The sequence below is a fragment of the Hirundo rustica genome, chromosome 1 (genome assembly GCF_015227805.2).
Source record: "Hirundo rustica isolate bHirRus1 chromosome 1, bHirRus1.pri.v3, whole genome shotgun sequence".
NCBI lineage: Eukaryota > Metazoa > Chordata > Aves > Passeriformes > Hirundinidae > Hirundo > Hirundo rustica.
In genome coordinates this window covers 151,652,529-151,720,219 of record NC_053450.1, presented here as the reverse complement: position 1 = coordinate 151,720,219, position 67,691 = coordinate 151,652,529, and the positions used below count along the sequence as shown (strand labels likewise).

The following is a 67,691-nucleotide window of genomic DNA, read 5'->3' as shown; positions in this document are numbered from 1 at the left end:
TCGTCTTTAACTAAAAACCAAACTGTGTTAATCCATGACAGACATACACATACATATTACCAGAAAAATCACTTTGATTTATCGTTCTTGTCAACCATCAAATTTTTTCTTTCACCTGGTAGTTTTGACAGAGGGGACCAGGGAATTTCTTACCAGACACATGACATGATTAAAGTCACCTTCCGCAGGTGCTTCTTCCGAAAGAGATCCAGGAAACTTCCAGACTTGACCTCTTTCTCGGGCTTCAGCTTCAAAACACAGAAAGTCAAAGAGTCAGAGCAGGAGAAGGAAACCCATGTCCAGCTCCTTTTCCATCTGCAGTCCATGGAAAGCCTGGGTGGGACAGGCCTGTGACCCCCAGTGCTCTGGGAGGGAGGGCAGCCCAGTGGGGCTGGGCTCCTGCCCCTGTGCCCAGGGCTGGTGACTGAGAGGTTCCTCAGGATGAAGATCTCCCCAGTGGAGGAACTTTGGGGTGGGCAAGGAGGGAACTCCCCTTCAGGCATTTCTGCATGGAAACCCACAGACTACACAGAGACTCCGTGCTCATCAGTCACACTCCTGGAATCCTCACAGGAGAAAAGCCAGGGAAGCATTTCATTCCTTCCCACAGCCCCAGGGGGTCTCCAGAAAGCTCCAGGCTGAGCCTCAGCAGAAGCTGGGCCTCTTCCTTGAGCTCGCCCCTGTGTAACTGAGCTGGAGCTGGAGTTCCCCACAGCCCATGGCCAGACCATCCCCAGTGGACATGGAGAGAGGTTTCTGGGCTGAGCTGAGCTCCAGGGGCTGCTGCAAGGCCCAGGGCAGTGTGTGAGGACAGGAACCCCCCCGTACCTGCTCCAGGAACTCTGGTGGGAGGCTGCGCTTGTTGGTGGCTGCCGCCTTCTGCAGGACCTTCTTGGCCTCCTCGATTCTGCCTTTGGTCACCAGCCAGCGAGCTGACTCTGGGATCACCCTGCCAGGAGGGGAGGTCAGGACATGCTGCTGTGTCCTGCTGGGTTCCCCCACAGCCCCTTTCTCTGGGACCTGCCCAGCAAGCCATGGTCACCACAGAATGAATCAGATCACAGGAGCACAGAAACTTCTTTGTTGGAAGGGACCCACAAGGATAATCAAATCCAACTCTGAAGTGAATGGCCCATGGGTTCAATGGGTCTAAATACCCTAAATTTAGGTTCCCAAGGCCACATTTGGGAGACCCAAAGCAAAGCAGGTGGTGCTGTCAGCAGTCCAGCGCCCCAGGGAGATGTGCTGAGCTCTGCAGCAGCTCCTCCAGCACCTGCACTCCAATGGGAAAGACCCAGCTTGGTTCTGAGCTGCTGCCATCTCCTCACTCACACCCTCCCATCAGTGTTGTGATGGGCATCACCCCCCAGAAACTCTTCCCTGCTTCTGCTTACCAGATGTAGAAGAAAAGGGCAAACATAGGAGCAGATCCTGCAATTTCCAGCAGCCTCCAGTTGCGAATTCCATAACTCATTCCAGCCACCGTCATCTGCCCAATGGCGAAAGCTGTGTGAGTAATCAGCAGTGCCTTTGTCCGGTAGGAGACACCAACCCATTCTGTAGCTAAGAGGAAAAACAAAGGTTCAGGCTTTGTTTTGGGCTCTCTTTTGTTATTGTATCTTGTGGGGCCACATCTGCTCCCTCAGGGCTTCCCACTCACCCAGGGATACGACTGTAACCATAATTCCTGACACCGCAGCTCCCACGACACACCTGATGGCCATGAACACATAGATATGGGGCACAAAGGCGACTCCCAGGCCAAACACACCCTGGATGAGGATACAGATGAGAAAGACTGGCCGCCTGCCGATCCTGTGGGAGAAGAGGGAAGACCCAGTCAGTACCTGGAGAGACCCCGTGGGGAGAGGGAACAGCCCAGGAGGGATTCAAAGTGATTTGAGAACCAGAGCAGATTTGACATCCATGTGAACATAACTCCTCTATACACCCCAGGAAATAATGTGCAGAAAAATCAGTGTCTCCAGTGTTGACCCATCATGGTTCTGGCAAAGCCTGAGACACCAGCAGGGGCTAAACTTGTGACTCCTGAAGAGCCACCCCCACAAGGCTATATCTGCCTCTCTTTTCAACACTCAGGCATTTCCAGACCTCGCAGGTGGCCCCAGATGTCAAATCTTAGGCAAGAGAGTTGAGTCCTGTGAAGGGAGCAGTTCCTGTTCACTGCATGGGCAGTCCACACCCTCATCTGAGCTGTCCCTGGGTGCTGGGCAGTGTCTCTGGGAAGGAACTGTGTTTTCTCACCTGTCACTTAGCATCCCAAAGATCATGGCTCCTATGAGAAGCCCAGCCATGTAGATGGACTGGGAGACATCATTCAGGACCGCCCTGTCACACACCAGGTCAAACTGGAGGAAGGAAAACACAGATGCTGTTGTTTTTGTCAGATGTCAGCTGCTTTCTGGGCTTGGGCAGCCTTTCTGGTTCATGGTGGATCCAGGATCTGGGTGCCTGAGCTCTTGCTCCAGCCCTTGGGAGCAGAGAAACCCTTACAAGGGCTCGAGCCCTTCATGGTGAGCACTTAGGACACAAATCAATGATGGGATGGGTACATGAGGTGCTCAGCATGTCTCTGCATCCTGGTGCACATCTGCTGGGTGCTGGGATCTGCAGGATTCCCCTCCAGCCCAAACATCCCTGCAGAAGCCTCCTGGTTGGCAAGTTTTGTTTAAAGTGTGACCTTGGGGTGAGAGCTGTATCAGTTTCCTTCTCTGGCTGAAAAGGCAGGACAGGGTGGAAAGAGGAAGAGAGCAGAGTTTTGTCTGATAAAGGAGGACCAGCATAGGAAAGGGAAGGGATGCAGCTGCTGAAAACTCCAGAAAAGCCTTGTCTGAAATGGACTTGGTGCTTCAGGGACACCAAGAAGCCTTTGCAAATGCCAGAGGCTGGACTTTCTCCTTTGCTCTAACCCAAAGAAAGTGAGAACGTGCTGGAGCTGACAGGTAGGAAAGGAGGGAGGAGGAATGAGAGAAAGTGAGAAAGGAGCAAAGGTCCACAGAGGGAGAATCACAGAATCATGGAATCATTAAGTTGGAAAAGATCTCCAAGAACATCAAATACAACCTTTGACAGGCCACTACTATGTAAACTAGAAAGCTGTAAGGCAGAATGGAGAAGTTGAGGATGCTGATAAACAAGGTTTTGCTCAACTGCATGGTCCCTGGCATGTCTTGTTGCAGCCCTGAAGGTTTCTGGAGGCCCAGGAAATATCAATGACAAGCACTTGGAAGGTCCTCTGTCCTTCACAGAGAAGATGATGTGAGTAGAAGCAGGCAGAAGAGCAGGAATACTGTGGCAGGGATGCCCAAAAAGTCCCTCCCGGCAGATACCTCATGAAGTCAAGGGTCTAGATACTGGAAAGGGAACAGATAGTGGGCAGAACATGTGCTGGACTCACACCCCCACGGTCACTGCCTGTGCCCTCCCCAGGCATCTTCATTATGGCTTTCTTGTGACAACCTCCTCGGGATTCCAGCTGCCATCTGTGTGATGGAGGCAAAAACCTGCAGTAAATCTCAACCTGACTGCACCACAGCTGGCACTGGCTGACTAAACCTCAGGCCAGGATATTCCCATCCCCTCCCACCACAGCTGGCACTGGCTGACCAAACCTCAGGCCAGGATATTCCCATCCCCTTCTTTCCACACCCCCGTCTCATGAAACGGCAAACACAGACCTCGGTCAGCAGGGAGGGTGGCTGTTCTGAGGGGTACACCCAGCCATTGATGCACTTCTCCGTGTCGTTCAGCCTGTAGGCCACGATGGAATCGAGGTCCCAGTCCACCGGGGAGTACATGGAGCACTGCTCAAACTCCCCGTCCGCGCCCCGGGGCAGGGTGAGGTTCAGCTGCTCTTCCTCCGTCAGGTTGGGGCCGACGGCACGGATCCAGCTGGTGTCACAGTGGTGAGGCACTTCCACAACAATGAACACTTGGCCAACCATTTGGAAAGGATTGAGAAGTAGTGGGAGGGAGAGCAGCAGCATCAGCAGTTTCTGATAGAGCCCACACTCCCCCAGAGCCTTTAAAAGATCTCCGAATTCAGCCATGGTGAGCACCTCTGTGGCCAGGCTGCACTGGTGCTTATAGCTTAAATAGGCAAATATTAATGTTTAAACTGTGTGAGCACTAAAAGCCCTAATCCAGAGTGATAAAATGAGCACCTGTACTGACACACCAGTCCATTATGATGATACAGTGCAGTCCTCCAGGATGCACTTTGTCACCAGCCATTCCCTCCCTGCTCTTGGAAAAAGACCAAAGGTGCCAGAGCATTGCCACTCTTGGAGATGGTATAGTGATATCTTGTCCTTTTCCAGCCTCAAATGTGTCAAAAAGCCTCCTGAAGGAAACTGTGCTGCAGCACAAGGTTTTTTGTCTGGGGCATGGAGTTGGGATTTGACAAATGAAGGTTCATTTTACCGGGTGTGGGGGTGCAAACAGAGTAAATTTGCTGCTCTCATTAATGTTGTAATGACTGTATAATGCGTCCTGGAGACTATATGTAAGAGAAGCAGAAGAACACTTCTCCTCTGGACCAGGAAATACAGCTGGTAGACAAGTAGACTTGGCCTTGACATCTGTGTCCCAAGCTCTCTGTTTTCATTTGTAGAAACCCTGGTTCGTCATAAAACTAGATCTAAACTACCATTTCTTGGGGATAATCCTAGAATAGACCTGGCTTAGAGAGTACCCTCATGGAAAACAGCACTTTACACACACAGACATTCAGAGCACACAGGATTTGGGAAATGACATCAGCTTGGCCTTGCCTGAGGTTTTGATGTCACTTGAAAAGCAGATTGACATGATTTCTGCTGCACATCTGAGCTGCTTCCTGGGTAGACTCCCTGCGTGGCTTGTGTCTATTCCTGCTAAACCGGGTAGCTGGGTTGCCCTCAGTGTCTGAAGTTTTCTGTGTAATTTGGCAAAGGCTGGTTTAACTAGAGCTCCTGGCTACTTTTATGAACACAGCACTAACCTGCTCATTTCAAATCTCCTCTCAAATTCTTTGTCTTTCACTCTTAATACCCATAGTATAGATATACTAGAGCCTGCAACAAAATCACTCCTGGGTCACACAAGCCTGGACTGGTGTTTCGTGAGTGGGCGTAGCTCTGTTGTGCTTATGAAAGTCACTAAATATTGGAATTTAAAGCATCACCCTGTAAGCTGGAGTGGGAGAGTGAGATCGTACTGGTTAGTGCTGTTCAGATTAAAGGACGAGAGGAGTAAATGTTAGAGTTGTGTGAATTCACACCAGTGCTGTGCATTTATCATCTCCACACAGCCAAACATCACTCAGTTCTGCATCCACATCCTCGGATGAGAGGACACGCTTTTATTCAGAGACATTCCCTGAGCAGGAGGCTGAGCTGCATGACTTTCAGAGGTTCCTTTTACCCTTAAACCCTTGGTCTCCCTGACCTTTTGGTGGGATGACTTGGCCAAGGAGATATGCTCTAGCAGAGACATTCAGTCCCTGTTCTGCCTTCTCTATCAGTGTACAACGAGCTCAACTCTTCAGGCTCACCCTGTTGTGTGTGGCTCAAGGTCTTCCCTCCCATTCCTAAGCCCCCAGCATTTTCTGTGGCAGAGGTCCAGTTTATGACTATAGAAACTCTTTGAGATCTGAGTGAGCTCCACGTGCTAATGCAGGTGTGACTCTTTCCTTAGAGCTGTTCTTCCAGCTGTGACCAGACTGGCTCTTCTGGAACCCTGGAAAAGCTTCAGTCCTTTGTCACCCTCAGATGACATTTCTCATGGGAAGGTGTTTTCATAACTGTCTCCATCCTCTGAGTGGGTCGGTCGCACATGGTGGAGATCTCTCAGGGAGAAAGGCTGGGGCAGCCCTGCAAGCCGCTGTTTCCTGGGACCCCACTTGTTGGGATTCTGAACTTATTTCTCCCTGTCCAGCAGCTCTGCTCAGGTGGATTAGTAAGGCTGACAAAGCCCCTTGAAAATGGAGAAACCTCTATTGGGGGCACATCAGAAACCAGCAGGTCTCAGGGAAGGCCTGGATTGGACAGCTGGAAACCTGTACGTCCATGTCAAGGACCAGGGAGGGGGGAGCATCCTAGAGAGAGGTTTAGAAAGAGAAACCACTCCCTGGCAGTGAGGCCTAGTGCAGGACATAGAGCACTGGTGCAGTAATCCATGGACTTGGCTTTTCTCTGTACATCAGGAGTGACAGTGGCTGGAGATCCCTGTGGACACCTCAATGCTGGGGTGAATTTGGGGGAATGGATTCATACCCACTGACTGTGGTGCTCCTGCCTTTCCCCTCCTCCTCTCAGAGCTGGCAGGGAGAGATCAGGCTTATGGGTGTCATCTGTGACGACCCATCTGGGGCTTCACTCTGAGCACCTTTCTTGCAGGCAATGGAGACACCCACTTCCCGCTGCTCCAGTGAAAGGTGTTTGATCTCTGCAAGCCTCCTCTCTGCCTCCAAGCACAGCCTGCCCAGGTTTCAGGCACAGCTCTGAGACAGCAGTTCCTTTACCCTGAACTCCTTTACCCACCCCAAGCTGAGACTGACTTTTGGCATTTGATGAGTCATATAAATTTCAATTATATCCCATTTTCCCCCTGATTTATGCTGATTGAGCTCTCTGCACAGAGCACTAATACTGCTTTGCAGCAGATGCAGTCAATAAGCAGCTTTATTCCTCCAGCAGATCTGACAGAGCCAGGGTTTTTTTGGCACTGGTGAGGCAGGGAGATTGCGAGAATATTTTATTTTATTTTATTTTATTTTATTTTATTTTATTTTATTTTATTTTATTTTATTTTATTTTATTATTTTATTTTATTTTATTTTATTTTATTTTATTTTATTTTATTTTATTTTATTTTGTTTTATAATTTCATTTCATTTCTTTTCATTTTGTTCTATTTTAAAAGTCAATAATTTTAATACCTTTATCTTTTTTTTTTTTACAGACAGCTGATTAAAACATGTGAATTGATATTCTCTATGACCCTTTTTGTAGTGCACGTGTTCATGCTTTGACCCTTTTGAAGTTTCTCTTTATCTTGTTTATCATTAGTATAATTGTTAACTCCTATCACGCTTATGTTATGTAATACTTATGCAAAGGATAGTCAGGGAGGAGCAGAGTGCAGTGGCACAGAGTGAGCAGGTTTAGCAATGTCCCCACACCCCAAGACTTCAAGACACCAGGGTTCATTTCCCTCCTCAGCCCTTCTGACCTTGCAAGGTCATTTCATTTCTCTTTGTTTCTCATTCTCCAGCTCATTTCAAGAATCACTTTTGGTCCCATATAAGCTAACTTGTGCTGCAGGGAGGGCTCTATGGGTTTTTTAACCTTTCTTTTCTTCCCCACCTATATGAAGAACTCCTTCTCTGAAAGGTCATAATTCAACATCTCCAAGTCTTCGGAAGACAGACTGTCGTAATCTTCTTCTGCTCCTGATGTTTTTCTTCTGTTGTTCATTTTTTCAGGAGCCTCCTGGCCTGTTTTGGTTGAATCAACATCAAAATGATCAAAGACACCCTGATTAGAGGTTTCAGAAGCACAGCTGCTGGACATGTATGTTAGGGGAAAATCATCATCCTGTGTAGGGACATGCTTTTTTGTGGAGTCTTCAGTACTGAAACCCATTCCAAACTTTTCTTCTGCTGCCTTTGGAGCCTGGCGTTGTGGGTCCACCTGCAGCAGGAGTTCACAGCTCTGAATCCCTTCCAGGTCTCTAATATTCATCTCATCCTGCCCATCAAGAAGTGAGAGGCTGGAGGTGTCCCAGAGCTCTAGTGAGGTGTTTGTTTCAGATGAGATTTCCTGGAATAAATCTGAAGGATTTGGATCAAAAAAAGATGGAGTTTCTGCCTCTGAGTTTTGCAAATCTGAATTTGGAGTTTTCTTTGCTATACTGGGGAAATCTTGTCCTCTAGAAAAGAGCAAGTTACTGCCTCCCAGAAAATCCATGTTGCCAAACTGAAACTCAGCATCCTTGGGTAACTTTTCTGAATTGCCTGTTGAAAAAAATATCCCATCCTGTGCCACTGTGTCCTGGACATCCAAACTCAGCGGGTTCTGGGTTCCTGGCAGATGAGCATCATGGTGATTCCATTCCCTGGTGAGATTTTTGCTGTTGTCAGCTGCAGACACAAGCTCTGGAGGAAGCTGCAGAGGGTTTGTTCCATGATCTGAGATTCCTGCACCTTCTTTTTGATTGTTCTCTGCTGGCATCACAGGGTGCCAACAGCTGTCCTGTTGCTGCCAAACCTGACTGTTTAAAAACACTTGGTCATGAATATCAAGTTCAATTCTCCCACATTTATCATCATGTGACATGGCTGTGCTGGGAGCTGACAACAGGACATCAGTCTCCTTGCCCTCAGTAGAGCCTGAGAATCCTCCAGAGCTCTCCTGGATATGTTTAGGGAACACCTCCATCTTTCCAGGCAGCTGATCATTCTTGGGGGCATTTTGCTTTGCTTGGCTGGAGGAGCTGAGGAGGCCCTGGGCCTTTTCTGTCCTGCCATCAATATTTGCTTGGTCTGAGGATGCTGCAGGTTTTTCTTGTGGACTCTGCTTCTTCTCTGAAGAGCGACCAAACAAAGTGGCAAGGGCTGATTGGTGTTTTGTGGGTTTCCTCTGGGTTGTTGTTTCTTTCCTGGGAGTTCTGCCTTTGTCTTCAGAGCCAAAAAGGGTAATGAGGGGGTTTTTCCCAAGCCTGAAACCTTTACCTGATGTCTCTCTACAGGCTTGGCTGCTTCTGGCCTCCTTGCTCTGGGCACCACTCTGTGACATAGGCGCAGTTCTTTCCCCTGGAAGTTTCAGATCCACTTTTTCTTCACCTGCTGGATGGCCTGCAGATTTGTCCAAGGATGCATTTGGTTTGGAATATTCTGATGTCTTGGCTGGTTGCTCAGAAATGTTCAAGGTGTTTTCGCTAAGAACTTTCCCGGAATCCTTGGACTTGGGGTTGTTGATTTTATCATGTGAGGGGCAAGTGGCACAAGTTTCTTTCAGAGGTGTGTCTGTTGATACCAGAAAATCCTGGTCAGATGATTCAGTATCTTGTCTCCAAATACCCTCATGAGTGTTACTCTTCAGTGGGTCACATGTGTCCTGACATTCTGTTTCTTGTAAAGAGGACACATTGTGATCATCTGTCCTGTCTGGACAACCAGGTGAAAAGACTCTGCTCTTTTCATCTTCATTTTCCTGAGATGTATGCTCAGGACTGGGCTCTTCCAGAGGAACTGACATAGTTACTGGTTTCTCTTCTTTTGTCTTCTCAAATTCTGACCCTTCGCTCTCAATTCCAGGCAAATCACTTATGCTCAATGGCTGCATATCTTCCCCCAAAGTTAATGGCATCTGTTTCCCAGGGAATGCTCTGGTGTTTGAGTTTGATTTCTCATTCAACATTTCAGTGATCTCAGGTGACGCACCCAGCCATTCTGGCTCCAGGGAAGCTGACGATACAGAAGAGGTCCTCAACACACCAGAGGGGGAATGGGCTTGTTCAGCTTCATTTTCAGGGGGATCAGCATCCTCAGCTATATATTTTAGCTCTGTATTTGTGGTGTTTCTGGTTTTTTTGGGCTCTCCTGGCACATGGATGGTCTGTGTGCTGTTCGTTCCCTCTCCAAGGTGATGCTTGGCCCCTGCACTATCTGGGGTGTCTATGGTCAGTTCAGTCTTGTCCTCTGTGATTGTGCCTCCTTTGCTGGGTGTGCTCAGTGACCCACAGACCTTGTTGTGCGTCACTGGGACCTCTGTGACCCCTGAGCCCCCTGGGTACATCCTCGGAGCGGGTTTAGTGCTTTGGTGTGTGGGGTGGGGAGCAAGTGAGGCACGAGGCAGGGGTTTCACAGGCTCCAGGACGGGAGGGAGGGAGGCACAGGCAGGTCTCCTCTTCAGCTGGGCTTGGCCCTGCTGGATTGCAGCCACTCGCTGGGACACCTTCCCACCCCTCTTCCTCTCAGGCACATCCCCACCCCCAGTCTCTTCTCTCTGCTCTCTGTTCTTGGGCCAGGAACACACCTGCTCTCTTTCCTTGGTGTAGGTGATTCCAGGTAAGAATCTTCCCTTCTCCACTGCTCCCTCCTGACCCCTGAGCACCGTCCTGCCTGCCCTGCTGCCTGCAGCCTGGTAGGCTGGCAGGCTCAGTGCAGGCTTTTTCAGGGAGCACACTCCATTTCCAGCTTTCCCATCAACAGCCAAGGCTGGTTCTGAAGGTGGCCAGACTGTTCTGAGTTTGTTCCCTAAGAGCCCAGCCCTGCTGTTCCTATGCTCAGCCAGCTGCAGATCACACTGTGCATTGAAGGATGCAGGTTTCTCTCTTGTTTCAGTCTCTTTGGCCCTGTTACACCAGTCCCAGGGCTTTGGCCCCTGCTGAACGTGGTGGTGCTCCAGTCTTTCCATCTCACTTCTGCTTCCAGCCCCAGCCATCAGCTTGTAGTGGACTTGGCAGTAAAACACCCCGTGGAGGGCAGCATAGTTTTGCAAGCTGGAAAACACACATTGGCACAATTGTCAGTGGCTGTGTGGGAGGGGAGATGTAGCACTGATGGGCAGCCTTTCAGCAAAATCATTTTTCAGTGGGGAAGGGAGGGAGCGGGTTGAAGAATGGAGCCTTTCAAAAGTAGTGTTGGCTTTCGCAGAATATGTTTGATTTTTCTTTCAAGCACCAAAACAACTTGAAAAATAAAACATTTCCTTGCAACACCTCTGGGGGCTGTAGCCCAGGTTATGTGCAATCCCTTTCTCATTTACAGGCCAGGCTACGTACCAGCACTTCATCTCTGCCCCTGTACACACAGTGTGGACCTTGTGGGTAATAGTGTCCAGGGCTCCCATGACACAGCAACTGCAGGATGGCAGGAAGTGTCTGCAGAACTGGGGGCAACAGGATTTCAAGCAGCCTCACGGGGGGGGCTGTCTCAGCGACAAGTCAGCGTTGTGCCCTGGTGACAGGGAAGCCAACTTCATCCTGAGCTACATGGCGTAGAGATGTGAATGTTCCTCTATATTTTACTTTTGTAGGATTCCATGTGGAGTACTTTATCTAGTTTTGGGCCCTTCACAGCAAAAAAAGACATTGCTGTACTGGAAGGAATCCAGCAAAAAGCCATTGAAGTGGTGAGGACCTGTGTCATCTGAGGAGAGGCTGAGAGCTGGGTTAGCCAGGTCCTACCAGGAGAAGGTTAGGAGGGAGAAACTCACAGCGGTGTGTTTCTATTTTATGGGAGGTTATAGAGAAGACAGGGCTGGAGTGCTCCTGGAGGGGAACAGTGACAGGATGAGAAGCAATGGGAAAAAGTTGTAACACAGGTAATTGTGAGGAGATGCAAGAAAAATAATTTTCACTGGTGGTCAGATGTTCAAAGAGGGCCTCAAATGAGACTGTGTAACCTCCAGCCTCGAAGCCTTTCACACCCCTCCTGGACATGTCCTGAACTCCTAACCTCCTTGGGCCTGAGGAGGCTGGGTGGAGGCTTCCAGAGGTGTTTTTCAACCTACCTGGCTCGATGTGATGCTTGGGAACATGATTTGGTGTTGGATCAATGGTTGGACTCGATCTTAGAGGCCTTTTCCAACATTAATTTTTCTATGATTCTATGAACATAGGAGGCACCCAAATGACTCTTCCAATTACATCCCATATCAGTATTCCAAACTGCAAATACTTATTGTGGTTTCAGCTCACCCTCGCACCACCATCCGTGCAGATTCCTGATCCACAGGTGTCTGCAGGCTTGAGGTGGGCAGATCTCAGCCTCCAGTGATGGAAAGGTAGATGGAATCAGACAAATCTATTACTCATTCCCTGAGTCCTGCTCTGTCGGAGTTATCCTTAGACAAATTTGATGGAAACTACTTGGGCATCCCTTAAAATTAAATGCACCTGAGTCCTACCACTCACCTCAGCTTCCTCCCGCAGACCTGGCAGCAGAAACACGAGCTGTGCACACAGACCTTGTCAGTGACCACACGCTCCATGGGGTAGACAGGCTTCAGGCAGGAGGCACACATTTCTTTCAACATGGGCTGAAGAGGGAGAGAGCGATGTTAAATAATGGAATCACGACCACTTGGAAGTGCATCTGCCAGGCAGTTTACTGAATCTCCTGCTTGTGTTGCGTTTTCTTGTTCTCTTGCAGATCTGTTGTGAGAGCTCAGATTCCTGTCTGACTCAATTTGGCTGTCATCTTGGATGGGTCAGTGTTAATTTTCAGTCCGAACAGAAAGACAGAACACCCTTGGATCTCTGATGAGAAAAAGCACATTCATTTGCCTGAGAGTAAATGGTTCATTCGGTTGAACCATTTAGAAGCCTTGAGTGAGGTGAGAAATGTTGCTCTGACTCAAAAACTCTGTGCAGCTCCTGGAATCACTGGTATCTTATGGCTGCTCACACAGACATAGTCCAAACCCTGGAAAGGCAGCTCATATCAGCATAAAGCTTCCACAGCTCCATGGATCTGGTGGTTTACTCCACTGTGCTTACTCTCTGGATTGTGTTGTGTGACCTGATTGCCTGAACACCTCTTTATGTGAAAAGCCCAGAGAATCTCTCTGGAATATATTGCCAGCACCAGCCGCATTTGTGGAGAGAGAGAGGGGAAAAAGAATCTTGGCTATCAGCCCATCTGTAGAAATAGCTCCAGGTATTCTGCGTGGTCAAGTGAGTCAGAGGATGCAGGTGGCAGTGAGGATGTCTCTGTGCACTCCTCACTGTGGTGCAAAGCAGAGGCTCAGCGTAGCTTAGAGTTAATCTGAAAATGCAGGTCTTTCCAAAGCCCCAGACGGAGCACAGCTGGGCTCAGCCTAACTCTGGCAGGTCAGTGCTCTGAGTACTGACACTCCCTCACATCAGGGCAATGCTGCCTCTTTGTAGGGAGCTTATTTGCCACAGTTTTGCTGGGGCTCTCTGATCCCTTTGTTTGCTTGGTTGTTTGTTTGTTTGTCCTTACATATATTCCTACCCTGGTTTACAGTATTTCCAGCTCAAAGAACAAGTAAGTTTACTTTCTGCTCTCATGTGGAGTGGCTGATGGTCAGATTTTAGCTGTGACCAGAGTAAACAAGTTGGCATCCAGAGAAGCTGTAGATGCCCCTACCCTGGAAATGTTCAAGGCCAGATTGGATGGGGCCTGAGCAACCTGATTCAGTGGAAAGTGTCCCTGCCCAAGGAAGGGCTTTGAAATTAGATGATCTTTAAGGTCCCTTCCAACCCAAAACATTCTCTGGCTCTGTGATCCTATGAAACAGGAAAGATGTTTCTGTATTTCCAGAGATGAGTTGACATGAACAAGACAGGGAGCAAAACCTTGTCTTTCACTTGCAACAGACGCCTGGGGAACAAATTTTTAACCTTTTAATTTTTAACTTCCATTTGTCTGAACATACCATTAAGGCCAAGTAATCTTTGTTTTCCTGTGACAACGGTTTCAAGAAGATGATTTTAACATCTTGAGGTTTCTTTCTTCCTTCTAGAGAGAAGCACACAAACAAAATCCCTGTCTTTCCTTCAGTCTGAAATGATCCCATCACCCCTCTGCTCTTCCAGTCCTTTGCAGAGAGCAGACCATAAGTCTGTAAGTGAATACAGGAGTAACGGGTGTCTAAACTCCCAGTGCTCTCAGTGGAGGTCCAGTTAAGGGATTCTAAAGATTCTAAAGAATCTAAAACATCTGCCTTGAAACAGGCCCATGTAGTTGTGCAAAATCAATTTACTTGCAAGGTGAATTTCACCAATGTGACTGCAGAACTTCCTCTGATGGTGATGATCTCTCACCCACGCTCTTCTCTGTGTCCTGGCAGAGAAGAGAGTAACTCAACATGTCTGTGTTATATAAGAAAAAATTGCTTTCCTTTAATCATGAGCAAAGAAGGAAGAAGAGCTGTTTAGCAAACAAACAGGATCTCTCTCCTCTGAACTGGGAATGAGTGTCTGAACTGGAGTGTGTTTCCAGAGTGGGATAACCTTTTATAGGGGATACTGGTCTCTTTCACGGGGGGATTTATTTTCAATGCTCCTTGTCTGACGCACGGCAAACACTCCTGCTCTTCAGAGGTGTATTTGTCAGCCCCAGGAATAGCCTTCCTAATGGTCTGGAAGATACAGAGGTGATTAGAAGCAACTGAATGGCACTGTGGGCAGGGAAATTATCCCAAAGCTTCTGTGAAAAGCAGTTACAGGGTGTTCCCGGAAGGATCTTCCAGCACACTGCTGATTACTGCAGTGCTGAAAGTTGCAGATGGATTATGGCTTATCAGTTGTTGCCTTTTTTGTTCCTTGTGTGAATTAAAACCTTTATATAGCAGTAGAGGTCAGCCTGATAACGCCTGTGTTATTGACAAGTGGAGAAGCTGGGGAAGGGTCTGGAGTACAGGGCTTGTGAGGAGCAGCTGAGGGAGCTGGGGAGGCTCAACCTGTAAAAAAGGAGGCTTGAGAGGCACCTTCTCACTATCTACACCTCCCTGACGGCAGGGTGCAGCCTGGGGTTTTCTTTTCTCCCAAGCAGAAAGTGATAGGACCGAAGGAAATGGCCTCAAGTTGTGCTAGGGGAGGTTTAGATTGTGTGTTAGAAAATATTTCCTCACAGAAAGGCTGCTCAGGCACTGGAACAGGCTGCCCGGGGCAGTGGTGGAGTCACCATGCCTGGAGGGATTTAAAAGATGTGTAGATGTGGCCCTTGGGGACAGGGTTTAGTGGCGTGTTGGTAGTGCTGGGTTAATGGTTGGACTCAACGGTTTTAGAGAGCTTTCCCAACCTTAATGATTCTGTGCTTCCGTGGTGAGCAGGAATCTTTCAGACTGAAGACTGAGTGTCCTCAGGGGGGGCAGTGACTAACAGAGCTGGGACGGGCAGAACTTTATGTGGGCACTTCAAATGAAGCCTATTTTCTGTCCACTGCTGCAGAGGAACAAAACCTGTAGCCGGACTTGTCCTTTGACCCCTCAAGGAGGTCCAGTTCTTACAACACCAACTGTCCTTTGTCTCCTGGTCCAGATAATTCTCCCATCCTGCTTACTTTTGAAAATATCTACTGTGTGAGAATGCAGAGACTGACCAGGGCAAAGAACAGTGAACAATGCCATGTCTTGTACCCCAAAATCACAGAAAATCTGTGACAACTCATTAGGGATATGAAAGTTTGTATGTGCTCTGCTGGTTTATTATTGCAAAGTCTGAAGTGCTGGGAATGTGAACTGATCCTTCAGTTTGTGTTTGAGTTCCAAATCTTTGCATTTGTTTTTTCTCTCCAGCTCTTTCGGTGTCTCAAGGAGCCATGCATGGTGCTGAAATAATGCAGCATCTGTCTCCTCATCATGTTTCAGTTCCTAGCTGATGGAAATACCATGAAAGAAACGCGTCTTAAATGATCTTAGCCTCATAAATGGCTCTTTGAGACATTTATGATCCTGTAAAACCAGATACACAAACAATAAGACTGGCATTTTTAAGCAGTGGCAGTGCAGGACATTTGGGTTTATTTGAGTTTATGTGGAGTAATTTTCATTGCCCAAATAACCTGTTTGCAGCTTACTAAAATTGTTCCACAGCTGTCCTTCAAGAGAAATGAAACAAATGTGTGATGGAAGCTGAGATGGAAACAAACAGGGAGAAAAAAAGAGTGTTGAAAAAAATTTGAAGATTATCTCCAGATAACTAGCTCTCCCTTATTTTTGCAACTGGTCCTACTAAAGGAATTGGGAAGGTCTAAGTAGTTATTTTTTTCTGATTGCCTGAAAAATAGATTTTCTCAGTTTATTATGATCTGCTCTTCCAGCTCAGCCTTCAGCGTGGAACTGAAAATTATGTCCCTATTATTCTTTTGGCATGTCTTTGAAACAGCTGGGGTTCTAGATGTAAATCAATGCATTCTGGTTATGTACCTCTTTTCTGGGGAGGAAGCAGAACTCCGACGTGGTCTGGAACACCTTGAACAAGGTGCTCACAATGCAAGATGACAACTGCTATTTAAAACCTAACTATGGGCTTAGGAATATGGAGCGGTAGACTCTGAACTGTCCCTTCCTCTCCAGTGTCCTGCTCCTAATTCATTACTGTGGGCTCTTTTTCCTCAAAGGAAAAAAAGGCAAACATTAACTGTAACAACTTACTTCTTCCTTTTTAATGAAGTTACAGTCCCATTCTCAGATAAACTGATGGACTGAGAAGCGAGGTGTCTGCCTGTAGATCAATCTGAAGAGTACAGTCAGACCCACAGGTTGGCGGTCTAAGTCTGAGCCAGGCTGTAGGATGCAGCTCCACAGCCTCACCTTGAGTCCTGTGGGCAGTTTTGGTTGCCACAGTGCAAGAAGGACATTAAACTATTAGAGAATGTCCAAGGGAGGGCAACAAAGATGCTGAAGGGCCTTGAGGAGAAGCCTTGTGAGGGGCAGCTGAGGACACTTGGTCTGTTCAGCCTGGAGAAGAGGGGACTGAAGGGGAGACCTCATTGCAGTCACAACTTCCTCGTGAGGAAGAGGGGCAGATGCTCACCTCCTCTCTGTGTGACCAGTGACAGGAACTGAGGGAGTGGTAGGGGATGTCAGGAAAATATTCTTTCCCCAGAGGGTGGTTGGGCACTGGGACAGGCACCCAGGGAAGTGGACACAGCTCCAGCCTGAGCTCAAGTGTTTGGACAATGCTCTCAGCCACATGGTGGGATTTTGGGGGATTTCTTGTGCAGGGCCCAGAGCTGGATTTGATGGTCCTTGAGGATCCCCTCCAACTCAGGGTGTGTTTTGATTCTGTGAGAAAACACCCAGTCCCTCCATGGGCTCCTTGCATTCCCCCACAGCTGGAGTGAACTCCTTGCCATGCACCCACCCCTGAGCTCAATGTGAGGTGAGGCACAGCAGTGAGTAAGGGAGCTGAGGTTGTTGTCCAGGGGAGCCTGGAGAAAAGCAGACTCAGGTGTGACCTTATCACTCTCTACAGCTTCATGAAAGGTGGCTGTGCTCAGGTGGGGGTTGGTCTCTTTCTCCAGGCAGCAACTGACAGAAGGAGAGGACACAGCTGTGCCAAAGGAAATACAGGTTGGGTATTAGGAAAAGGTTTTTTACAGAAAGGGTGATAAAGAACTGGAATGATCTGCCTGGGGGGGTGGTGGAGTCACCATCCCTGGATGTGTTTAAAGAAAGACTGGATGTGGCACTCGGTGCCATGGTTTAGTTGAGGTGTTAGGGCTGGGTTGGACTCGATGATCTTGGAGATCTCTTCCAACCTAGACATTCTGTGATTCTGTGATCAGCTGCTCCTCCTCATAAGGCTTGTGGGGGCCTAGCACCTCAGCTGCCTTCTCCCATGGGGGAACATGGATACACACAAGTATCCAGACCTTCCTGGTGTACCCACCCTACCCAGGCTCCACACACCTACACAGAGTCCTGGACTGGGGGGTCTGTATCACCTTGGCCTCATTTTTCAGATAAGAGTATGAGTACTCTTTGCTGCAGGGCTGATGATCCACCCACACCATAAAGCAGATGTAGGCAAAATCCCTCCAGTGACTCAGGGTGCTCTCAATATGTGGTTCAACTGATCCATTGAGAGATGACTTCTAGATATTTTCAGAGGAGACAAGCACTGAACAAAAGAAACTCAACCAGACCAAAATATTTTTAGAGGTAAAGTTTACCATCAGAACGCAGCAATAGAAGTTAAAAAAAACCCAACAAAAACAAACCACAAAATATCTAAAATCTTGAGTTGAGAATGTACAAAACAAAGTCATAATAATAAGAAAAATTGCTTTACAAAGTTTCAAAATAAATTTAAATGGGAAACATGTAGGAAAGCATGGAAAATCTAAAATAAGGGGTTTGTGTATACTGAATAATAAATTACAGTTCTAGAAATAAATAAAAGAAAGCAGTAACCATTCTGACTCAAGAATCTTTCCTAGCATCTTTCTTTTGGGGGGATGCCATTGATAGTAGCTGTGGGTCTTGGCTCTCCAATTTCCAGTATCATCAAACACTTTCCAGGAACTGAAAAACAAACTGATAAATAACTCCCCCAAGTCCAAGAGTGACAACTCAAGATTTTTTTCCTTTTATTTTCTTAATGGCTAAGAGAAAAACCTATCCAACCCACCCATCAATATGAGCTTGTGTGTATATGTATATATGTGTGTGTGTATAGGATGCCCTTCTTAGAAAAAGAAGATACCATAGAGGTGTTTGTTTGCCAGTGACCAGATTGATTGGTTCTTAAATTGATCCTGCCTATCCTTCCTTCTGCAGTAGTTCAGAGAAGCCCGATTCAACACCTCCAGCCACCTCCACCAAACATTCCAGGGGGAAGTACCCTAAGGTGCCCATGGATGGATTTTTCCCTTGTGCTTCTAACAGTGCCAGGACTCTGGGTTGTGGTACAGCACCAGGTCAGTCAGGTAGGCCCGGTCAGGGCTGTTCTCCAGTGTCAAAGCAGGCTGCACTTGTCCTGTCTGTGTGCAAACACCAAGACGATGACCCTGAGAAGTCCTTAGGGTGTAGGTAAATCCCTGTATGTAATGTGGATAAAACAGGAGAAATGTTTATCGTGGCCTTTCTCTTTTGTCTTATACAGCCCTCTCTTGTTCTCCAGAATCTCCTATTTCTTTGGCTTGGAGTTGCCAAAGGTGACAAAGACCACTCCTGGCTCCTGAAAACTCCCATTGCTGTGGAAGTCTTCACCTGGGCTCTTCAAGTACTTCCGAAACACAGGTGAGGCAGATACCTCATACTGGGGACGAGAAACCACATCACACGTGGAAGACGTTTGTGTCTCAGATTGCTTGGTGACGGTGGTGGACGAAGTGATGATTTTGTTCCCAAACTGGTCCATTTCTTCATACTGCTCCATGACAGTCCTGGTGGCTCCGTAGAGCTTGGACCCGTCGGGCCCTGTCTGCAGCTCCAAGATGCTTTTCTGCCTCCGTGGATTTTGTGGACTGGGGACATTCAGGGAGCGGTATTCTGAAAAGCTGCCTTTCATCCCACAGTGGCAGCTGTCCTTGGAGGCGTCCAGAGAACACTTCTCTTTGTCACTGGTTGCATGGTTGGCATTGCCAGGTGTGTGCTGTTTCATGGAGCTCAGCCCAGCTTTTGTTTGGACGGAGTCCGGCCTCTTCTCTAAGGGTTTCGTGTCGTGCCCAGCAGACCCTGCTGTGGGGTGGTTATAGGAGCTAAAGCTGTTCTGAGCAAAAGCATCCCTCTTTCCTGGAGAGCCAAGACAGTCTGGCGAAGGGCCATCCTGGGGGGAATGTGCTGTCCTGGGTGATTCTGCTGGTTTCCTGGCAGCAGACTCAATGGAGATGTAGGAAGGTGAGGAGGGAGAGCTGACACGAGACTGAATGAGGCGGGGAACCCCTAGCTCTGCCTTGGCTGCCTCTGTCTTTTCTGCCACCTTTGCACTTTCCACAGATGCTGCTTCCCCTGTCCCCAGCATGACTTCCTCTTGCCTGGCTTTGCTTGAAACAATGCTGATTTTACGGATATTGCTGCTGCTCACAGAGCTTTGGGCGCTCCCCAGAGACTCCTTGAACAGCCCTGAGAGCCCAGCAATGTCTGACTCAGACTTGAGACTAGAAACAGAATAAATAGCTTTCTTGATGGCCTCCTCGATGTCCTGGATGCGTGCAAGTGTCTGCTCCTTCAGGTGGAGAATCTCAGCACTCGCTCGCTCCAGGTCCTCAAAAACCAGATCCACCGAGGAGGCACTGTCAGCGTCCTCCTTTGCCTCAGCCTTGTCCTGTTGCTTGGCCTTCTGGCGCACAACCCACTCGGGGACCTTCTCAAAGAAGCTCTTGAGAGCTTTCACGTCCACTTTGCTTGTCTCCTCCTCAAACTCCCTCACTCGGGTCAAGATCTCTTGCAGTTGCTCCTGTCTCCTGAGGTTCTCAAAGATCTCCATAGCCTCCTTGATGTTGCCTTTCATGATCTCCTCTTTGTGTACTGACAGCCTCTTCCGACGCTCGTCTTCCGTTTCTCCCTTTTTTTTCTCTCTCATAACAACCGCTGGCTTCTCCTGGGCAGGTGTCTCTGTCTCCCTATCAGGACATTTCAGTTGCCTGCTATTTCCCTGCTGGTGCTCCTCAAAGGAGTTCATTGACTGCTGATGGAAGGACATTGAATGAGACATTTGCCTCCTCTCATGCACCTGCTGCACGACTCTCTGACTGTCCCACAATCCATAAGAATTGGATACACTTTCCCTTTCCACCTTGGATGAGGCATTTTGTGCAGTGCCATCTCCTCGTTTTGGAAGAAGAGCGTTGTGACCCAGAGGGGAGGTGTTTGGCTCAGTTTGTCCTGGCACATCCTGTGTCTGTGCTCTGCCAGGACAGGCTGGAGGTGAAGAGCACCCATTCTCCTCTCGGCACGGCTCTATCTGCCTTTGGGCCACCTCCTCTGGGCATCTCCTTGGAGCAGCTGCTTTATCACCCATCATTTCCTGCTTGACTTCAAAACCAACCACTTCATTTTTCATTGGCTTTGAGGTCTTAGCACTGTCTGGTTCTACCTTTCCTTGTCCTTTGCTAGCCTTGTACTTTTCTTCTGCTATTTGAAGAGGGGTTTTGGCAGTGTATTTTGGCTGCTTTCTCTCAGGGTTTACACCCTGAACTGTGACAGACTTCTTCACAGATGTCTCTAAATTGCAGCATTTTTCTTGAACTTCCTCATAGCCTGATTGTTCATGAGTTTCCATGCAGCTTAATCCCAGCTCTGTGGGGGAAGGCCTTGGCTTGCTGATCTCCCTCAAGCCTGAAGGTTTCGGAGGCAGGGGTGGAGGGATGGGTTTTGTTGATCTGTTTGTGCTGTAATTTGCAGAGGCAGAATGTGCCTCGTGTAAGAGGTGCTCAGGTTTTGGAGGGGGAACAGGTTTTTTTCTGTGTGGGGCAGTAGTTTCTGGTTTTGGAGGAGTCCTGGGCTTCTCTGCAGGACTCTGGTCACTGGGTTTGCAGGACAGAGAAGGGAGAGGAGGAAGAGGGGTCTGGAGTAGTGCAGAACATCCTGGGGCTTCATCTTTGCTGGTTGGTAATGGAAGGGCACCTTCTCTTGCTGCTTTAGCTGAGGGTGGGCAATGTTCTGCTTTCATCACAGCAACTGAGGGAGGAGGAGGAAAGTCATTATCAGCCTGTGACCCTGAAGCCACTACAGCAGTCTCGTTACTAGCGAGTTGAGTCTCATTTTTCTTTTTACACACAGAATGGGACTGCCCTGCATTTCTGTATATCATAGCAGCTTTAAAATCCCCTCTGGAGACATTAACGTTAGACTTTTCCAGCGACTGAAGTGTGGCTTTTAAATTACCTCGGACAACGTCCTCCTTTTCTACCAGGCGCTGTTCTGTGGCGGCACTTTGCAGTGCTCTGATAGCTGTCTGCACATCCCCTCTGACACCAACATCTCTTTCTTCTTGCACTGATTGCTCTTTGTAATCAGACTCAACACAAGGGTTTATATAGGTTTTCACAGGTGTGGCAGTATAAAGGCCATCCTTAATGCTAAAATCTCTACTGGGCACAACTTGGATTTCCTGGCTCAATAGTTGTCGTCCCTGTACTTCCTCAGAAGCACTGACCTTTTTGTGTGACGCTATGCTCTTCTGAGACACGCTTGTGTGGGTCTTGGATGCCTCCTGCACTCTAGTGGTGGTGGTCCTGGTGGCAGTGCTGCTGCTCTCCTGCTTGGTGGATGAAGAGTCCTGTTGGTGTACGGTCGATTGAAGGGTCATGGTCCCCTGTGAGCTGACTGTCTGCTGCCTGCAAGCTGTGTGGACCTCCTCTCTGTTCCTCTGGAACTTGCTCTGGACGTGGTGCTGGATGTTTTTTGCTTCTGCTGTTGCCAGCCTCAGGCTTTGCATTGCAGCCTGAAGATCAGTCCCCAGGGCCTTTTCCTCTGTCTGAGTCTGGCTGGCTTCGCCAGGCACCACACTCTGCTGTTTCCCATCCACTTCTGCCCTCTGAGCTGTAACTTGGGTTGGAAATGGGCCTTGTATCATAGTGTTTGGTTCCTTCAAATGGGTAGTGGTGGCTTCTTCTTTCTCTGCCTTCTTGCTGGTATCTGCAACCCTTTGGATTGACTTTGTAGTCACCTTAAGCCCTCCAGACAGAACTTCTTCCTTTCCCATCACTGTGGGCAGGGGCTTCCCAAGACATTGTGCAGCGGTGCCTGTCACACCTGCTGCACGCACGGCCTCTCTCTCTAACACACCCTCTCTGCCCATGCTTTCACATACAAATCCCTTTTTTGCTCCCTCCATAGCCCCTGGCTCGCCTCCTGCAGTTACTTTCTCTCTTTGTTCTTTATTTGGCAAGACATGTATGTTAACCCCCGGCACAACACGTGGGCCGCTCTCATCTGCTCCCTCCTCCTCTGCTTGGGAAGAGATGAGGGATTGTATCTCTGACTCCTGCTGGAGATTCTTCAGATAGCTGAGGTCTCCCTTCTCGATGCAGCTCGCAAAAAGTTGGACATTTCCCTTCTCATTGTCCTCACGCTTGATGGTGGCTGCTGCTTTCTGCTCCTGAGAAGAGGCCAACAAATTCCCAATTGTTGATTTCACATCCCCCTTGACAACTTTCTGCTGGACAGAATGGAACAGGAGGGAGTAGAGAATCATCTTCACTGATCCCGACTTTGTCTCTTGTAGGACCATCCCCTTTTTGATGGAAGCATCTTGACTGAGGAGACCCTGTAAGGCCTTGGCTACATCTCCACTCAAGTCCTCTTTGCCTTTAACAGCTTCATTCTGGTCCAGCAGCTGCAATGGGCTTACTTTGATCTTGCCCTCTCTGTCCTCCTCCACCAGCATGCTCTGTGCTTCCACATTGGTCCTGTGCAGGAGCTGCAGCATAATCCTTTGCAAGTGGCCTCCCACAATCTCCTCTTTCAGGATCTCTGGAGCTCCTGGGCTGCTGAGCTGGTACTTCACCATCTTCACACTCTCCATATCATTAGCTTCAATGAGGATTCCATCATGCTGGATAGCCTGGCAAGTGCAGAGAGTCTCTAAAGTCTCCTTCATGGTTCTTTCTTTCAGTTCTATTTCTATGCTACCTTCAGAAGCACTAAATTTATCCAGGGGCGTGCTCTCAAAGAGCCACGTTGTGCTTTTCACATCTGCGCGAGGGATCTCTTCTTGGGCCCCAGCACTGGCCATCACCTCTGTGTCCTTAAGGGTGTCCATGGGCTGGGTTTCAAACAACCAGGTGCAACGTTTTACGTCCCCTTTCTGGCTGTCCTCTCTCTGCACTGTGCTCATGGATGAGCTTCTCTCCGCGTCCCCGTACAGGGAGTCCACAGGGTGATTCTCAAAGAGCCAAGTGGATGTCCTCACATCACCCCTCTGCACGTCACTGACACTGACCATCCTCACGTACTTCTTCTGGCCCACTTGCTGGGACTCAAAGAGCTGCTTGTTGGACTGAACATCTCCCTTCTGCACATCATCCACTGTTCTGGGCACAGATAACTTTCCTCCTGAGAAGGAGTCAAGAGGCTCTGTCTCAAATCTCCACCGGGCAGTCTGGACATCTCCTTTCTTGATGTCCTCTTGGGTGACAGCCCTAATCACAAACACTTCTTCTTCCTTCTTGATCTGATCCAGGGGCTTAGTTTCAAACAACCACCGTGCACCTTTCATGTCACCTTTCATGATTTCTTCTTTCTGCACTGAGGTGACCTCATGGTATCCCCCCTCTTTGTCCTGGATAGCATATAAGGGTTGGCTTTCAAAGAGCATTGTGCAGGACTTGACATTAGCTTTGCTCATGGTGTCTTTCTGGATCTTCTGGAGTTCTGTCTCATCCACTTTGTCATGGATTTGGTCAAGGGAATATGTCTCAAATACAAACCTTTTTCCTCCAACATCTTCCCCCTTGACATCCTTTTCAGGGGGTATTTCCTGGATGCCCTCAGAGCTGTCCTTCAGGGTGTCCATGGGGTAGTTCTCAAAGAGCCACGTGAACTTGTGCACAGACCCAGCTGCAATTGTTTCAGCATCCTTCTGGGATTTTGGCTTGGTGGCAGTGTCCAGGGGCTTGGCTTCAAAGAACTCTTTCACTCTGGACACTTCCCCAGACTGGAACTCCACACGACTGGAGTACCGCATGGTTTTCTTCCGGTCAGCTTCACTGACAGTGCTGCTGCCCAAGGGTTCAGTCTCAAACAGGTGCCGGACAGTTTTGACGTCCACTCCCTGTAATTCCTCCTGACTGTAGGCCTTACTGACTTGCAAATACTGCTCCTCCTGGCCTTTCAGAGAGTCCAGGGGCTGAGTCTCAAACATCCATGTGTAGGACTTCACATCAGCTTGGGGTACGCTGCCATCCTCCTCCTGCTTCTTCTCAGCCTTCTCGTACAGAGTGTGCATGGGCTGGGTCTCAAACAGCCACCGGCAGGTCTTCACATCCCCCTTCTGGGAGATCTCCCGCATCACTGAGGGGTGCTTCTCCCCTTCCGTGGCTTGGAGATGAATGACATCCATGGGCTGCGTTTCAAAGAGCCACTTGGCTGTCCTGACGTCACCAGCCACCACCTCTTGTTTTGTGATCCCCCGTATTATATCCACTTTCTTGATGCTTTCATCAAACTGGTCCAGGGGCCTGGTTTCAAACATCCACTTGTAGTTCTTGACATCACCGCTGATGATCTGCTCTCTGCTAACAGAGGTGACTTCGTGGAAATTACCAAAGCTATCCTTGATGGCATACAGGGGTGTTGTCTCAAACAGGATTTGGTTGGCTTTGACGTTGCCAGCTGGAATCTTCTCCTCCTCTTGTTTAGTGGTGGACTCAGCATCAGCCTGCTTAATGCTGTCTAAGGGGAGAGTCTCAAACAGGGTCTTGAAAGATTTCACATCCCCTTTCACTACCTCTTCCATGCTGGCGGCTGGAATTTCTTCCTCAAATGCCTTGGAGATACTGCCAAGGGGACAGGTCTCAAAGACATGTTTTCTTTGTTTCACATCTCCCTTCTCCTCTGCTGAAAGCTCTACTTTCTTCAAACGTCCCACCTCAAAATTGTCTTTCAGGGTTTCCATTGGCTGAGTTTCGAAGAGCCAGAGTGTAGATTTCACATCACCTCCAATGACTTGTTCTTTGGCTACAGCACTTCCTGAAGCTTCTCCTTTCAGGGAGTCAAGAGTCTGGGTCTCAAAGAGCAATCGTTGTTTAGTGACATCTGCTCCCGTGACAAAATCTGTTGAAGCCTTGAAGTCATGTTCTTCAACTGTGATTTCTCTGATGGCATCCAGAGGCTGGGTTTCAAATATCCACCTCGCGCCACTGACATCCGGCCTCCCAATTTCTTCCAGTGAAATCCCACGGATTATCTGCACTTTGGAAGTGTCCTTGTTGATGGTATCCAGGGGCTGAGTCTCAAAGAGCCAGCGAGCCGTCCTGACTGCATTACTCTGAATTTCTTCTCGGCAGACAGACTTGATTTCGTGGATAGTCCCACTTTTGTCTCTGATAGCACAGAGGGGCTCTGTTTGGAAGAGCCTGACAGTCTTCTTAACATCGCCTTTAAGCTCCTGGATTTCTGACTTGAGTTGTAGGATGCTCTTTTCCTCCACTGAGGAGCAGCGTCCTATGGCATCCAAGGACTGTGCTTCAAAGAGCTGTTTGGCCCCTTGCACGTCACCTCCCTGGACAGGATCCTTGAGAACTGCCTCCTGCACCTCAGTTTCATCAGAATACAGTTTATTTAATGTGTCCAGTGGCTGAGTTTCGAAAAGCCACCGGGCAGTGCGAACATCCCCTCTGGCAAGGTCTGTTTCCGACACCTTGGCTGATGTTGACAGGTTGTATCCATTTATGGACTGGCTTTCAAACCTCAGGGAAGTGCTTTTCACATCCCCACTGGGGATGATCTCTTCTTCTGTCAGCTTCTTCGTGGCTTGATGGTCCCCAATGGAGTCAAGTGCCCAGTTCTCAAAAATCCAGCGCATGGACTGAACCTCTCCTGGGAGAACTTTATCCAGGTTCACAGAGGCCTGTGCACTGGGATCCTCGGTGTTAAGCATTTCTGCCAGGTCCTCAGTCACAGCTTCTTCCAGGTTCTTCCTGAGCTCAGGGTGCATGTGCCTGTAGAGCCTCTTCAGCTCGTTCACCTGGCGCTGCTGATAGAACTTGGAGAAGGCTTGCTTTGGAGGAGGCACAGGGAGAGCATTGAGATCTTGACCCCCTGGAGCAACCACCTGGGCTGAGCCGACGGCTGGAGGGGGAGGCAAGTCATCTTCCATTTTCTTGATGGCAACTTTAGATGATTTCTGAGCTTCTGACATCTTTGGGGAAACAGTTTTAAATGTCAGCATCACCTCTCACCCCCCCGTCCCTGTGGCTGTTAATGGACTGAATGGCAAAGGGAAAAGCCAACAGGGGAAATCCATGCACCCAGTAAGCTCCATACCTTTGGTTCAGTAGCACACAGCACTCCAAAACATCACATCACTGCACACGCTGCTGGCTTGGTGTTAGCCCTGGTTCCACAGCAAAGCGAGGTCTCTAATCCAGGTGAGGTGGTTAGTCTACAATTCCCGGGATTCAGTCCAGCTAGAGCACAACAGAGGTGCCCAGTTTGGACTAAGTGACCAGGAGAGAGTGACCACAAGAAGGATAAGGCTGACTTAGAAAAGTCAGTGAAAAGTTAACTTCTTCCTCCTGCAGTCCAGTGTCCAGGAGTGTTTTGTCCTTGGCTGAGGACCTGCAGAGAGTCTGGGAACAAAAAATCTGGGTGCAGGAGAAAGCCAAGGAGCTATTTATGAAGAGGTCTTGAGAGGAAACTGGGGAGAAGGAACCAAAATGTCAAACAGAGCAGATGAGGTTGGCTGGTGAGGTAACATGATGAGTTTTGGTAGCACTACGGCGTGCCCGCTCACTGCTCAGGAGGGAGGGCTTGGGGAAGGATGTTCATCTGATCAATGATTCCTTCTGTTGCACTCAGAAGTGTGCCTTGTGTCACGATTTGCACAAGAATAGATGCACATTTACACAGCTGGAGACTTAAATAAAGCTCTTCTGACTTGCAGACTTGTACAGGCATGAGGCTAACTAAGGTTTGCAAACTGCTGGAATCAGCAAGCCTGATGATCTGTGCTGCCTGAGGAGGAAAAGCAAGGCTGAGGGACCAGAGGTTGAGTCCTATACACCCAACACCTATAGCTGGAGGCCAGGAAAGTTAAACCTGTGTGTACTCTGTCAGACTGAGCTCATCTCAAATTCACAGCAGCGTTGCTACAGAAGTGAACAGAGTGGGCTGTGGTTGTCCAGTCTCCCTCTGAGCCTCCATTTCTGCAATTTTTCTCCTCGGTTTGTGCATCCTGGGCACCAAACACTGAACTGAATACCTGCAACCTGCACTGCCTGGGCATTTATCCACAGGGAAGGTAACTGAAGCCTTTAATCATTGTCTAAAAGAGACTGTAATCCTGGTGGCTTTCCTTTCAGTAAACAGATCTGCTGACCCTTGGCATGCCTGTGCAGTTACGTCTGCAGAGTTATGCCCGGAATATTATTAGTTGTTGCTCAAAGCAATGGTGCACGGTGTTATTTCACTCTGTTACACACAGATTGTTCTGGCTAAAAATAAGTTTTGAACATTAGTAAAAGAAACCCACATTTAGAACACCAAAATCAGCATATTTTGCAGCAAGTGAAAAATACAAATCTTTTGCATGAGCCAACATACTTGAAATGCACTTTTTAAAATAAGGGATTTGGTTTGGTTCTTTCTTTTTTTTTTTTTTTTTTTTTTTTTTTTTTAATTTTGTGAAGAACTTCTGAATGTGGGGAAGGGCTGCCGAGCAGCTGATAGCTATATTCAGAATGTAAGTGCTCCTGGCTGCCTTGTATGAGTATTTAGATCACACTCACAGGCCACAAATATTTGGTTAGATAACGGTGCTTATCTCAAACATTTCCTACCTTGCTTTTTTTCTGTCTGTGGGGAGAGTGAATGGAGTTGTCCTTCACAGTACTCTGGAAAAGATATGAGGAGAAATGCCATTAAACTGCACAGCAAGACACGTTATCTGTGTATATATATTTATATACTTATGTGTACTAATGTGTATATCAGTTACAGAGAACTGAAAACCCTGCAGGTGTGATTTTCTCTTTTGGTTTATTGGCAGTTCTGTACAGTTGAGAAAGCAGTCTTATTCCAGGTTGATCAAATATGTTTCCTAATGTCTCAGTCAACAAACAAAACCCCAAACATATTTTTTTAAAGTAAGGGGGAAAACAAAACTGGACCTCTCCCTGATAAACACTTGAGAGAGTGCATCTCTGGACAGGGGCCCCATAAAAGGTTGAGAGTGTGGGGAAACATGAATGTGCCTGCAGGAAGGGTTGAGATATGAAATCCTATCCCATGCCACTCCTGGATCATCAGTGAAACCGGGAAAAATATGCATCATAACCCTTATAACCTGTATTATCCTGTGACCCAATGATCAGCTTGGAGTGGGGGATTAAATCCTTTGATCCCAGACTAAGGGATATAAACAGAGAAGCACAGGGAGGTTGCACTGCAAAGTTATGCTTGAATGTGGCATATATGGACATATATATATGGGGGGGGGGGGGCGGGAATGGGGATAACATGGAGACTTATATGTTGCTCTGTACTAATTATTTCCTCCATATTTCCTCCACAGATGTATGTGAACATAAATGTGCAAATAAAGAGGAAATCTTATTATGAGCGGACTGTATAGGCTATAGGATGTAGGTGTGTGAATTCAGTAAGTATGTGATATATATGCTCGCGTTTGTACACATTTATCTTCCATTCGCAATTGCCAAGGGGAAAATGGTCACTTTTGGGAAGCCAAGCGGTGTTTCTTCAGATTTACAAAAGCAGACCCGTTGTCTCTCCCCGTCTCACAGCCTCTCGCGGCACGGGGCATGGCTGGGATGCCGCTGGCGGCTGGGCAGGGGGAGGACCCGGTCCTTACCGGCTGTGCGGGGCTGGCGCCAGCAGCAGCAGCTGTCTGCGAGAGATACAGAGCCGACAGCTCCTTCACGGAGGGCGCACAGGACCTCCCTCGTCCTTGCTGAAGTGTGTGGCTGGTGTTGCCTGATGGGTCTAAAAATGACCGTGCCTGATCATCTGAAACAGGGACAGACAGACGTGTGTTGTGAGCCGCGAGTCACAGACAGCAGCGCTTTCCAAGGGCTCTGCCAGGCCTCTGGCACCCTCACACCGAGTCCCCCCACAGCCCCCACCATGGTCCCCCAAAACTTAACATCACGCTTTTCTGGTTCAGGGGAAAAACGTGGACATTCCCATCGCCTTCGTGGCTGAGGCAGTGTTGAGCCTGGATGGGAGTGACACCTTGGTGGTGACCTGATGGCCCCATTCCTGCATCCCTGGGCAAGGCCGTCACCAAACACGAGCGAGTCAGAGGTTGTGGAGGAGCTGCACGGATCCAACTCGAGCCAGTTCCTGGTTTTTTTACTCCCTGGCCACACCACTCCCCTGTGGGTGGGCCTCACAAGCAGTAATATCCACTTGTCTTTGCCTCTTCCCTGGGAGCTCATTTCAGGAGAGAGGAAAAGGGTGAGACTTGCCACAGGATGTAGCAGGGAACCCTTGGCAGAGCCTTCAAACCCTGCTGTGAATTTAGAGATCTGGTGTTTTAAGCTGCACCAGCTCCCATGGGCTCCCCACTGGAGCTTCAGTTTTCAAAGAAAGAAGCAACTCCAAAACAGAACTTTCTTTTAGCATTAATCTGCCAGGTGTGAGGATGATTATCTCCACCTCCCACCACCGAAATGCATAATATGTAGAGCTTTACACCTATAGGGTGCAACCCAGCCCTCCAGGTTGGTCAGGGTGGTAATTTCTCTGTTCCCACTGTAAAATCACGAGAAGGTTCTCCCGCTCTCTGCAGGGCTTGTGCTGCTGCATTTGCATTTAGTGAGGTATTTGCAATGCTTTTGGTTTGAACAATGGGCTCTCTCTCCACAAATCCAGCTATTGCACAGCCAGGAAAGGGCTGATGTACTTTTTAATATGTGCACACTAGGAGCCCTGCAGCCAATCCAGCATTATTTACCCTCAAACCTCAGCCCCCAAAATCATGAGAGCTAGAAAACAACAAACCTAATGACTCTTCTTCTTTGTGTTCTGCATTTTAAGTTCAGATTTTCAAGTTTTTCTCTAAAATACTGAAAGAAACTTACTCTGGTTTTATTTTAAATTGACAAGAAACAACTCCATGCACTAAAAACGCGCTTCAAATGAAATAGATGTGGTCTTGAAAACTACATCTATGAGATGGGAGCACCTCATGGCAAAGCAGGGACCCTGCCTACGCTGGCACAAGTGTTCCTGTGCTTGACCATCTTGGAGAGAAGAGCTTATCAAAAGCATCCCTGAGTCCCTCAGCCAGGCTGGTGATGTTTAATGGTCTCCTCCCACCCCAGGCTGTGGGCATTACTGCTGAGATGATAAGATTTGTACTGACCTATAGGCCTGTAGGTTCACATACTGCACAGAGGAAAGCAACATGCCCCTCCAGCCATGAACAAATAGTGCAGCTGAAGGAAGATTTCCAGGTCAGGCAGTGGGAAATAGCGCAGTGTCGGTGTTGCCTGTTCCTTCACCCTTTAGCTTGGATGGATGAAAGGCCACAGGGCTTGTTCTAATGGCAGATATCATTAGAGACAAGGCTTTTGTTGAAGGCATCCCATTATTGCTGCCTTTTTTTTTTTTTTTTTGCCATGCACAGGCTGTGCCCAGCCTGGTGTTTGCTTATCACTTCTCACAAAGCCTCCTGCCTTGGGAGAAGAGCTGCTCCAACCCTCTGTGCTGGCTCCGCGCTTGCACAAAATCTGCTCTGTGCCTGACGAACCAGGCTGCTGCCTCCCTCTAAATCGCTAATTATAGATGAGAGCCGAAGAACAACAGCTCGTTCTGCTGAGGAGAAGGCTAAACTATCATGTGTGCACTGACAGAGACCTCCGAGCGGCACCGAGGCCGTCTCAGGAGCGGGGAGCGAGGCGCGGCTTCACAGCATCCCCCGGGAGGGAGCGCGGAGCTTCCCAGCTGGAGATGCTGGAGCTCAGCTAAAGGTCGCTATGCACACCAGGCTAGGGGTGATATTTGTTGTGTGTGAGGTGGAAGCCCGGCCTGAAACCCGTGCCGGGCTCCACATTTCTGCCCCGCTGAGATAAAGGGCTCCAGCGCTGAGTGATGCATCCCGCGCCGTGCTGATTGACCGCACGACTGCGGCCCCGGGGGTGTTAAACACGATACTTCAGGCATTAAAGCATCCCCTGTGAGCTAAAATAGGAGGAAAAGATCTCCTGAAACCCCCCTCCTCCCGTCCCAGCCGGTGGCTGGCACGGCGCTGCTGTCCAAATGAAGGATACAGGGAATGCTCCTCCCTGCTGGCGTTTGTCGGCAAAATGTCCTTCGTGTCAGTGCCTGGCGCCGGATGAATCTGCACATTTTGTGTGAGGGGCTGCAATGTTTGGACTGCCTACAAGGAGCAGCTGTCGGGCTTCTTGAGCTCTTCCCATGCCCCATGCATGTGCAGGTCGGGCTTGGTTTACAGCCCCTCTGCCCCGAAAGTCACAGCCCAGGCAAGCAGGGAGGACATGGAAACTTGCAACAGGGGGAATAATTCCTTGTTTGTAATTCCTCGTTTGTACTGACTGATCTTTCTAAACACAGGGGGAGAAGGCAAGGCAATGGGGGGAAAAGACTCTTAAATATTCATCTAAAAGTTCACTCACTTCCTCTCCAATTATTGCCCATGAATCACTCAACTGCTCTGTCTCCTGCTGGAGATAACATTGCAGGTCTCTTGAACCAGAATCATCTTACACCTGGCAGCCGACTCCTAACAAGTGGGAAACAAATCACCAACAAAACCTCTGCCCCCTCCCTCCCCTGAGAAAACCCCATCTCACCAGCAACAGGGCAGCTCTGCCTCACCCTACTTTCTATTTAAACCACTTTATCCTATGAACAAACAACGCTACCCACCTGTTGGTGTCCACCACCTCTGCTGCTGGCACTCCTTCCCAGTCCGGCTCCCACCACCAACCCCAGTGAGCTGCCCAGTGCCTGAGTCACCTATTAAAAAAGGAAGCTGCAAGCTCAGCACCGGTCTCCCGGGTCGCCTGGCCAACCACATGTCATCAGCTGTGCTCCCAAAATCAGCAGCCCTGAGCAAACACAGCTGCTAAGCAAAGCCCTTTGTGTCGCCGCGCGCGCCCCACGGCGCTCCGGGGGCTGGGGCTTGTGTAACGGGGCCTGGGGCCGGGTGGGGGCTTGCACGGGGCTTGCAGAAGTCAGAGGGAAAGGGATGGCTCTGTGGGGCGAGTCCTGCCAGGGTTCTGTCTGTTTTCATTGCTCACTGATGGGAGCAGTGCTGCAGAGAGCATCTCCTCCCGAATCCGGCATCCTCCATCCCCTGCTCAGTGTCTGCTTGACTTTGCTGCTCTGCAGGTCGATTTTGGGTTTGCCACGTTGGCTGCTGGGCCTGGCCCGTGCCATGGAGCACCAGATGTGCTGTGGTGTCATGCCTTGGCAATTTGGTGCATCCCATTTGGTGCAGGGCCCAAACCCAATTCTCAGAGGTCAGTAGGAGCAAAGACACTCACGTCCTGGAGCTCCTTAGCACCAGGGAAGTCAGGGCAGGAAAACAAGTGATTTCTTTAGATTGTGGAAGCAACTTTCTATTCCGAGGGGATGGAGGTGAGCTGACAAGGAAATGCTGCTTTGTGGCTCTCTGGGCTGGTTGTTTCCTGGGAGTTTGGGGCTGGTATTCCTCCCTGGCTGGCATCAGCCGTGGATTACCCCCATCAGACAGTCCCTACCAGCTCAGCCTCTTGACCCAGGAGTGTGTGACACCCCTGTGTGACTGGATGTGTCCCCAGTACCCCCTGCTAGTCCCTGCTGTTCATCCCAGTGAAGCATTAGCACCTCACTGACCTGTCCCAAAGCTGGAAGCGCATCCCTGCAGATGGGGACCCCATTTCTAAGTGCCTCTGCCCTTGGATGTGGCAGCTGCACGTGCAGGATCACATCTGTCCCATCCTCCTCCCAGTTTTGCTCCCCAGAGAATCAGTTCCCTGGCAAAAGTGACTCCTAAATACCAGCACAGCTCCATGGCTGGGCTGGGGGAATTTGCACGGCTGGGTGAGCACCCATAAAAGCTGGCTGGGAAACCAGTGCTGCTTAATCCAGGAGCCAAGCAGCCCAGTGGGGGTGCTCAGTCAGTGGGGAAAGGTTTAAATCTCTGCCCTAACCCCTCTGCCAGCGGCCCAGGTCCACAGGGAAACTCTGCCAGAGGGGACACGTTCTGAGGGAGGTGTGGGAAGCAGGGCAGGCTCCCTGCTGCCCCAGTTTGGAAGCTGCTGAAAAGGTGAGTGGTTCTGGGATGCTTCAGTGGTGGGTGGGCAGGGAAGGGTAGTCCTGGGACAGTGAGGATCTGGGCAGGAGAGAATCTCTATCTGTTCCTCATTGCCCTCCTGACCCACCCATGAGGCTTTAGAGAATGTTAAAATACCATCTGTTTCTTTCTGAAGGAGGGGGAAAAAAACATGGTACAAAGATGCAACAGGGAGCATCGATGGGATTTTAGAATCTAGCAAAGATGACTAGTCATCCTCTAAAACACTCTGCTCACCCTCACGGGTGCTCCCTCCTGATGCCCAGATCACACTTTGTTCTCTTTTCAAACCGCAGTACTTTCTCTCATTTTCAGTCCTACAAAGGACTCTCACTGTTTGAAATTCAAGCTTTTTATTTCTGCCGTGGATGGGCCCATTATGTGCCAGAGTGGCAATCGTAAACATGTTCTTTTTACATGGAATTCATGTGATTTTTTACTGTTTTGGTCCAAGACTACTTGTTATAACTGTGCAGGCTAGGAATCAACCTTTAAAAGTAACTACTGAGATTTTCTCATGCTCACCTCCCAACTCAGATATAAGAACAACACTGATTACTGTTGGATGATTAATGAAAATCACACAACAAGGCTTTTTCTCTTTTTTTTTTTTTTTTCCCTGATTCCATACTTTTATGAGTACACCTTGTCCTTTTGAATAAATTTGTCCAGCATCAAATACAATAGATCCCTGATTTGGAGGTGGGGAGCACTGCTGGTATAGAACATAAATATAATGACTAACACATATCAAATAAATAGAAATCATTCCCTTTTGAAAGGGGTTAAGAGAGATTTTGCCCTGTCTGCAAGCTATATCTTGCAATTATTAGAGGAGCTCTGGTACATAGAGGTAATAGGTGATTTCTGGGGTGGGAAATGGGCCGAAGAAAAAAGCACTAGAAACAGAGGAAGGTGCTAGACAAAGAAGTAAAAGAAAATAATGTAACTAAAGAACAGCTGTGTTGAAGAGGAAATAAGATTTAAATGATCATTTCATTAGCATTAGGATTTTTCTACTAATTACAGTAAAATAATTAACATTTTTCACATGTATAAAGTTGCATTTGCAAATCTGAGAGGGTGGGAGGCTGTGAAAGAAAAAAAAAAGTGTCTTGTTTCCTGCCCTTAATTTTCAAAATCAAATTTCTTTGCAATTTCCAACACCTCCAAACTGAAGGTTCACGATCTTTGATCACTTCTGCAAATGTTTTTGGCTCTTTGGTATCAGCTGGAATATCCTTTACAGGAGCAGCATCATGACCACCCCCCCAGGTAATTTAAAGAGCTTCTGAGAAGAGTCGGGAAAATTTATCCTCAGGCAGAGCCGAGTATCTGCCCCGAGGCAGCTCGGGGCTATTTCTGGGCTTTGTAAAAATCCAGGAATGTGGAGGACTCTATTCTGGGCACCAAAAAAAAAAAAATGCCAAGAAGCTCTGCTGAGAGACAGCTGCGAGTGGCATTGCAGTTTGGGGACATGGTCTTCCCGCGTGGGACAACTTTCCTTGGGGAAGTTCCAGCATCACCCCATCTCCCCAAGGCTGGGTACCAGGGGCCTGGAGGAGATGGGTGCTCGGCACTGCCTCGTTCTCTATGTCCCTCTGCTGAGTTAATAAAGGGTTAATAAAGGCCCAGGGGATGTTTAGTGACTCTGTCCCCGGCTGTGTGTCGCTGGGGGTGTCCAGCCGTGCCGCTGACACATCGTGGATCACGCCCCGCTCACCCTGGCACCGTTCTCGTAGCCTCCAGTGAGTCTTTGCTATTCACAGAGGGCTTTTTCACTGGAATGGTGATAAACACCCCTGCTCGACATCCATTCATTCCCCTGCCCCTCCATCTCCCCTATCCCACCATCAGCAGTACTTTTATCCCCTCTCCCGGGACCTTCTCCCTGCCGCAGCGCAGCATCTCCGCTCTCACAGCCCGGAGCTCAGGATGGCCATCCACGAGAGCAGCTTCCCCCCCTTCTAAAGCCCCCTTCCCCAGGGAAAGCAACGCTCAGCTCCCCCCTGGAACAGCCTCAGCCTGGGGAGAGGGCTTCTTGGCATGCCACAAATACCAGACCTTTTAAGGGAAGCCCTCGGTCACCCCTCCGAAGAGATACCTCGGGAACGCGTGCGGAGGCACGATCCCCGTGAGCATCCCTCCCCGGCCTCACGCCCTGCCGGGGATGCAGCGCCCAGCCGGGACCAGGGCTGTGGCGTGCACCTCTCAGCATTTCTTTGCCGTGCCATGGTGTTTACGTGGGGGCATTGCAGGGATGCCAGGAGCCCTGAGGAGCCGCGATGCCCTGCCTCGCCTTTCTATTCTTGTCCCGGTGTTTCCATGCCGCTGTCGGCTCTTTATCGCCCGCAGCCAAGGAAACTTAATAGCGGCTCGGGCGAAAGAGTGGCACCCCAAACCGATTTAGCAGAGTCCTTTAAAGAGAAAACCCCAAACCCACTCGTAGCCACTGAGATTCCCGGGAATTTCCATTTGTTTCTGGGTAAGGCAGATTGCCAGCGAGGGTATGGGAGAGGAGAGAAATGGTTGGCTTGAAAGTGGAAGATAGCAGTAAGGTACTGGACTTCAAGGGAAGATTCCTGCTACTCTGTTCAGAGTCCCAGCCCTGGGACTTTCACCAGTGCTAAAGAAGGATTTTCTCCCTCATATTAATAGGTTTAGGGCATCCTTGCCTGGTTTCCTCCCAGAAAGGAAGCTTTTGTAACCTTTAAAATACCTCCTCTATTCAAGGGCTGAAAGCAGCCTTTGCAAGATTCCTACACATTTCCACTTGTTCTGAATTCTTTAATTTGCCACTAGCTAATCACCTACCACTTTGCCTGAACAAGAGTATGGATTTTTATATTTTGCCTCTTCTCATAAAGTGATATCTGTATCTGAGACATAGGGAAAGGAAGACAACTTCACCTTTCTTTGCCTAAATCCCTGTTTTCTACCAAAAATCTGAAGCTACTTCACTTTCTTTCTTTTTTTTTTTTTTTTTTTTGTGGATACAAAGATTTGGGTGAAATCTGGAGACCTGGAGGGAACTGGGGAAAGCTACAGAATTTTTGTTATTCTCACAGCCAACAGCCAAAGGTGAATCTCAGGAGGAAACGTTAGCCATCGACAAATTCCTGAGCTGAAAAAAATTCTGCTTTCAGCTCAGGCCAGGCCCTTCCCATGGTGACTGCGGGACATCCTCAGGGCTGGACCTGAAGTCCTGGCTGTCCTGGTGACCACGAGACAGTCCTTGGAGCCAAAAGGCAAATGGATAATCAGGTGTGAGACACACACCTGCACACACAGGGGCCCATTTCTGCCCCCTCTTAGAGTGACACAGGTTTTTGGAGTGTCCTTGCACACTTGGGAGCACCAACAGGGAGTGGGGTATGGCCATACTAATGCTGCTGGCCCCACAGGCTCCTGAAGATTTTTGTTTGGCTCAGGGTCACAAACACATTTTTTCAACCCTCTCTGGAGACAGGGTTTGAAGAGAAAGGGAAAGAAATTCCCTCCTTAACCAATCCTTCCCTATGTCCTTTTCCCTGGGGAAGTAAAATGGAGCAAAGCTCATTTCCTTCTGAACAGGCCACATTTTGCTGCCTATCCACTACCAGTCAAGAGAGTTTGGGTCTGGAAGGTGTCATCTCCACCCCCAGCATCCCTCTGGCTCAGCTGGATCCCACCCCAATTCTTCCCCCAGTTTGTGCTCAAAGTGACCAGAGTAATCATAAATAACAGTATTTCTTGGGGAGGGTGGGAAGAGAAAACACTAAGATCTGTCCCCATGTATTTAAGCTTCAAAGCTGAGATTTTTGGTATTTAGAACAGAAGAAAAGCAGTTAAAAATCCTCTGTTTCTGTCTAGAACATGCCCAGGTGCCCTAAACCATGGTCTTGAAGCAAACCAAAGCCACCATCCGTGGAGCACACCTGCAGCACAGAGCAGGATTTACCAAGCTCTGGGCCAGCAGAATAAAAATCCATGGCTGGCTTCCAGTGAGCGGCAACCCTTTCCATGAGCTGCTCCCACAGCTTGAAACACCAAGCATCCTCCTTTGAGAGCTTCATTCTCATGCAGCACCTCACCCCACTCTAATCCACCCCAGAATTACTTACAGGGAGGTCTCTGTAGTCCCAACGGGCGAGTGGCGTCTCAGACTGCCCCAGCGGAAATTCTGTGTGAAACCCAGGGCCAGGCAGCCCTTTGTGTATCCCAAAAGGAGCCCTGCTCCACACCCCACAGCCCTGGTCTTGGTCACTGCCTCCCAGCGGTCTCTGGCAGCTGGTTTTATCTCAGAGTGCTGGGCTATGTTGAGAGGATGAACCACTCGGTCTATTTTTAGGGGAACAGTGAAACTGCTCTTCCACCAGGCTGAGTCAATCATGAGTCCCAGCAATCCTGCGCAGGGGTTGGGAAAGGCTGGGGCCAGGGCTTATTTTCAGAATTTATTCATTCAAAATACCCCTGGTGTAACCTGGTAAGGGACAGGGATGCATCCAGGCAGTGGTGCAATGGGGAAGAGGCAATTCCCTGACTCACTGTCATGTCCTCAGGCTGTGATCCTCACAGCCAGGCACCCCTGTCACCTCTGGCCACGGCCAAAGTTTTAAGAGAAAAGCTAGGAAGGTGACAAGTATTACCTACATTTTCTGGTTCCCTGTTTCATCATCAGTTCCAGTATTTTTAGAAGCAAGAATGAAAAGTAAAAAAATTACTTCAGGAAAGTGACTGAAGAAGGACAACAACTCCACGTGCTTTATGGTAAGAGGGGAATTGCTCCAATCATTGCAGCAATGTGGTGTCACAGGTAGCTGCTCTGGGAAGTGTTTGGAGAGGGGTAATAATAAAGCACTCAAACCTGGAGGACTCTCCATGCCCTCAAAGTTCAGCTGGGCAAAGGGTGCTATTTTTAGCATGTTAATGTGGGTAAAACTGTGTCCCAGAGCTGATGATCCTGCCTGGCCAAGCTAATTTGCAAATACAGACATAACCAAAGGCTCTGGGAGTGGTTTTCAGAGTCCAGCTTTAGCAGGCTGGGATACCAATTTGATTGATGTTACCAGTAACATGGAGCCAGGCCCAGCTGTTCTCTCTTTGGTTTGTTTTTCTGACACCTTTGCAGAGTGGATATTTGGGAACATCACCCCGTGACAATGGAAGATGTGGGTTGGCTGTGCCAGTGCCAGAAGTCCCGTTCCCCTGAGATGAAACACTCCATGCTCTTTGCTGCAAAGGGCCAAGCAGCTGATGATGATTTCCCAGTTTCACAGAAACCCAGAATGGTTTGGGTTGGAAGGGTCATTAAAAATTATCCCATTCCCAACCCCCTGCCGTGAACAAGGATACTTTCCATTGGGCCAGGTTGCTCCAGGCCCCATCCAATCTGGCCATGAGCACTTCCAGGGATGGGGCATTTACAACTTTTGTGGACAACCCATTTCATGCCTCATTACCCTCTGAGGAAAGGATTTTTTCCCTAACATCTAATTTAATCTCTCCTCTTTTAGTTTTTAATAATTCCCCCTCTTCCTCTCACTGTGTGCCCATGTAAAAGTTTCCTTTCCCTCTTTTTATAAGCCCCCTTTGAATATTGAGATATTTACGTTTTCTCATGCACTTCTGAATGGTTTCTCTGGACTTTTACAGGGGTGTTTGAAGGGACTGCTGCCCCTCTCTTTTCCCTGTGGGTCTGCAGGTATCAGGAGAGGATTCCACACATCGCCCAAGCTGCAGTTCAGCATGAAGCGTGGTTTCCTTGCCAACATCACGTGGCACCACATCCCATCACAACACGTCCAGCTGCAGATGAACATCTGTTTTCACTGAGGCTCCTGGAAGGGCCCAGCTCCTCTCTACCCCGGGCCAGTTTCTTTAACCATCCTGCAGGACTGTGAGCTGCTGGTCCCCTGCTGTCTGTGTTAAGCCCGGTGCCTCTGGAGATCATCACCCCTCCTTCTGACGTGGTCTCTGCCTTCTGTGTAGCTTCCCTCCGTAAATGAGGATCAGAAAAAGAGCTGTCAGGAGGCTGATGGGCAGGCCCTTGCTGGCCAGCCATGTGGTGGGGCAGAGGGCTGGGGATGGCAGGGGTTGTCAGCAAACACACACCCGCTCAGGCGGCACCGAGTGGCAGCGGTGTCTGCAAACACAGCAGCACGCTGGGAACTGAGATATCTTATTCACTCCATGTGCCTGGAGGGACATAAATGCAGGAGGTGAAGGGCAGAGCAGATCAGCTCAGCCAGCAGCTGGCAGTGGGTATTTGTGTGTCATGGCCTGCCTGTGCCTGGCAGAAGCACACAGGGCGAGTGTGTATATCTGGGTGGAGTTCTGTTTTCATCTGCAGCACCTCTGTGTCCTGTCTGCACACATGGCCGGCTGTTCACGCTCCTGCTGTCTCTCTCCATCCCTAGGTGAAGGACCTGCTCTGCTCTGGGCTGTGACTCCCAAGTGTGTCCCCATCAGTGCCCCTGCAAACTGCTCCTGCAGCCCTGAGAGAGCCGAGCCACCTGACAGCTCTGCACATCTCCTGGGGAAGGGTTTTGTCCTCCTGTCTGAAAGACAGCAACTAATTAGAAGGCAGGAAATGAGAAAAAATAAATCACGGAGGCTCTGGGATTTTCTGAGAGGCACTGAGTGTGTGAGGGGAGACACCAGCAGCCCCAGGGTCTGGAGCAGCCCTGAGCCCTTGTCTGAGATGGGGTGGCCCTTGCTGGAAGCCCAGTGGAGAGGGCAGGAGGGTCATAGCAGGGGAAAGGCTCTTTGGGTTGGATTGAGTGAAAGCAGAGACTGGGAAAAGCCAGTCAGGAGGGACAAGCTTGTCTGCTTTGATTGTTGGCAGATCTCGGCCAGGCTGATCCTGCCCTGCCCTCCAAGAATCCCTGGGAACTGCTGAGTGCTCCCATGGCACCCTGAGATCCCAGCTTCCCGAATGGGCCACAGGGGCCGGGAGAGGTGACAGAGGGTGGGTGCCACCTCCTGCCCCACCTTCTTCCTGTGCTGTGAGGTGTTTGAGTCAGGGGACGAGATGGATCTCGTGCTTAAACACCCCAAGTCTCTCTCCTGCCCGAGCTGCAGATGCACAAAACAGTGAGAGCTGGACAGATTGGCCACTTCAAGGAGCCCTGACATTCAGCTCCTGCTTTTCATGCCCATGAAAGGGAAATGAGATTTTAATGATTATTTTGACTGCAGGAGCCTCTGTCATGGCAAGTGCCGGAGCTTCCTGCGACTCGGAGCCCGTCTCCGGCATGAGCACAAGCCTTTTATTTTAAATCAGCATTTCCCTCCCCCTCCTTTCAGACATTTCCAGTTCACTGGCGATGTTCTCCCGAGCCCGTCTGCCGAGCAGCGGGATGCAGACGGCGGAGAGATGGCTGCGAAGCCCCGGGACACTGCGACAGGGAGGGTGGCATCCCCTCCACCGCTGGGGCTGGGGCGCAGCGCCCGGAGCATCCTTGCGGAGCCCGGTTTTGGGGCGGAACGAGTGGGTCCCCTTGTCGCTAGATGGCACCGCACGCCCTCGCAGCAGAACGCGCGGGAGCTGCGGCCAGCAGGGGATGGAGCCTCCCCTTGCCAGGCAAAGCCTTGAACCCAGCCAGGGTCTCCCGGCGTGCAGGATGGGGCACCCCACTGCTTCCCGCCCTCTCCTTCGCCTCCTCTCCTTGCTTTGAAAATTCCCCTTGTGCAGAGGTGGAAATGAACATGAATAGAATAGAATAGAGTAGAGTAGAATAGAATAGAATAGAATGGAGTAGAATAGAATAGAATAGAATAGAATAGAATAGAATAGAATAGAGTAGAATAGAATAGAGTAGAATAGAATGGAGTAGAATAGAATAGAATAGAATAGAATAGAATAGAATAGAATAGAGTGGAATGGAATGGAATGGAATGGAATGGAATGGAATGGAATGGAATGGAATGGAATGGAATGGAATGGAATGGAATAGAATGGAATAGAATAGAATAGAGTGGAATGGAATAGAATGGAATAGAGTAGAGTAGAGTGGAATGGAATGGAATGGAATGGAATGGAATGGAATGGAATGGAATGGAATGGAGGAGGAGGGGTTTGCAGGTGGGTTTGAGGATGCCTGGATGCTCTGTAAACTGCAGTCACCTCAGGCTCCTGTTTGATCTTTGCTCTGCACTGAGGTAATATCCCCGTGTGCCCTTCAGCTGGAAGCCCTGGCTAATGGAGCAATGTTAATACACACGCTCACAAACCTCTTCCTTTGACCACAATTCCCTCTCTCTGATTGCCGAAATTCATCTAGAAGTGGTTGATTTTTAAATCCAGAGTACTCAGAAGAATATATCTGCAATAAATTAGCTGGTGCCTTCTCCTTTTGAATATTAAAGGGCTCAATCTTTCAGCTATTTCCCTCTGGGAAAAACGGCTCCCTGATTTGCCATCTTCCTTCCTAGGAAGAATTTTGTTCTGCTGTGTAAATCTTCCAGTGCTCATTAATCTCATTACTGCAGGCTGCGGCCACTTGGACCTCTTTAATTAGTGACTTGGTGACGTCTTTGGTGACAGCTTCCTCCGGATCATCTGATATCACCAGCGTGACCAGGGGCACAGCCCAGCTGCTTTGGCTGCCTGGGAATGTACTTTTCTGCGGGGTGTAAAAGCCATCCCCTTTGAGCAACGCTCAGGCCTGCAGCAGCGTCTCAGCTGTGACTGTGCTGTGCCTGGAAAGAGATGCAGCCACTGCTGCTTCGACTTTTTGTGCAATTATTCAGCTCCAAACTGACGTGTTTGCTGATAAACCCAACTCCAGCCAGCACGGCTGGCTGGAACACTGCCAAGCTGTTGCCCTCCATATCAGACATCCCAGCCCCTGAGAACTGTTATTTTGTGACTTCAAACCACTCAGCACCGCCTTCCCCATCCCAAGTCTGGGATGTCCTCTCCTTATCCCTCAGGAGGGGCAGTGGGGCTGTGCCTGTGGGGTGCTGAGGAGGCTCCCATAGAAGATCTGGTCACTGCTGGGGCTTGTGGAGCACCAACATTTCTCTCCACGGGAATGACAGAACACAGCACAGGTACAGCCTTGGATGCATCTGGTCCCTGAGAGATTTGGGACAGCTGGCTCCTGGACTTTTTAAGGAAGCATTACAACTCCTGTCTCCGAGCAAATCCAGCGCATAGCTCAGCGGTATCTGTCGTGTTCCCAGCTCCCTGGATGGAATTGCCTCCCCAGAAGGACCTCACACGAAACCCCCCAGTGAAGCACGGCCACATGAAGCCATGGCTATTACAAGGCCTTGGAGTCAGGGGCTGAGGGGTGGTGTAAGGCTCTAAGATAGGCCATGATTCACCCCTGGCCAGTCAGACAAAAAGACATTCCTGGCTTCCACGAAACTGTGACAGCGTTGAGCTAGATAGCCTGGTGACATCATGTCCTCTGATACTAAAAAAAAAATATAAAAAAATCCCAGCAATGCTGTGGAAACCTCAGCTCCATCATTTGTGTCCTCGTATAAGAGACTTCCCATGCAGTCATGTAATTAAATACAGGGTCTCAAATCCAGGCAGCGTGTGATCCTTTCTCCCCCTCTTGTGTGAAAGGCAAGAAAGAAATTGAAAGAAAAAGGATCAAATCCTAAATGTATGGTATGAGGGGACTGTGGATTCCTGATCCGGGGCCAAAAATTGTGGGATGGTCCAGTGGTCTCTAATCCAGTCATTATGGGATTTTTGGAGATCTGTTTTTTTTCTGTCCCAAGTCAAAGAGCAAAGTTTGGCAAAATTCAATCCTTTCCCATGCAAAGCTTGGACTCCTCACTCTTGACAGATGCCTCTTGCCTTGAAATATCCCTGACCTGCTTTAGTCCTGATGATATCATAACATTAGGGATCACTTACATGCCCTATCCTAAGCCAAGGATGACTCTGATACACCACTGCTGCCAAATTCAGAAAGGAGCCCAGCCAAGGCTCCTTAGTTAGGTACAAAGGAACCTCTCCCTCTTCCTCTCCTCAAGGCTGAGGTGCAGGGAGATATTACTCATCCCAAACTAAACATGGATGTATTCCTGCCTTGGTATTTAATAGCAGCTATTTTTAACTGCTGGGATAACAGCACGGGGAGAGCCAGCATGGCTCTGTGGACTCATCACTGGCCCAGATCCCGGCTGTGCTGGGATTTGCCAGCTCCTTGTAGTGGGATTGATCAGGGCTGCAGTCAAGGGGTCGGCTGCTCTCCGTGCTCCCTATCCTTGGCCACATTCCTGAATGTCCAGTCCTGGCAGGACCCACAAATCCCCAGGCAGCATCGCCTGGTCAGTGTCTGCTGTGGGGTTCTGCGGGAAATACAACTCCCTGTAAGGACCAAAGAGACCCTTCCCAGCTCTGCAGAGATGGAAACAGGGTGGCAATGATGCCTGGAAACCAAAATAAATCCAACTCACAGCTTCTGCCCGTGGCTGAGTCATCAGCTGTATCTGGCACCGAGGAGATGATCCCCCGCCTGTCCCGGGACTGCTTCCCTTCCTGTGCGGGAACAACAGCAGGGAAACAGGTAAATTCCCACAAACAGAGCAGAGGAGCTGCACAAAGGCCCGGTGTGGGCAAAGTGACAGCACCAGAGGATTTCCAGAGCCAAAGGTGCCTTTTTATTCCTGCAGGACCCAGCTTTAGTTTTGCTCTGTTCACTCCAAGGCTGCACTTCACAGCTTTTTGATATTTCACCTCGGTTCCAGAGCTAAGTGGTATTTTCCCTGATGTTACCCTGGTTTTTCTGAGTTTTTTATTAGCCTTTGGATTTTCATAAATGGAGTCAGATCTTTTAGTTACTGTAGAATATTAGAGCAGTTTTTCTACCTTTCCCACAGAAGTAATATAAACAAACCCTTTGTTTTTCATTCTTTGTCCTTTGTTTGCATATTTCTAACCTGAAAACAATTGTAACTGACAATTCGTCTGGCCACTGAGGCTGAGGGGTGGAAACCCCAAAAAGCCAATCTTCTGCTAGACCCACAAATGTATAAAAGTAAAAGAATAAACAAAGGGGTGTCTTCTCTCCACCCTTTCAGCTGGAAGCTGGATCAGAAGAACCTCTGCAGAAATCTCTTGTCTTCGTGTGATTTCTTTGTGTTTCACGGTGACACCCTACCTGTCTTTGATATTGAGGCCACCTTTCCATTATTTCCATTATTATATTCCAGGATTCTCCATCCATTTCCTTTACCATCTCCCACAATGATTTTTGTGTCTCAAACCTGGCAGTGACTGGTGTTGCCCTTTGCTGCTCTCCCAGTGAAGGATCAGTTTCCCATGGGGGCTGATATCACACATCAAAGAGATGAACATGATAAATTCTGAGAGGATCTCATCCATAATTAATATTCCAGATGATATCAACAGGGTGGATATAATTTCCCATGTTTTCTTGATCCAGGTCTCTCTCTAGGCTCTCATTCCCACCAAACCCTTCCCTCCAGGAGGAGGATCATCACAAGGGATGGTTTGTTGGAACCTCTGACCTCTGCCCTTGGTGCCGTTAAATCACCCATTAAATCATGGCACTAGCCACGAACATCCACAGGGAAACCCATCCCCTGTGCCTAGGGATTGACATCAGTGGGTGATGAATCGCCACCACGAAGTCCAGGAATTTATAAGGATAAAATATCGAAGGATCAAATATCGAAGAATTTGAAGAAGAGCACCTACTGACCTTAGCAGCAGACTCCTTCCCTGCGGTGGTGGCAGGACTCCATGGTGCCTTCCTCTGGGTGCTCTGGAGAGGGGAGAGGAAGGCTGGGTCTCTGTGGGCTTTGCTCTCCATGCTCAGGGGCTGGATGGTCGTCAGGATGCTGGTGTGATCAACCTCCCTCCTCCTCAAAGGGCCTTTGGGAGATGGTGCCTCCAGTGGAGCGCAGCGTGAACTCTTGCAGTGTGGGGGGATTTGGGGAGTGTCAGAGCTGGTCAGGACTCCTCTGCAATTCCTTGCTGGAGCACCAGTCTTAGGGATGGGAGCACTCTCCGTGGGCTTGCTTGAGCACATATCACAGGGGTGACTTCGAGGTAAGGCATGGTTTTTCCCCACTGGAATAGCATTGTTCTGTGATGGATATCTTGATCCCATGAGCTAAAAAAAAAACCCCAAAAACAAAAAACCAAAAAACCCCAAAATATCAAAACAGGTTCTTATATCATTTCAATAATAAATCATGTGGCATTTTTATTTCCTGCTCTTTTACTTCAAGCATCACCTCTGTTAATTTTTTAACTTTGTGGAATGAAAGAGTATCCCATCACTTTCATGTTTCTTGGAATAAATGTCAGGGACACAATTTAAACTCTAACCCTTCTTTGAAGTGTTGAATTTTCTGTCTTGCCTGTTTCCAGTGAACCCTCCTGACTTGTCGATGAACACACAATAAAGCCTTGGAGCGCAAAAAATACGGCCAGTGGTTGTCTTCTCTCTTGAATCATTGCCTTATTCCCATTTCTATCCTCCCACTCTATGAAAATGTGTCTCCAAACAGTCGGAAAAAACCCCCTCCCTATCAATTAATAAGAAATCTCCATTTTCTTCTTAGAAACCTGGACTGAAAATAAAGATTTTCAGTTTCTGCTTTTTGTATAATTAGGTGGAATTCATCTTTCTGTGGTCAGTGGGAATCAACCCCATCTTTAGCAGAAAAGCTGGATGAAGTCCAGAATGTCTGGCTTCCTGTGTGTTATCTTCTCTTTTTCATTCCAGGTTGTACGAGGTCCCTGATCACAAAGCAGGGCCAAATGAGCAAACACAGAGCTGAGAGCTGCACATTATGCCAACGAGTTTGCAATCAAAATACAAGGAACACTGGCAGGTGGGAGGTGTCCCTTTGCCCTGATATGAGAACAGTGGTCACAGCTTCTGGCTGGGGGGAATTCCATTCAAGACGATGAATTGCAGACCCCTAAATGCAAAATCTACCTATGAACTTGATGTCTAAGTCCTATTACAGTAAAAAATCACCAAGAAAGTGCTAGAATGGTGGAGTAGAATGGCAGAAATGACACAAGCACCTAATTTGAGACACACAGGGCAACATCAAAAAACCTCCAGCTGCTGGTGCAGGAGGGCAAAGGTGCTCCAGTGTCCTCCCTGTGGCTCTCTGGATGCCTTAATGACTTCCAAGCCAGTACTAAATCCTCTGCCAGATCCTTCACTTCTTGATTGTCTTCTGTTAATCTCTACCTACGCATTTTTTTTTTCCTTCCACAGCAACTTGAATATTACACATGAAGTTTCCACCCTGGACCATGGTATGTACACCACTCCATCTGTCCATGTACTAAGAGGCAGTTGGGTCTGAGCTGTCCTGGGCTGTCCTCAGAACAGCACCAGCTATTGCAGAAAATGCTGGGTTCTTCTTTGCCTCTCATTGCCAAGAACTGGAGCTTTATGTTTTGAGGAAAACCCATCCCAACAGCTCTGAGCCTTTGGCTCTCACCTTGAGATGTTCTTGCTTGGTCATGTTTTTTTCACCATTCAGGATGCGCTGGTACCTGCAGAGAAGACAGCAAATGGCACCTGAGTCTCTTTTCAGCCTGAATTTATTTTTGCATATTGTGGACAGGCTTGTTCCGCCTTCCCCTACCCTCGGGAAAATATCAAAGCCAACAGACTCCAAAGGCAAGCTTGAGGAGTGACAGAGATGTGAGAAATCTCCCAAAGAGGACAGGTTTTAGCTCATGGCAGCACTGCCAGAGCCATTGTGAGCCCTCTTCCCTGAGCTCCATGCAGAGGTGTCCCTGGAGCTTCCATGTCCCCACTGGTGGGAGATGCTGGGGGTTTACACTGCCTGGACGAGGTGTATTACTGCACTTTTCCAATTTATAGCTTGGAGCTGAAGTCAGGCTTTCCAGAAGGTCAATTTATTCAGCTTTAACCTGATGTAAAGCAATTTATCAAGTTGGTACCTGACTTAACATAACACCAGAGATGAGTGAGACCTTTGCAGAAGAAACCACCTTCCTTCTCTTCCGTGCTCTGGCGAGTGCACTCTCAGTTCTCTGCAGAGACCTTGTCAGAGATATGGCTATTTACAGTGGAAACGAACTGATTTTTGGGTATTTGGAACTAAACCATCCCATGGGGAAGTCCAAGAGACAGACCTGACAGCTGCTCTGTCACTCTTACACGGAGGGAGACGCGCTTCGGGTTCTGTTCCTAATCGCATTCGCCTCACGCTTGGCAGCGTTTTGGTCTGACCTCAGTTATGGGTTGTAACAAGAAGAGAAGTCAGCTCTTAAGGGGCTTGGGCTGAAATGTGACTCTCCCTGGAGCCTTTTGGTAAGAGACTGTTGAGAAGAGCCAGGAGGGGATGCAGTGCCCATACCCCTCTTTCCTCCCCATCAGCTCATCTCTCCAGCATTCGCCGTTTCCCCTGTGGCACCTTACAAACTACCAAGATTAAGAGCTTTAATTGTCCACCTGGGAACGCTCCAGTCCTCAGGGTCAAGGGCAAATTCCTCTGCGTCATTTTATTTAGTGGAGATTGTCGACTGTGTCTGGATTTTAAATCCGGACTTTTCTTCCAAGACATAATAATGCACTGGAAATAGGGAACAGACAAGTGACAGAAAACACGCACCTCTCACTTGAGACCCGACAATTTGGGATGCTGTGCTTGGGAAAGATCTTATCTGAGTGAGATTTGTTTGTTGCAGAGGTGGAGAGGGAGAGTCCTGCCCGGAAAATCCTCGGATCTGAGGTGAACTGCAACCGCAGATTAAACACCCACCTGGCAACGAGCTCCGAGACGGACACAGCTTTCCTCAGGAGAACTGTCCTGAGCTCTGGGTTGCTCCTGGGAGAACGGCACAGAGAAGGGAAGGACTGAGCTGGCCTCAGCTTCTCAGCTTTTTCCATGTTTTCTCACTGCTGGCAATGAAACAAGAGAGCAAAGGTTGTGGTGCTGGATGTGAAGACTCAGGGAAAAGAGGCCAAAAAAATCAACGTGTCCATCTCCACTCAGGAGAGCAGGCCACCGGTAAAGGGCTGTGGAACAAGCGTGGTCTTCACAGATAAATCTGCAAAACTCATCACTGAAATTCACTTTTGAGAAACAAAATGGGGCTAAAGCAGACACAAGTTAAATTAAATCCCACTTAATGCAGGGAACTGGTCTTTTCTACTCTGTCTACCACTTATCTCATTCTCTTAGATCCCCAAGTTCATCTCTATGACAGTGAGAGATTTGGAGAAAGAAAAGACGTGAAGAAAATCAGCTTTAAAAAATTTAAAAGTTATTTAATGCAATTTGCACATGCATCATTAGTTAAAATTTTCTGATGTTTCCAGTGTCACATAGACCTGAACCAGCTCTGGATCCAGACAGTTCCTGGAGATGTAAGTGCCCCTTGGTCTCTTCTGCCAAAAATGTTCTTGTTTTCCAGACATCAGCAATGTGCAGCAAGAAGTCTCAGGCACTGTATTTGCAGTGACTGATCTGACACTTGGAAGTACATTAGGTCATCTGGGGTTCATTTTCTGAATGTAGACAGAGCTCTGGGGACCTACAAGTTATGTGTAATTGCTTTTTAATTACTGACACAGACATTTGAATGACGGGATTATTAAGTACTCGTATTTACATTTTGAAAGTATTTGTTCTAAAAGCCACGTTGCTTGTAAGAAAAAAAAAAGTTTCATCAGCAGTTTCTGTGGCTCTGGCCTGAATATTATTCCGCATCCAGTCATTGTCCACCCGTGTTTGGGTGTCCACTTCCAGATGCATTCAAAAGGGACAGGTTTTTAGGGGAATAAGAATGTCATTCAGCAACTTGTGAATATCTGCTTCCCTTCTTATGCCTGTTAAGACATCTGAAATAAAGACCAGAAGGAGGAGGGGAATACATTTCTCACTAGTTGCTTTAAAAATCTCCTCTTTTTTTTTTTTTTTTTTTTTTTATTTTCCGGGTCATTTTCCATGGTGTTAGAGAAGAGACAGATCTGTCAGACCACAGGCTCCCACCTCCCACAGCTAAGGGGTTGTTTCTCGTTTTTGTGGTGCTGTCTAACATTAAACAATTCCAGGTTAAGGGCCCTCCAGGGATTTACTTTGTGGCAAAATGAGCCTGTTAGGAGAGCAGCATTTCCTATCCATCCTTTCCCTTAAATACAGGCAGTCGAGGCAAATATCCTTCTCAGCCCGCCCTGAACAGTTCCCACAGCCAGCACAGCATCCCCCTAGCTGCTGAGGGTTTTACAGGATTTTTCTGATATTAATTCATTCCATCTCCTGTGATCTGGGAGGGGTTTTTTTTTTGTGTAAAAATCACTTACATGCTAGAGCGCTTCCCTCTGCCTGAGATCTGCCATTTGATAGTCTCCTTGGGTCTCTCCAGCACCACGCTGCTGCCTCCTTCCTCTGTGCAAGAGAGGAGGCAAAGTCCCTTGGCAGAGCTGCAATTAAATATTAAAAGCTGCTGTGCAAATGGGGATGGAGCTGAATTGGAGAGCTGGCACTGAAGAGCCAAGGAGGTGAAGCCTCCTCCCTCCTCCTGTCAGCTTTTTTGCCAATTATTGAGGTCTCCTTCCTCCCCATAAAATCACCAGGTAAGTTCAGATCCTGGCTGGGGCACCCACAGCCCTCTGGACCCAAAGCTGGAGTCTGATTCAGGTGTCCCCACCTCGTCTCAGTGGAATGAGCTTCACTGTAATAAAGGGATTTTTAAATGGGTGCTTCTGGCACAGGTCATACAGCCACACTCCAAACTAGAGAAGGTTTTCACCTCAGCTTGTGGTCCCCTTGAGGCTTTTCTGGGGAGGTTCTGCAGGAGCTGCAGGAAAGAGCTCCTCTCTGGGGTGTTAACAGCTCCAGGGAACACACTGCTCCTCCTGGTAAAAATGAGAGGCAGGCCAGGGTCCAGATAAAATGAATTGAAATAATTCACCCTTAGGGGAAACAGAGGGCAGGACCCTCTGGGGAGATTTGATTTAGCCAAAATCTATGTTAGATTAAAGTCAAGATCTGGTAAAAGTAGCCTCCTCAACCTCTCAAAAAGCACTGTGGCCATGAGAAGAGCTGCTAACAATAACTGGGTTGCTGTGAACTTCTCCCTGGGATTTATTCTGCTCACGCTGGAAAGTTGACCAAGCAGCAAAGCCAGTGCACAAATGAGAGCAGATCACTGTGTTGGTTTATGATGAACAAGAAAAGCTACATTTGACATCAAAAACTGGAAAATAATTTACCCAGAAATGAGTAAGCCAAGCAAGAAACCTTTGAGATGAGAAGGCAGTGAGTCAGGGCAAGGCAGAGATCTGGATAAACAAACAGAGCGGCCGTGTCACTGCTGTAGGAAATAAGAGCTTGCACTTCTCCATCTGCTCTGATTTGGAACAAACCTCCTTCCTGAGCTTTTATTTCAACATCTAAAACAACTGAGGAACACTAATGGTTTTAATTCTCGGTCCTGTGGATAGATACAAGTTTGGTTGCCTGTGGCGGACTCTGGTCGTGGTGTCAGATGTGTTCCTCTCAGCAGTGCCTAACACCAGCCTGGAGCTGAGCCCTGGCTTTGTACATGCTCAGATTTGTGCCAGACCTCTCCCAGGGTCTCCCAGAACCGATGGACAACAGTTCTTGGAGGACTGTGCAGGATGTCCTGCATGGAAATGGGAAAATTCCAGTGACTGCAGCAGCTGCTGGATTATCAAACTTGATGGAGGATAGAAGGATTTTAATTTTGTGGGCAGCCCAAAGCTCTGAAGCTGGGATGCATTCTTAATAGTTATTTATTTTAGTGGAGGAGGCTTTGGCTGCCAGAATGAAACAATGAGCACTGCAGTCCTTCCAATAGTGAGTAACAGAGGCTGCTAAAAGCCTTGTGAATTATTTTGGGGACTACTGTTCTCCAGCTCCTCTCTCCATAAAAGGCCTGCATGAAACAATTCCCCGCACAGCTCTGGGGCACCCTCACTAGATAAAGTGTGTTTTGAAGCTGTTTTTGCCAGGATTACAGAGCTTTGGGCTGATTCCTCAGCTACTGTCTCTGCTGGGAGCCTTGCTCATCTCTCAGAGATTTCAGCCTTTGCCATTAGCAGTGCTCTGGGTTTGCTCTGTTGGCAAGGATCTGTGGGAAGATGGGAAGGAATTCTTCATGCTGAGATGTTACTGGGAAGAGGGGCCTGAATCACATTGATTTGCCTCCAGGTAGCAAATCAGGGCAGTGAGGGACTAGTTAGAGGATGGAGGGACTGGATGTACCAGTCCCCAAAATAACTTATCTTCCCAGAACCAAGGAAGGGAAATAATCACTCTTGAAGACTCCTGGGGCTTTTGTCCTGCCTTGTGAGAAGCTGGAAGAGATACTTTGAAGAAACTGGGAGCTTTGCTGGGATGTGATTTTTGAGCTTCAGCAGTTCCCCCAAGTGGAGGACAAGGGGTAAAGAGATGCTGTGAGGATCATTCAGCACCTCTGTGGTCCCCAAATGCTCTTTCCAGCAACCCCTGACATATTTGGGGACTCAGATTGTGTTCTGGCTGCTCTGCTCCTGTTCTCCAAGGGAAGCAAACAGTTCAGCACTGACTGTACCTCTGGAAGGACCTTTCCAGATGTCCTTAACTCTAATTAAAAACTGGGATGGCTGGGATAGAAACAGCAGCCAGCCTCAAACACTTTCTCTGTTTCCTGCAGAAATGTAGGAGCAACCACATCACTTGTGTGTGTCTGTCCTGATGACACCCAGACTGAAAAGGCAGCTGAGAGGTTTCAAGAACCCAAGCTTCCTTCTCTCTCCTCTAGTGACAAATAACCAAATCACACCCTTTTCCCTCAAACAACGGGGGTTTCCCTGCAGATTATGAGAAGGGTGGCAGAAACTCCTCCAGGTGCTTCCACAGGCAGCAGATGATGCCAGTTCCATGCTCCTCCTTTGGGTCACACTTTACCTGTTAGAACCACGCACAATTCCTTGTCCTGTGATTACACCCCAGAACCTCCCCAGGGTGGGGGCTGGAGTTTTATTCCAGGCACTCTGAGGCTTCGCTGCCTGCCCAGGACATCTCCTGACCACAACACTGAGAACAATAAGCTCTGCTCTTTGGGGTTTGTTTTTGCTATAGTCAGATACTCTGTGGGGAGCATCCAGGTGGGAAGGTGAGTGAGGTTTGCTGTCTCATTCCCTGCTGAAGTGCTGAGATCTCCAGCAAGTGAAGGACTTGGAGCACAAGCCATATGAAGAACAACTGAGGGAGCTGGGGTTGTTTAGCCTGGAGAAAAGGAGACTCAGATGTGACCACTCTCTATAACCTCCTGAAGGGTGGTTGTAGACAGCTGGGGGTTGGTCTCTTTCTCCAGGCAGCACTGACAGAATGACAGGACAAAGTCTCGGGCTGCATCAAGGGAAATACAGGTTGGGTATTAGGGAAAAAAAATTTCACAGAGTGATAAAGGACTGGAATGGTCTGCCTGGGGAGGTGGTGGAGTCACCATCCCTGGATGTGTTTAAAAAAAGACTGGATGTGGCACTGGGTGCCGTGGTTTAGTTTGGGGTGTTAGGGCTGGGTTGGACTCGATGATCTTGGAGGTCTCTTCTAACTTAGTGATTCCGTGATTCTGCGGTTCTGTGGTTCTGTGATTCTGTGGCTCTGTGATTCTGTGGTTCTGTGATTCTGTGGTTCTGTGGTTCTGTGGTTCTGTGGTTCTGTGTTTCTGTGGTTCTGTGATTCTGTGGTTCTGTGATTCTGTGTTTCTGTGTTTCTGTGGTTCTGTGATTCTGTGATTCTGTGATTCTGTGGCTCTGTGATTCTGTGATTCTCTGATTCTGTGGTTCTGTGATTCTCTGATTCTCTGATTCTGTGGTTCTGTGATTCTCTGATTCTGTGGTTCTGTGGTTCTGTGGTTCTGTGATTCTGTGGTTCTGTGGTTCTGTGATTCTGTGTTTCTGTGGTTCTGTGATTCTGTGGTTCTGTGGTTCTGTGGTTCTGTGTTTCTGTGGTTCTGTGATTCTGTGGTTCTGTGGTTCTGTGGTTCTGTGATTCTGTGATTCTGTGGTTCTGTGGTTCTGTGATTCTGTGATTCTGTGTTTCTGTGGTTCTGTGATTCTGTGGTTCTGTGATTCTGTGGTTCTGTGATTCTGTGATTCTGTGGCTCTGTGGTTCTGTGGTTCTGTGGTTCTTTGGTTCTGTGATTCTGTGACAGGGACAGGGACAGGGGTGGGCAGTGCTGCCTCATCTCCCCTGAGGCACACAGAGGGAACACTGGCAGGGGACTTTGAACCGGGAGCCCCTAATGGTTAACACAGCCAATTATTTCTAGCTGTGTCAAACAGACTGTCCTGAGCCCACAAGAGATTTGTGCTGACCAGACAGGGACAGCAGTTTACATAATCACCTCTATTTTTTCTTTATTTTTAGCTAATTTTTTAAAAAACTTTTTTTTTTTTTTTTTTTTTTTTTTTTTTTTTTTTGTTTGATAGCTGTATTCCCACTAAAAACCTCTGTGCTCCTCTTTCTTTCCTCCCCATGTGCCCAGCTTTGCTGCACACAGATTTGTGCTCTGCTTGTCAGAGGAGTGTGAGTGGGGATGTTGGGGTGCAAACAAGCATGAGAGAATAAATCAGCCTGGGTGTGAGCAGAGATCTGCTATTTGTTATAAACAGATTGATGCATAAATGGCTTTCTGGAAAATACTGATTGCGATGTTTGTTTCCTCCAGATTCGATCCCCAACCAAGGAATTCACAGCAAACTAGCTACAAGCAGTTGAGGGGAGAAGCAGATTTTGCACTCTTTCCAGCACATTCTCCGCATTTTTTGGGGGTGAGGAGAGCCATTTGCCTGTGTGGCCTCAGGGCTGGGTATGTGACTGCAGAGCCAGATTTTAATCCTGCAGCTGAGGGCCCTGTGCAGCTCCAGGCAGACGAAGCTCCCAGATTCAATTCCTTTCCTTTGGTCTGCAGTTTGCTGAGGATGGGTGCATTAAGGGAGGGAAAAATCCCTGCAAAGTGTCTGGTATTGTTTGCTCTCCCTCTCTCAGCCTCCTTCTTCTGGAGACTATCTGGATGCTCACACTCATTTCCATAATTATTGGTTTTGTGTTATGTAACCCAAAAAAAAAAAAAAAAGAAAAAAAGAAAAAAAAAATTATCTATCAAACGCACATGTGGAACTAATGGGGTTTATTTGAAAAGACCTGTCTTTGCATTTGCAGCTGGCACATTTCTTGCTCCATTTCAATGAGTTTCCACAGCCCTGGCACGTGCTGGGGAGGGACCCCAAGTGTGCTCACCCCTGGGACTGTGGGGCTCCAGTTTCACCCCAACATACAGGAACACAAGTGCTTGGTCTGTGGGAAGCTGCAAGAGCCTTCATGAATGCACTTTCCCTTTGAATATTCCCTGACTGCCAGGTTTTTCTGCTGATTTTCTTTCATGTAGGGTGGAAAGCTTGGGTTTTTTGGGGGGCAACTTTGCTGGGTTTCGTGGTGGCAGTTTCCACTCCAAGAAGCCCCTGCCTTCCCCAAGGAAATGAAAAGATACAAATTTTGAATTTTTTTGGACTCCATGCTCCCAAGTTCACGTGGTGGTTGAGTTGGAGAGATGGCCAAGGATGTAGGACTGAGGGTGTGGGGACATCCCAGGCCAACTCCAGCTCCTGTTTGGCCTCAGTAGGTGAAATGCAGCAAATCTTGGACTTTAGTGGAGTCAGGACGTGGCTCTCAGGACACCAGTGTTAGCACAGATCCACTCACATAGGGTGTGTGAAATGGTGTTCATCCTGGACTGTAAGAAGTGCAACACTGATACACAGAAAAGGAGAGCAGGCTTCTGGTGCCCTTAGTTTAGAGTTTTAGGGTCTGATTTTGAGAGCAGCACTGGCACAGCCTGTAGGACCTGACCGGGTTTGTGAGGAGATAACACCCTGAGATGCTGCCCAAGTGTGACTGTCTCGTGGTGCTCAGGACCAAGCTGAGGGACAGCAGAAGGTCTGGTGGGTGTTTGAGGAGTTTTTGGTGTTTGATGGTGTGGGGTTGCACTCAGACACAGCCTCCATCTCCTCGAGGAGCAATACCTGGTGATGTCTCTCCTCGCCACATCAGAGCGCCCCTCACTGCATGAAGGAGAATTAAAGAATCATTTAGGTTGGAAATGGCTTTTGAGAGCATCAAACCCAGTCATTAACCCAGAACTGCCAGGTCCACCACTAAAACGTGTCCCAAATGTCACATCTACACACATTTAAATCCCCCCAGGGACGGTGATCCCATCACTTCACAGGATGGCCTGTTTCAGTGCCAGATAATTCTTTTGGTGAAGAAATTGTTCCGACCACAACCTCCCCCACTGCAGGTTGAGGCAATTCCCTCTCATCCTATCCCTGTTCCCACCCCCCACCTCTCTGCTGCTCCTTCCAGGCAGTTTTAGGTCAGTCACCTCCACAATGGCCAGATGCTGCACCTCGATGCTCACAGCCTCTCGTGGTGCAACTTCATCCCAGGGCTGTGAGCTCCCCTTCTTAGATCACGACTCATCTCCCCAAAATTGCTTTGCCCTGCTCCCAGGTGCATTCTGTGCCCATCCCCATGGCTGTCTCTGTCTGGGGGAAGCCTGAGCTGCATCCACCCCTCCTGGATCCTCTGACTGACCATGGATCTCCCACGTGGATGTTTGGAAGGGGAACATCAGCTTTCCCCCCACACAGCAGGATGCACTGCTGTGACTGTGGGTCAACACCCCAGAGTTTCCTGAGTTGCTCTCAAAGTCAAATCACCGTCCCCCAAATCCCCTTAATTTCCCCCATACCTTTCCATCGGTATAGGTCACATCCCCCTGAGTCTTCACTCACTTATTACAGCAGGAAAACTGCCAGTTTGTGTGGAAGTAAGGAAGAAAAGAAGGAAAAAAAAAAAAGACGGAAAAGAAAGGAAGAACTAGAGCTGCCTTTAATTCTGAATACAACAAGCCCATGCAGCTAAAAGCTGAGTGACTCTCCTTACGCTGAGTGCTCTGCTCATCCCAGGCACTGCTTTTTCTCCAGGGAAAACCTCACCTTTTCAATCTTTAGTGTACAAACCGTCATACCCTGACTCTACGGGGCTGCAGCGTCCCTTTGGGCAGATCATGTTTTCATTTCACAGGCTTTTCCCCATGAAAAGGGCCGATTGCCTGTGATGGTTTTATCAAAGTGTTTGGAGGTGGATGCTCCTTCCACCCTCTTTCCACCCAGCAAAACGCGAAACCGCAGATTGTTCAGGCTTCAGTTTCTCATTGAAAAGTATCTTTTTTTTTTTTTTTTTTCTTTTTTATTTCCCCCCTGGGAAGCTCTGAAAATTAAAACCAGCAAAAACACATTTCTTGTGAGGAGGAAATATTTCCTGGCTGCCTCTAAGACACCATGGGGGCCGTGTGTGTGTGTGCGTGTCTGCAAACTGCACAGTGTGCATACCCCGTGCTTTTGTACTCTTTGGGCAAATATGGGGCAAAAGCCACACAATATAAAGCTTATCCTTGTTTTGTTTAAGGGCCTGGGGCATAGACCCTTCCCTGATTGATGCTAAAGGAATGGGAAAGGCAACAGCAGCCTCTTGGCATCCCTGGTAAACACGCCCTTGTTTGTTTGCAGCATATTTTTGGGTTGTTTGAAAAGAGTGTAAAGGTTTGGTGACCACAACTGTGGTGTTATTTTATTTTATTTTATTTTATTTTATTTTATTTTATTTTATTTTATTTTATTTTATTTTATTTTATTTTTTTCTATTTTTTTTTTTTCCTTCAAGCTTAGTTTGACCTTCAAGATGAGGCACCAGGTGGAACTGTAAGGCTGAAAGGTGCAGAAGTTTGTCTTATTTTGCAGAGGGCTGTAAGGGCTTGCAGACTAAAGGTGAACCGGCTGGATATCAGCTTTATTTCACTTGAATGCCTGCAAGTCCTCACAGAGGAGCTGTATTCCTGAATCCTGTGTAATTATCTTGGAGGTCTTCCCATGCCAACCTTATGCAACTGTTAAGGAACAGATCTGGTTTCAAATCTGCGTGCATCTTTGGAAAGATGCAAATAAGGAGGCAGCATTTGCATACCAAAGCAGGCTCCGAGTGAGATTTATTCAGCATTATTATTATTGTTATTATTAACAGTGGCGTGCTTCTACGAGTTTCTGGAAGGCAGAAAAGGTAAAAATAAGAGATTGCTTCCAGTTTTTTTTTTTTTTTTTTCTTTTTTTTTTTTTCTTTTTTTTTTCCCTGTAAATAGATTTGTGAAGCCTGAAACCACCCAGCCCGCGGTGCCACCATGAACTCAAAATACAGAAAGTGCTCTCTGGCCACAGGAAATGGGGCACTGAGGGGATTTGGGGGCTGCCTGTGAGCATCCCACAGCTGCCAAACACACGGAGCCCCGGGGGTGTCCCCGCCAGGAGACAGTGTCTGTCTGCAGCCACATGTGGACATGAGGAGGAGTGTGTTGGCAGCGTGTGCAGTGTGTGCCCTCAGGAGCTTGTCGTGCCTCTGACAAGACAAAAACCCTCTGGGATATGTGGGCTGTTGATGGAGGGGAGTCAGCGAGCCCAGAGCACACACAGCAGGGGGAAGGTTGGGTTTGCTTTCTGCTCAACCCGATACTTCTGCTGTCAGCATGGGAAACTCGGGGTTACCTGCTGACAGATGCTGTGGACAAACCTCCAACTGCAGAGGCTCAAAGCCCCGATTCATTCTCCTTTCTCCTTTCTCCTTCCTCCTTTCTCCTTTCTCCTTTCTCCTTTCTCCTTTCTCCTTTCTCCTTTCTCCTTTCTCCTTTCTCCTTTCTCCTTTCCCCTTTCTCCTTTCTCCTTTCCCCTTTCTCCTTTCTCCTTTCTCCTTCCTCCTTCCTCCTTCCTCCTTTCTCCTTTCTCCTTTCTCCTTTCTCCTTTCTCCTTTCTCCTTTCTCCTTTCTTGTGACCCCTTTGCATTTCTGAGCTTTGTTTCTCTGTTTGCAGCCCTGTTCTCTGTCTTGTCTTCGTGCCTTCAGAGGCAAATACTCTAAACAGGGTGTTTGTCATGAGATGTGCACGTGTTTTCCACAAGCAATATTGGGTTACAGTTTTTTCACCTCGAAGGACTGCTGTTCACTGCTCCCCTGACATCAGAGGGTCCGTTGTAAAACAGCCAAGGGCACCCCAAAGTGCATTTGGGAAGTTTGTCTGTTCAAAGAAGGCAGACAATTGAAAATTGTGGGTTTTTGGGGGCTATCAAAGTGTTGTTTCCAGATAAATCTTTTCCAAAGAGATTATTATTATTATTATTATTATTATTATTATTATTATTATTATTATTATTATTATTTACCATGGGGGTTGTCCTGATCCACCTGCCCACAGTTTGCTTCTGCCTTTGCATGGAGACCCTGCATCCAGCTGCTCCCCCTGATGCATCTCAGCCGAGTGAGCACAGGGGACAGGGACGTGACTCCTCTACTGATGCTCGAGGGTCCTGCTTGAAAAGGGTGTCCAGGGTCAAGGCAGAGCCTTTTTCCATGGGTGGATCAGTGTTTCACACCTCCCTGCTCTCCCTGCACCTGAAGGAGCATTCTGCCAAGCAGAGAGCGGGAGCTACAGGGGCAGCTGAGTTGGTTCAGGGCATCAAAGCTTCCTTGGCAGATGCCCTGAGCCACCTTCCCAACCTCACCCCACTCTGGAAAGGATTTAGAAGGCAAAAATACTCTGAAAACATAATTGTAGCTCATTTTAACTTTCAGCGAGGTTTATTTTCCCAAATCCCCTCGCTGCTGTCCCCCATCTGGCATTTTCCTGCCCACAGCCCTCTGGCTGAGCTTGGTGGGCTCCTTGCTGGGTGTCTCCATGTTGAGCCCATTTCCATTCCACTTCTGCACGGTCTTTTCCGCTGCTATTGGAGTAAAAGATGGAGCTACGGTGTCACACGTGGATCCCTCCCTGTCCTCCACCTTCTATCCTCAAGGTAGCCGAGGTGTTTCCTGCTTCTGCACAACGACCTGCGCACCCACCTAATTTTGGATGAGGATCCCACGCGGCCAAGAACACAAGAGGGCGCTTCCAGCTCATGTTTTGGGAGCATTTCTCCAGCAGGATTTTCTTTCGTCTTCGCCCCATCCGCTGTGGAAGGTTGGATGAAGGTCCTTGGAGCAGGGAACTTGTCTCCGTGTGTGTTTGCAAAGCCCTCGGCTGAGGGGAGCTCCATCCTTGCGGCATCCCCAGAGCCTCACACAGAGCAAAGTAAATCGCATTTATGTGTATGAAACAGGGATTGTTCCACTTCAGGATCTGGTGGATTTTCAGAGGATGTCTCAGAGGATCTTAGCATTGAGATATGTCATTGGTTTTGATTATTCACTGTGAGAAACGCAGACATGTCAAGGCATTGTCGCTGGCATCCTCGCTGACTGTAACAGAACCGACAGATCCAGGGGAAATTTGGTTTAAAAACAAGGGTTGTGAGCCTTTGGAGGGAGAGGGAATGGATTTTGTGCTCGCTGCCCCGCTGGGCGTGGCAGCAGAGGGTGTGCAGTGAGCACATCACACACCTGACATCCCCCCACCGAGGAGGAGGCAGAACAGGTAAGAAAACTGCCAGAGGTTGGGCAACCTGGCTGAATCCATTAAATCCAGGCCATTTCCTCCCTAGTGTTCTTTTCCTGAGAAGATTGTCACCTGCTGGTGGCTGTATCCCAGCCCTGCTCTGGAGGTGGCGAGCACGGGACCCCTGACCCTCAGGCTGACCCGCAGTGCACGCACACATCGTGGCACTGGCACTGAAACGAACTTTTTGTTCACTGCTGTACCCAAGAACTCCATACCTGGAGTGTGAACAATATCCTGAAAGTCCAGGCTGTACAACAGGGGTTTTATATGGGCAGACTTGGAATTCCCATCCTGTGCTCGCTCACTCCTGGCACTTGGAGTCTGCTTTCCCCCCTCCATCATCCTTCAAGGCTGTTCCTAGAGAACCACGGAGTTAAGGGACATCCATGCAATAGGAACACGTCCCTCATTGCAGCTCTGACTACTGCAACTGCACCTAATTACCTGCTCAGAAATAAAGCCTAATTAGCCAGCACCCAACTTTTCTTCTGCACACTTCTCCTATCCCTTCCAACACAGGGAAAGCTGTTTTCCCTCCAGGTGATTGGACAGGGATATTTTTGGTACAGAGCTGGCAGAAAGGGACAAATTGTTTACAGCCAGAGCAGGGCTGACCTGGAGAAGGCACAGAGTGTGCTGCCAGACACATCTCATAGAACCTGCAGGACAAAATCAGAGTGCTGGGGTATTATCATCACAACTATAGGGCTTTAGGTTTTCCTGGGGATACATAATCTCCAGGATGTGGAGGTGGTGGGCTTTTGTGCTGGGTGACGTTGGATGGGTTACTGCCTGGTGTTAGGGGTTTTTTTTAAAGATTATTGAATCCAGATACTTTTAAGATGCATGTCTTTCAAAAACTGCTCTATGGGAGGAAAGGTCTTTCCTGCAAATCAGACCATTTTCTGATGTGCAAAGCTGTGCTCTGGAACAGGATGTTCCCCAAACACTAGTTAGACATTAAAGGGTTTTTTAAAGTGTTCTCCTTTTAAAAAAGCAGCAAAGGCCATTTGGAGAAAAAGGAACCAAAAGTGCTCGGCACCTTTGAAAACCAAAGTGCCTCTGTTTAGTTTTTCAAATATGGAGCTTGACACAGACAGGCTCTGATTTCCAGGGCATCCATAGATCCTTGGGGGCGGAGGTGGTGAGGGGGTCTGTGAGCAGCACTGCTGGGTTCTGAAACTGAGCGTGTGTCTCTTCCAGCCAGCTACCAGTGACCTAAACAGAACATTCCTCTCTGCTGTCCCAGCTGACTCTGGGACTCATGGACTGCACTTAAAAACATGCTTAGGTCTCTTTAATGTGCATACAAAGGTCCTGCAAAACCTAAACCCTTCCACCGAACAGCTGATCCTTTCTGAAAGAAGGTTGGATGTCTGGATGTGAGAAGTCAATGTGGTGAAGAGCTTTGATGGTGATTAGGCAAAAACTGCCTTGGCAACCCTTCAGACATGTCTTGTGCATGAGGTATTGGTATTTAAAACTCCAAAATTCTCCGTGGCAACATCTCCTTCTTTATACCCTTAATGCTATCTGTTGGAAGGATCTCCCCACAGGTCTTTTCCGTTTTTTCCCTGGTGAACTTGTTTGAACCCTCCTTCTTCCTCCTAAGCCTCCACAATTTCAAACCTTGACATACATATCAGACAAGAAGATGTTGAAGGATTTCATTAGGGGAACCTACACATGTTTTAGTAAGGACCAGTTTCCTTCTAGGTCATTTGAGGATCTACGTGTCCCATTTTAGTGACTTCTCCAGGAGCTGGCCCTGCAGCGTTTTCTTATTGTTTTCACATTTGCAAGTCGCCTTTTCCCACGGGTCTCCAGACTTGCCCAGGAAAACATCCCAGATCAGAGACCACAGAGCCATGGAGCAGCGTTGCTTGACGTGACCCATTCTGCAGTGCTTCCACCCGTGCCTGTTCATCCCACAGCAGGGTGGAGGCATTTTGCTCCGCAGCTCTTGGCAGCTCCGAGCTCTGCGTTCCCGAGGACGCGCTGCCAGGCTCAGCTGAGCACAGATGTGGGAATGTACTGCAGATATTCCCCATTTCTGCTTCGCCGTATAAGGCAACCTTCTCCTTCCTAATGCTGGGTGACAGGGGTAGTGTGAACAGCTTTCAGAACTAAGAATGAAATCTGGAGTCTTTCCCCTCTTCTGCTCACGGGTTTGTGGGCTGGAAAGGATAGTTACCGTCTGAAGGGCTGGTGAAATGGGTTGGCTCCTCGCTGTTCAGCTCCCCAGACTTGTTCCTGCAGTCTGCTGGCTGGGTTAAATGAATCTGGAGATCCAGCCTGGATGGAGTCCTCCAAGCCAGGGCTGGAACATTCTGAGACAGCCTGCACACAAAACCTCACTGCATCCCCACTAAATAGGGCACTCAGCTCTTCAGGGCTGGCGTCCATCTGGCCTTTCACAGCCACTTAAGCTTCTTAAGCCAGGACACCTTCTTCTGTGCTTTGTATCCCAAGAAAGTCCAGACCAGCTCTCATCTGCAAGGGACAAGAGTTCCGTGCCTATAAACCATCCTCAGAGGTTGGTCTGGGCCAGGGAAACCTCGTGGATGTAGGAAGAGCGTGGGGAAGGGATCCTGTAGTCCTGCCTCTGCCCTAGGAATTTGTGCAAGAGGGATAAACTGGGAGACAATTTTAACAACATCTTGGAAGAGAGTGAGGTTCTGACAGAACATGCAGAGCTGCTGCATGGATGAGAGAGGAACCAGAGGTGCTGGGCACTGTGTTAGGATGGTGCTTTGAAAGGTCCTCCAAGGTGCTCCGGAGGGAGAAAACTCTTTGCCACTGTGTTGGGATGACTGAAACCACCTCCAAGGCGTTCCAAAGGGAGCAGAGCCCTTAGGAACTGTGCTGGGGGGACTGAATCATCTTCCAAGGTGAGCAGAGGTCTTAGGAGCTATGTCTTAGGAAGTCTTAGGAGGCAGAGGTCTTAGGAGCTGTGTTGGGGTGACTGAAACCACCTCCAAGGTGGCCCGTGGCAAGTGAGCTGTGGCTGGAGTGTGCTCCTGGTGCCAGGCTTTCAGCAAGGTGAAGGAGCAGCCTGGGGCACCTGAATTCAAACCACTGTGACCCAGATTTACCTCTGAGGTTGGCCACGTGCCTGCTGTGTCCGTGCTGCCTGGTGTGGGCAATATTGCCAGTTCCTGGCTGAAGCTGGGCCACCCTCCTCTGGTTGTATTTTATGTCTGATTACTCTCCAGCCTTCTCTCCTTTGTCCTGTCAGTTCACCCCCGCTGGGAGCTGGACCTCTTTCCAAATGCCTGGCTGGTCTCCCAGAAGCAGCACAACACCATTGTAATGTGTAATTAGGCTGGAATTCTCCTCCAACCCCCCCTTTTTTTTTAAAAAAAAAAAATTTAAATTACACCAATCCTTGAGTATACAAGAGGTTATAAACCCAAGGAGAAGAGGATCCTCACACTTTTTTTCCCTCCAAGGGGAAACCTATTAATATTTTACCTGAACACTGGAAAAATATCATCAATGATAAAGCCTAACACTGAAAGAGGACAAGTCTTGGGAAGATGGAGTAGGGCAATGCTCCTGTTGTGAATGAGATGTGGCAGAAGTGTTGAGCAAGTTTACCAAGGCCATCTGGCACAAGAAGAGTAAGAGGGATAAAAAAGTAGCACTTCCAAGGCCAGTGCTAATCCTTTGTTCTCAGGCCAACACCTAAATGACTCCAACATATGATCAGGGCTGCATCTTTCATGGACACTTATTCAAAGCAGACTGTAGCCAGACATCAAAACAATTCAAAATGCTGTGCAGTAGTGCCAACCTGGATCTTGCCTGTGGTGGCCAAAGTCCAAGGAAAGCACTGGAGGATTTTCAGATGTTGGTTCAGACAAATCCCTGGACTCTTTAAGCTGACCATCTCTGATAACCTCCTCCACCAGCTGGGGAGTGGTGGCTGTGTCTGTGAGGTTACTGCAGTCACTCCTTCTGAAAACAGCAACTGTTTGAATTCCTGAGATGTTTTGACCTAATGCAGGATAGATAGATCCCATCAAAGAGCCTGGGATGCTCTTAATGCCCCACAGGAATAATTACTTTCCCTCTCTGGCGTCTGGTCTGCAAAACTTAAATGCTCCACACCAATCTCTGCCATCACAAAGACTCCAAGCTGCATCCTCAGTGGAAACACAGAATCATGAAATGGTTTGAGTTGGAAGTGGCTTCAAAAATCATCTAATTCCAACCTCATGGTATGGGCAGGGACACGTTCCACTATCCCAGCCCTGTCCAACCTGGCCTTGGACACTTTCAGGGATGTGGCAGCCACAGCTTCTCCAGGCAACCTGCTCCAGTTCCTCCCCATCCTCATTGTAGAGTTTCTCAGTGTAGCTCCATGTACTCCAGCTGATGATGTGACCCTGGAGACAGAGGGCCTGAAAAGGTGAGAGGAATTCTAGGAATTTCCCACTTGGTCTGCAGATTTTAAGGGCATTTAAATGCATGGGGAAAATACAGATATAGGCAAAGATGCCTGGGAACTGCCAGGTCCTCCTTATTCCCATTGCCTTGGGTTGGTCCTGTCCTCCACACTAAACCAGAACCAACCCCCTCCCCAAATGTGCTGGTTGGTTTAAACATCATCAGAGCAGCTCTCCAGCTGCCTGGCATGGTTAGAGTCCATCAGGTTCCTTGTCAGTGCTAATCTAATCTATATTAGCAGTAAGGCAAGTTACTGTGAAGGTAAAGCCAAAGTGCTTGTCCTAGGTTACAATGTAAAATGTGCCCAAAGTATGTATTCTATCACCATCTACATGAAATGTTGAAACTAAGTCGTGCACCACTGTTTCCCGTGCCCCCTCCCTCCAGACTATCTTCTGTTAATGGCCCATCAATGCTGTCCTGCATGACTCATAGATAACTCCCTCTGGGAGTTATCTCTGTTTAATGGGCAATCAAGGACCCATTACAAAACTGATAAAATGATATCAGTCCATTGTGAGATGCTCCGCCCAGGGGGAGGAGCCAAGCATTCCCACCTGGATATAATCGGGGCCTTGGGACAGCACAGGCAGCCTTACCCACTGGATTCCCAGAGGACAAGAGCTACCAGACCTTTCTGCAAGAACACTGCTTCAACAAGACCACTTCATCTGGACTGCTACCACCACGGTTTCAGGTTGTATTCTGACTCTGTCAGTGATCTTTTGTACCATTGCATGTGATTTATTTTATTTTACTTTTTTTCCTCTCCTATTAAATTGTTTTTTCTGACTTGGAGTCTCTCGCTGGTTTTGCCTTCAAGCCAGCACAGTGCTAAAGGGTAACAGTCACATGGTGGTTGGTTTTTTTTTTTTGTTTTTTTTTTTTCTTTCTTTTTAGCAGTTTCTGCAGCAGTGACAGATTTTGGATTACAGGTCCAACTCAATGTCTGTCAGAAGGATGTAATTCTTGAGCATCACCTGCTAGGAAGCACAGCTGAGATCCTCCTGAGTGCCTGAGCTGACCCCTGTTTTAGATGTTCATGCATCTCAGCCCCCTCAGCAGACCCTGGTGTTCACCAAGGAGGTGATTGTCACACCACTGGGGACTGTCTGGAGACTTGGTGCCAGCTAACAATTTAACCTTGATGTCCCCTCTGCCAAGGATGTGAGTCTCTTGTGCTCCCTGTTTCAGGGTCATGCACAAGAAAGCCCAGATCCTTATCCTGATGAAGTCTGTCATCTCTATCAAACCTCAGAAAATCCCAGTGCTAAGGAAATGTCACCATTCCCCTCACTTAAATGATGTGCTATCACTGTAGATTGGTACCAAAACCAGGGAAGGGCATAGTGGGAGTGGAAGGATGAGGGAGGGAAGTACAGGGTTGGTTCAGTCCTCCAAAAAGTTTCTTATCACCCAGCAAAGGAAGAAAGAAGAGAGTTTAGGAGGCTTGGTAAGTTTTTGTAGCTCCCAGACGCTGCTTGGCAGCTCATGGCACTCAGCGACTTCCAGGCTCTTCAGAAGTCCCTCACCTGGGGGTCTGGACATCTGGATCTCTGGACAGCCTGGATCTCTGCTCCAGCTAGCAGAACTTAAAACAGGACCTGACCCAAGTGTCATCTTAGTCTGTGGATTTCTTTGCACATCTCTGGATTTTAATTCTTTTTGCTTTCTTTAAGAGGACTCTCGCTGGAATTAGAGGGATTATCTGGAAGTGACTTTTGCTGAGTGCAGGTTGTATCTGGAGGAGCATCACGGTGGGATGTTGTAGTGTGTTGACCCTGACTGGATGCCAAACACTCATCAAAGCTGCTCTGTCACTCTCCTTCTCAGCTGCACAAGCTTCTGTGGCTGGGCCTGGCAGAAAGGAAATATGGATGGAAAATCTTCCACTGTAATGCACGTTTTTGTCCCTTGGTGCAAACCAGAATGGTTTTCCAGCGTGCTTGGGTTATGCATCATCCACAGCCAGTCACAAAATGACACTGGACCTTTCCCAAGAATAAATGAGGTTTAAACATACTTCTTTTTAAGTGAGAAGAAAGTGTGGGGCTTTCTTTGCCTAAATTCCTGTTCCATCAAGCACATCTGCTGAGCACTGAAGTCTTGAGCTGAAAAATGGCCTCACCTCTCAGAAATCTTCTTCCTCAAGGTATGAGACAATTCTTTGTTGGGTGTGATAAGAGCAACGTGGGCATATTGGTGTCATGAATAGATCAGGGCCATGATATTGTTCTTTAGGTGAGAGCTGGCTCTTTTTGAGGCCTCTCGGTCCAGGCAGTGCCAGGTGCATGTCCCCAGATGGAAGATAAAAATTCAGGACATGAAGGCACATGAATATGGCAGAGAAAAAATGTGAAGGTAGAAGACAGACAGACAAAATGAACTGCACCCAATTTGTGTTCCAGCTGGGTTAATTTAGGCACCTGTACTTTATCTTTGAGATACTGTAAGTGGTTTTGAAGTTGGAATGCAATTCTTTAGTTCTGAGAAGAAGCCTATGACAACCTCACTTCTTTAAAGTGCAAATAGCTCTTAGGGCTCTTGCTCAGCAGGCAGAGTATCAGAATATCTCAGGATGTACTACATCCATTGAAATTCCTGGTATCTCCAGGAAAGCAAAGAGAAATGAAAAGCCCTGCTCTGGTTATTTTTTTCCGAGCCATATCTGGGACTATTTTCTCTGTTACAGTTCCTGCTATAATATTTATAATCATGTCATAAACGGGGATGAGGATTTATTGTAGGGTGGCTGTGCATCCTGATTTGGCTGGAGATTGTTCCATGAGACCAAGCACATTCCCACCATTCTGAAAATAACCCTTGGGGTTCTTGGTTTTAATCAGGACATGAACTTTCTCCTGTATCTCTTGAACTCACCCCTGGGAACCTTCCCATCACAGCAGAGCCTCTCTGTGGTGCTGGCTCCACTTCCAGGGCATAATCTGGTAAAGTGTGAGCTCCATGCTCTGGCTCCTGGTGTGGGTGCCAGGGTCCATGCATCTCCACTTTTTTACACGTCTTCAATCTGTTATAAACCAATCTAAAGAGATCAAATCATTCTGAAGTGCTCATTTTGATTGTCACTTCTTGTTGGCTCTGCTCTGGAGAAACCACTCTTGATAGATGAGGCAATTACTATTTCTTTTTTGTCCACAAGGACCACAAAGTGAGGAAGAGAAAACTGCTCCAGATAGGAGCAACACTAATGATTCTGTGTTTGATGGCTTCATGACAAAGTCAGCTCTCCCCAGCTGGGGGTGGCTGGGAGAGAAAAGCCACCTGTGCTGCTCCTGC

The 67,691-nt window shown here is 48.4% G+C and overlaps 3 protein-coding genes across 5 annotated transcripts in view; all 3 read right to left on the bottom strand.

Moving 5' to 3' along the window:
• The window catches only part of LOC120755751 (solute carrier family 22 member 13-like), a 7,725-nt gene extending 3,637 nt beyond the window's left edge, over nt 1–4,088 (bottom strand). Inside the window, exons 1-6 of the mRNA XM_040071197.1 lie at nt 3,699–4,088; nt 2,266–2,369; nt 1,661–1,815; nt 1,395–1,563; nt 829–949; nt 154–248 (exon numbers count right to left, since the gene is read on the bottom strand). Of these exons, the coding sequence (XP_039927131.1) occupies nt 154–248; nt 829–949; nt 1,395–1,563; nt 1,661–1,815; nt 2,266–2,369; nt 3,699–4,070 (1,016 nt within the window). The 5' untranslated portion in view covers nt 4,071–4,088. The remainder of the gene's footprint in view (nt 1–153; nt 249–828; nt 950–1,394; nt 1,564–1,660; nt 1,816–2,265; nt 2,370–3,698) is intronic.
• Nucleotides 4,089–7,367: 3,279 nt separating this feature from the next.
• On the bottom strand, nt 7,368–13,416 carry LOC120755673 (LIM domain-containing protein 2-like). The gene is made up of 4 exons (XM_058421451.1): nt 13,410–13,416; nt 11,923–12,047; nt 10,367–10,506; nt 7,368–7,498 (listed from the first exon to the last, which is right to left on the bottom strand). Exons 1-4 carry the CDS (start codon nt 13,410–13,412, stop codon nt 7,368–7,370), a joined length of 399 nt encoding a protein of 132 aa, XP_058277434.1. The 5' UTR covers nt 13,413–13,416.
• Nucleotides 13,417–17,641: 4,225 nt separating this feature from the next.
• Nucleotides 17,642–37,670, bottom strand: XIRP1 (xin actin binding repeat containing 1). Of its 3 annotated transcripts, none has more exons than XM_040057529.2 (4): nt 37,518–37,658; nt 28,963–29,117; nt 27,929–27,982; nt 17,642–26,289 (listed from the first exon to the last, which is right to left on the bottom strand). In XM_040057529.2, the coding sequence occupies exon 4, from the start codon at nt 26,287–26,289 to the stop codon at nt 18,610–18,612; it is 7,680 nt and encodes a 2,559-aa protein (XP_039913463.1). In that variant the 5' UTR covers nt 27,929–27,982; nt 28,963–29,117; nt 37,518–37,658; the 3' UTR covers nt 17,642–18,609. The 3 variants fall into 3 exon arrangements, with proteins under 3 accessions (XP_039913463.1, XP_039913472.1, XP_039913481.1); XM_040057538.2 differs by lacking the exon at nt 37,518–37,658 and adding an exon at nt 32,004–32,068; XM_040057547.2 differs by lacking the exon at nt 28,963–29,117 and having other exon boundaries at nt 37,518–37,670.
• Between the last annotated feature and the right edge of the window lie 30,021 nt (nt 37,671–67,691).

Bases quoted from the DNA above. Each gene is read 5' to 3' on its own strand.
- LOC120755673 (XM_058421451.1), bottom strand. The intron at 10,507-11,922 runs GTGAGTGGTAGG...TGTGTTTTCCAG, and splicing joins GTCTGCGGGAGGAAGCTGAG to CTTGCAAAACTATGCTGCCC. The intron at 7,499-10,366 runs GTAACAGGGCCA...CAACCAAAACAG, and splicing joins GCCAAAGCCCTGGGACTGGT to GCCAGGAGGCTCCTGAAAAA.
- XIRP1 (XM_040057547.2), bottom strand. From the start codon at position 26,289: ATGTCAGAAGCTCAGAAATCATCTAAAGTTGCCATCAAGAAAATGGAA.